The sequence below is a fragment of the Triticum aestivum genome, chromosome 7D (assembly GCF_018294505.1).
Source record: "Triticum aestivum cultivar Chinese Spring chromosome 7D, IWGSC CS RefSeq v2.1, whole genome shotgun sequence".
Taxonomy (NCBI): domain Eukaryota; kingdom Viridiplantae; phylum Streptophyta; class Magnoliopsida; order Poales; family Poaceae; genus Triticum; species Triticum aestivum.
The window spans coordinates 587,520,415-587,592,335 of NC_057814.1; the positions used below are offsets into that span (position 1 = coordinate 587,520,415).

General features: G+C 45.9%; 3 protein-coding genes across 7 annotated transcripts; 2 read left to right on the plus strand and 1 right to left on the minus strand.

Moving 5' to 3' along the window:
- The first annotated feature begins 12,269 nt into the window (after positions 1-12,269).
- LOC123168205 (F-box protein At5g49610) lies at positions 12,270-14,295 on the plus strand. Its single transcript, XM_044586080.1, has 3 exons — positions 12,270-12,488; positions 12,578-12,641; positions 12,759-14,295. The coding sequence occupies exon 3, from the start codon at positions 12,773-12,775 to the stop codon at positions 14,045-14,047; it is 1,275 nt and encodes a 424-aa protein (XP_044442015.1). The 5' UTR covers positions 12,270-12,488; positions 12,578-12,641; positions 12,759-12,772; the 3' UTR covers positions 14,048-14,295.
- Positions 14,296-24,769: 10,474 nt separating this feature from the next.
- On the plus strand, positions 24,770-29,370 carry LOC123171571 (fructose-1,6-bisphosphatase, chloroplastic). Of its 3 annotated transcripts, none has more exons than XM_044589024.1 (4): positions 24,770-25,308; positions 25,617-26,013; positions 26,503-26,917; positions 29,139-29,370. In XM_044589024.1, exons 1-3 carry the CDS (start codon positions 24,913-24,915, stop codon positions 26,901-26,903), a joined length of 1,194 nt encoding a protein of 397 aa, XP_044444959.1. In that variant the 5' UTR covers positions 24,770-24,912; the 3' UTR covers positions 26,904-26,917; positions 29,139-29,370. The 3 variants fall into 3 exon arrangements, with proteins under 3 accessions (XP_044444959.1, XP_044444958.1, XP_044444957.1); XM_044589023.1 differs by lacking the exon at positions 29,139-29,370 and adding an exon at positions 27,006-27,086; XM_044589022.1 differs by lacking the exon at positions 29,139-29,370 and having other exon boundaries at positions 26,503-27,086.
- On the minus strand, positions 27,357-32,566 carry LOC123171569 (receptor-like cytosolic serine/threonine-protein kinase RBK1). Of its 3 annotated transcripts, XM_044589020.1 has the most exons (9): positions 32,061-32,566; positions 31,840-31,911; positions 29,944-30,537; positions 29,255-29,509; positions 28,746-28,900; positions 28,567-28,646; positions 28,265-28,400; positions 27,917-28,066; positions 27,357-27,837 (listed from the first exon to the last, which is right to left on the minus strand). In XM_044589020.1, exons 1-9 carry the CDS (start codon positions 32,074-32,076, stop codon positions 27,676-27,678), a joined length of 1,620 nt encoding a protein of 539 aa, XP_044444955.1. In that variant the 5' UTR covers positions 32,077-32,566; the 3' UTR covers positions 27,357-27,675. The 3 variants fall into 3 exon arrangements, with proteins under 3 accessions (XP_044444955.1, XP_044444956.1, XP_044444954.1); XM_044589021.1 differs by lacking the exon at positions 31,840-31,911; XM_044589019.1 differs by lacking the exon at positions 32,061-32,566 and having other exon boundaries at positions 31,840-31,951.
- Between the last annotated feature and the right edge of the window lie 39,355 nt (positions 32,567-71,921).

Sequence of the window (71,921 nt, forward strand, 5' to 3'; positions counted from 1 at the left end):
TGCGGTAAATCCAAAGGACACACGATTCTCTTCGCCTCCTCGAAACAAGTCGGGCACTTGTTCCCCTTGGGAAGACGTTCGTGCCAGAATGACATGTTCTCGTCGAAGCATGCGTCGGTCATTTTGTGTTTTACCTTCATCTCCAGAGCCATGAGCGTTACTTTCAGGCGGGTATCCTTGGGCCTGCATCCTTCATACAATGGAGTAACCGCGTGTATCTCCAGTTGATCCAGCTTGGCTTTCTCTCGGGCGGCAACTCTTCCGTTATCCGTCTGCTTGAGAAGCAGCTCTTGAATATGAGGGTCCTGCACCCAGCCCATCGATGGTCCATCGTCATCTGCTCCGGCATCTTCATCTTCATGATCATGCCCTTCGTCTTGATCTTCCTCATCATCATGTCTGGCATCTTCTACATGATGACTGTGTACAGCATCACCGTCGTGATCATGTCCGGGAGATTCTTCGTCTTCTCGCCCGCCCTCGCCGCGGTGGTTGTCTTGCTGCCCTTCCTCATTTCTTGCCCGGCCCCCATGGACGACTTCATAGTCATCTTCATCACCTTGCCACCGATAGCCATCCATGAAACCACGCAGCAGGTGGTCCCGCACCTGCCCGGAATTCGGGTCCGCAATAAGGCTCTTCAGCTTGCATCTTCGACACGGACATCTTATCTCCGTCTTGTTCTTTTGAAGCATCTCGGCCTTCGCGGAGCTCAAAACCTATTCACAATGCCTTCGGTCATCGTGCGGACCATGGTAGCCTGCGGGGTAGAGCAAAACGATATTTCAGAACCAAGAAAAAATTTGGCATGACTTTGCCTAAAAATAGGACCAAAAAGAATGCATAGTGCCAAATTCTCGCCGAAATGGAAATGAATCAACATTCCGGCAAAATATTGGCAACTATCGCATTTCAAATACCGGTACCTGCAAACACAAACATATATGAAACACCACAAACATATGCAATACCACAAACATACGTAGATCTAGCTAGGCCATAAAAAGTGCATGTGCATGTTGTTGGAGGGAGAAAAAAGTAGATCTACAACATAAAGAAAGCTTTCCCCTTACCTACCTATCAAAAAAAGATAATTTAAACACTTAATTTGGGTGAATCTATGGTGCAAATGAGGTGAGGAGGAGGAGGCAGCCGAGACAAGCTTGGAGGAGGAGGTGGAGAGAATGAAGTGGGGAAAGTGAGTGTGGTAGGTGGCTGTCCAAAATATCTAGCTGGTCTCAGGTTACTAATGGCGCACCACCTAAAAATGTTAGGGGTGCGCCATAACTAGTTTTGCAAAAACAAATTTGTTAGTAGTGGTGCACCGTGGTTGTGGTGCGCCATTACTAGTTTGAACTAGTAATGGCGCACTTCACACAGGTGCGCCATTACTAGTTTTGAAAATAAAAGTAAAAAAAATTGTTAGTAGTGGCGCACAGAGCTTGTGGTGCGCCATTACTAGTTAAAACTAGTAATGGCGCACTGTGCCCTGGTGCGCCATTAATAGTTTTCGAAAAATAAAAAAATAAAATTTGCTACTAATGGCGCACCGTGTGTCTGGTGCGCCATTAGTAATGAGGACACTAATGGCGCACCTGTATCTGGTGCGCCACTGCTATATCAGTGGCGCACCAAATACATGGTGCGCCATTAATGTCCATATCAGCTATAGCCCTTTTCCTAGTAGTGGAATGGGCACCGCACGATTGAACCCAAAGCTAAGCACTTCTCCCATTGCAAGAAAGATCAATCTAGTAGGCCAAACCAAACTGATAATTCGAAGAGACTTGCAAAGATAACCAATCATACATAAAAGAATTCAGAGAAGATTCAAATATTGTTCATAGATAAACTTGATCATAAACCCACAATTCATCGGTCTCAACAAACACACAAATAAGATTACATCGAATAGATCTCCACAACAGAGGGGGAGAACATTGTATTGAGATCCAAAAAGAGAGAAGAAGCCATCTAGCTAATAACTATGGACCCGAAGATCTGAGGTAAACTACTCACACATCATCGGAGAGGCTATGGTGTTGATGTAGAAGCCCTCCGTGATCGATGCCCCCTCCGGCGGAGCTCCGAAAAAGGCCCCAAGATGGGATCTCACGGGTACAGAAGGTTGCGGCGGTGGAATTAGGTTTTTGGCTCCGTATCTGGTAGTTTGGGGTACGTAGGTATATATAGGAGGAAGAAGTACGTCGGTGGAGCAATGTGGGTCCCAAGAGGGTGGAGGGCGCGCCCGGGGGGTAGGCGCGCCCCCCTACCTCGTGCCCTCCTGGTTGATGTCTTGACGTAGGGTCCAAGTCCTCTAGATCACGTTCGTTCCGAAAATCACGTTCCCGAAGGTTTCATTCCGTTTGGACTCCGTTTGATATTCTTTTTCTGCGGAACTCTGAAATAGGCAAAAACAGCAATTCTGGGTTGGGCCTCCGGTTAATAGGTTAGTCCCAAAAATATTATAAAAGTGTATAATAAAGCCCATTAATGTCCAAAACAGAATATAATATAGCATGGAACAATAAAAAATTATAGATACGTTGGAGACGTATCAAGCATCCCCAAGCTTAATTCATGCTCGTCCTCGAGTAGGTAAATGATAAAAACAGAATTTTTGATGTGGAATGCTAATTGGCATAATTTCAATGTAATTCTCCTAATTGTGGTATGAATATTCAGATCCGAAAGATTCAAGATAAAGGTTTAATATTGACATAAAAATAGTAATACTTCAAGCATACTAACTAAGCAATTATGTCCTCTGAAAATAACATGGCCAAAGAAAGTTCATCCCTACAAAATCATATAGTTTAGTCATGCTCCATTTTCGTCACACAAGAATGCTCTCATCATGCACAACCCCGATGACAAGCCAAGCAATTGTTTCATACTTTAGTAATCTCAAACTTTTTCAACCTTCACGCAATACATGAGCGTGAGCCATGGATATAGCACTATGGGTGGAATAGAATATAATGATGGGGGTTATGTGGAGAAGATAAAAAAGGAGAAAGTCTCACATCAACGCGGCTAATCAATGAGCTATGGAGATGCCCATCGATTGATGTTAATGCAAGGAGTAGGGATTGCCATGCAACGGATGCACTAGAGCTATAAATGCATGAAATCTCAATAAAAGAAACTAAGTGGGTGTGCATCCAACTTGCTTGCTCACGAAGACCTAGGGCATTTGAGGAAGCCCATTGTTGGAATATACAAGCCAAGTTCTATAATGAAAAATTCCCACTAGTATATGAAATAGACAAAACAAAAGACTCTCTATCATGAAGATCATGGTGCTACTTTGAAGCACAAGTGTGGAAAAAAAGGATAGTAGCATTGTCCCTTTTTTCTGGGCCTTCTTTTTTTTATTTGGCATTTCTCTCTTTTTTGGGGACAATGCTCTATGAATGATGATCATCACACTTCTATTTATTTACAACTCAATGATTACAACTCGATACTAGAACAAAGTATGACTCTATATGAATGCCTCCGGCGGTATACCGGGATAGCAATGAATCAAGAGTGACATGTATGAAAAATTATGAACGGTGGCTTTGACACAAATACTATGTCAACTACATGATCATGCAAAGCAATATGACAATGATGAGCGTGTCATAATAAACGGAATGGTGGAAAGTTGCATGGCAATATATCTCGGAATGGCTATGGAAATGCCATAATAGGTAGGTATGGTGGCTGTTTTGAGGAAGATATAAGGAGGTTTATGTGTGAAAGAGTGTATCATATCACGGGGTTTGGATGCACCAGCGAAGTTCGCACCAACTCTCAATGTGAGAAAGGGCAATGCACGGTACCGAAGAGGCTAGCAATGATGGAAGGGTAAGAGTGCGTATAATCCATGGACTCAACATTAGTCATAAAGAACTCACATACTTATTGCAAAAATCTACAAGTCATCAAAAACCAAGCACTACGCGCATGCTCCTAGGGGGATAGATTGGTAGGAAAAGACCATCGCTCATCCCCGACCGCCACTCATAAGGAGGACAATCAAAGAACACCTCATGTTTCAAATTTGCTACATAACGTTTACCATACGTGCATGCTACGGGACTTGCAAACTTCAACACAAGTATTTCTCAAATTCACAACTACTCAACTAGCACAACTTTAATATCACTACCTCCATATCTCAAAACAATCATCAAGCATCAAACTTCTCTTAGCATTCAGCACACTCATAAGAAAGTTTTTTACTAGTCTTGAATACCTAACATATTAGGATTAATTTCCCAATTTAAGCAAATTACCATGCTGTTTAAGACTCTCAAAATAATATAAGTGAAGCATGAGAGAATAATAGTTTCTATAAAACAAAACCACCGCCGTGCTCTAAAAGATATAAGTGAAGCACTAGAGCAAAAACTATATAGCTCAAAAGATATAAGTGAAGCGCATAGAGTATTCTAATAAATTCCGAATTATGTGTGTCTCTCTCAAAAGGTGTGTACATCAAGGATGATTGTGGAAAACTAACAAACAAAGAATCAAATCATACAAGACGCTCCAAGCAAAACACATATCATGTGGTGAATAAAAATATAGCTCCAAGTAAAGTTACCGATGGAAGTAGACGAAAGAGGGGATGCCTTCCGGGGCATCCCCAAGCTTTGGATTTTTGGTGTCCTTAGATTATCTTGGGGTGCCATGGGCATCCCCAAGCTTAGGCTCTTACCACTCCTTCTTCCACAATCCATCAAATCTTTTACCCAAAACTTGAAAACTTCACAACACAAAACTTAACAGAAAATCTTGTGAGCTCCGTTAGCGAAAGAAAACAAAACACCACTTAAAGGTACTGTAATGAACTCATACTTTATTTATATTGGTGTTAAACCTACTGTATTCCAACTTCTCTATGGTTTATAAACTATTTTACTAGGCATAGATTTATCAAAATAAGCAAACAACACGAAAAACAGAATCTGTCAAAAACAGAACAGTCTGTAGTAATCTGTAACTAACGCAAACTTCTGGAACTCAAAAAATTCAGCCAAAATAGGACGACCTAGAAAATTTGTTTATTGATCAGCAGAAATTGGAATCAATATTTTATCATGTTCTGATGATTTTTAACAATTATTTTCGTGAACATAAAGTTTCTGGAATTTTCAGCAAGATCAAATAACTATCATCCAAGAAGATCCTATAGGTTTAACTTGGCACAAACACTAATTAAAACATAAAACAAATCTAACCAGAGGCTAGATAAAATATTTATTCCTAAACAGAAGCAAAAAAGCAAAAAACTAAAAATAAAATTGGGTTGCCTCCCAACAAGCGCTATCGTTTAACGCCCCTAGCTAGGCATAATAGCGAGGATAGATCTAGGTATTGCCATCTTTGGTAGGCAATCCATAAGTGGCTCTCATGATAGATTCATATGGTAATTTTATTTTTCTTTCTAGGAAAGTATTCCATGCCTTTCCTTAACGGAAATTGGAATCTAATATTTCCTTCCTTCATATCAATAATTGCACCAATCGTTCTAAGGAAAGGTCTACCAAGAATAATAGGACATGAAGGATTGCAATCTATATCAAGAAAAATAAAATCTACGGGCACATAATTCCTATTTGCAATAATAAGAACATCATTAATTCTTCCCATAGGTTTCTTAATGGTAGAATCCGCAAGGTGCAAGTTTAAAGAGCAATCGTCAAAATCACGGAAACCTAGCAAATCGCACAAAGTTTTTGGGAACATGGAAACACTAGCACCCAAATCACATAAAGCATAGCACTCATGATCTTTAATTTTAATTTTAATAGTAGGTTCCCACTCATCATAAAGTTTTCTAGGGATAGAAACTTCCAACTCAAGTTTTTCTTCATAAGATTGCATCAAAGCATCAACGATATGTTTAGTAGAAGCTTTATGTTGGCTATAAGCATGTGGAGAATTTAGCACGGATTGCAACAAGGAAATACAATCTATCAAAGAGCAATTATCATAATTAAATTCCTTGAAATCCAAAATAGTAGGTTCATTAATATCTAGAGTTTTGATCTCTTCAATCCCACTTTTACCAATTTTTGCATCAAGATCTAAAGACTCCGAATTTTTGGAACGCCTTCTAGGTAAAGGTGGATCATATTCAGTCCCATCATTATCAAGATTCATATTGCAAAACAAAGATTTAATAGGGGACACATCAATAACTTTTAGATCTTCATCTTTATTTTCATAGAAATTAGAAGAACACGCTTTCACAAAGCAATCTTTCTGAGCACGCATCCTAGTGGTTCTTTCTTTGCACTCATCAATGGAAATTCTCATGGCTTTGTGAGACACATTGATATCATGCTTAGGTGGAATAGCTCTAAGTTTCAAAGAATCAACATCAAGAGAAATTCTATCAACGTTCCTAGCCAATTCGTCAACTTTAAGCAATTTTTCTTCAAGCAAAGCATTGAAATTCTTTTGTGAATTCATAAATTCTTTAACACTAGTCTCAAATTCAGAAGGCATCTTATTAAAATTTCCATAAGTATTGTTGTAGGAATTACCATAATTATTGGAGGAGTTACTAGGGTATGGCCTAGGATTAAAGTTTCCTCTATACGCGTTGTTACTAAAACTATTCCTACCAACAAAATTCACATCCATAGATTCATTATTATTCTTAATCAAAGTAGACAAAGGCATGTCATTAGGATCAGAAGACACATTTTTACTAGCAAATAATTTCATAAGTTCATCCATCTTTCCACTCAAAACATTAATTTCTTCTATCGCCTGCACTTTTTTATTAGTAGATCTTTCAGTGTGCCATTGAGAATAATTAACCATAATATTATCTAGGAGTTTAGTAGTTTCTCCTAAAGTGATTTCCATAAAAGTGCCTCCCGCGGCCGAATCTAAAAGATTTCTAGAAGCAAAATTCAATCCGGCATAAAAAAATTTGTATGATCATCCACAAATTCAAACCATGTGTAGGACAATTACGTATCATTAATTTCATCCTCTCCCAAGCTTGTGCAACATGTTCATGATCAAGTTGCTTAAAATTCATAATATCGTTTCTAAGAGAGATGATCTTAGCGGGAGGAAAATACTTAGAGATAAAAGCATCTTTGCACTTATTCCAAGAATCAATACTATTTTTAGGCAAAGATGAAAACCAAGCTTTAGCACGATCTCTAAGCGAAAAAGAAAATAGCTTCAATTTAACAATATCATTATCCACATCTTTCTTCTTTTGCATATCACACAAATCAACGAAGCTATTTATATGGGTAGTGGCATCTTCACTAGGAAGGCCGGCGAATTGATCTTTCATGACAAGATTCAACAAAGCAGCATTGATTTCACAAGATTCGGCATCACTAAGAGGAGCAATCGGAGTGCTAAGAAAATCATTATTGTTGGTATTGGTAAAGTCACACAACTAAGTATTATCTTGAGCCATCGTGACAAGCAAGCAATCCAACACACGAGCAAACAAGAAGCAAGCGAGAAAAAAGCGAACGGAAAAGAGAGGGCGAATAAAAGGGTGAAGTGGGGGAGAGGAAAACGAGAGGCAAATGGCAAATAATGTAATGCGGGAGATAAGGGTTTGTGATGGGTACTTGGTATGTTGACTTTTGCGTAGACTCCCCGGCAACGGCGCCAGAAATCCTTCTTGCTACCTCTTGAGCACTGCGTTGGTTTTCCCTTGAAGAGGAAAGGGTGATGCAGTAAAGCAATGTACGTATTTCCCTCAGTTTTTGAGAACCAAGGTATCAATCCAGTAGGAGGCCAAGCACGAGTCCCTCGCACCTACACAAACAAATAAATCCTCGCAACCAACGCAATAAAGGGGTTGTCAATCCCTTCACGGTCACTTACGAGAGTGAGATCTGATAGATATGATAAGATAATATTTTTGGTATTTTTATGATAAAGATGCAAAGTAAAATAAAAGGCAATAAAAATAGCTAAGTGTTGGAAGATTAATATGATGGAAGATAGACCCGGGGGCCATAGGTTTCACTAGTGGCTTCTCTCAAGAGCATAAGTATTACGGTGGGTGAACAAATTACTGTTGAGCAATTGACAGAATTGAGCATAGTTATGAGAATATCTACGTATGATCATGTATATAGGCATCACGTCCGAGACAAGTAGACCGACTCCTGCCTGCATCTACTACTATTACTCCACACATCGACCGCTATCTAGCATGCATCTAGAGTATTAAGTTCATAAGAACAGAGTAACGCTTTAAGTAAGATGACATGATGTAGAGGGATAAACTCATGCAATATGATATAAACCCCATCTTGTTATCCTCGATGGCAACAATACAATACGTGCCTTGCTGCCCCTACTGTCACTGGGAAAGGACACCGCAAGATTGAACCCAAAGCTAAGCACTTCTCCCATTGCAGGAAAGATCAATCTAGTAGGCCAAACCAAACTGATAATTTGAAGAGACTTGCAAAGATAACCAATCATACATAAAAGAATTCAGAGAAGATTCAAATATTGTTCATAGATAAACTTGATCATAAACCCACAATTCATCGGTCTCAACAAACACACCGCAAAATAAGATTACATCGAATAGATCTCCACAAGAGAGGGGGAGAACATTGTATTGAGATCCAAAAAGAGAGAAGAAGCCGTCTAGCTAATAACTATGGACCCGAAGGTCTGAGGTAAACTACTCACACATCATCGAAGAGGCTATGGTATTGATGTAGAAGCCCTCCGTGATCGATGCCCCATCCGGCGGAGCTCTGGAAAAGGCCCCAAGATGGGATCTCACGGATACAGAAGGTTGCGGTGGTGGAATTAGGTTTTTGGCTCCGTATCTGGTAGTTTGGGGGTACGTAGGTATATATAGGAGGAAGAAGTACATCGGTGGAGCAACATGGGGCCCACGAGGGTGGAGGGGGCGCCCAAGGGGGGTAGGCGCGCCCCCTACCTCATGCCCTCCTGGTTGATGTCTTGACGTAGGGTCCAAGTCCTCTGGATCACGTTCGTTCCGAAAATCACGTTCCCGAAGGTTTCATTCCGTTTGGACTCCGTTTGATATTCTTTTTCTGCGAAACTCTGAAATAGGCAAAAAAAACAGCAATTCTGGGCTGGGCCTCCGGTTAATAGGTTAGTCCCAAAAATAATATAAAAGTGTATAATAAAGCCCATTAATGTCCAAAACAGAATATAATATAGCATGGAACAATCAAAAATTATAGATACGTTGGAGACGTATCAGATGGCGTGGTGACGGTGATGGTGAAGTGATCTCCGTAGGGCTTCGCCTAAGCACTATGAAATATGATCAGGGGTGTAAACGGTGGAGGGGGCGCCGCACACGGCTAGGCAATTGTCTGGTGTGTGCTAGGGGCGCCCCCCACATACATATAGGTGGGAGGGGGAGGGGAGGCTTCCAGGAGACGCCCAAGTAGGCCGAATCCTACTTGGGGTCTCCCCTTGGCCGGCGCCCCCCCTGCCATATTTGCCGGAGGGGGAAGGAAAGAGGAGGGGGACAAAGGGAATGGGGAGGCCGAATCCCCCCTTTCCTTTTCTCTTCCCTCTTTCCTTCTCCCCTTGGTTCGGCCCATATGGGGGGCGCACTAGCCCCTGGTGGCTGGTGTGTTTCCCCTCTTGCCCATAAGGCCCATATCTTTTGCCGGGGGTGCCCGGAACCCCTTCCGTTGACCCGATATGTACCCGGTACCCTCCGAAACACTTCCGGCGTCCGAATACTATCGTCCTATATATCAATCTTTACCTCTCGACCATTTCGAGACTCCTCATCATGTCCGTGATCTCATCCGGGACTCCGAACAACATTCGGTCACCAAAATCACATAACTCATATAATACTATATCGTCATCGAACGTTAAGCGTGCTGACCCTATGGGTTCGAGAACTATGTAGACATGACCGAGAAACCTGGCTCATGCATATCATCTACGCATAGACCCGGCTCATGGTGCCACTGTTGGGAATCGTTGCATGGAAAACAAAAAAAATTCTACGCACACGCAATGATCTATCCATGGAGATGCATAGCAACGTCGGGGAGAGTGTGTCTATGTACCCTCGTAGACCGTAAGCGGAAGCGTTTCACAATGCGGTTGATGTAGTCAAACTTCTTCGCGCTTCAACCGATCAAGTACCGAACGTACGGCACCTCCGCGTTCTGCACACGTTCAGCTCGGTGACGTCCCTCGCCTTCTTGATCCAGCAAGACGTCGAGGTTGTAGATGAGTTCCGCCAGCACGGCGGCGTGGTGACGGTGATTGTGAAGTGATCTCCGCAGGGCTTCGCCTAAGCACTACGAAAATATGACCGGGGCGTAAACGGTGGAGGGGGGCGCCGCACACGGCTAGGCATTTGTCTGGGATGTGCTAGGCACCCCCTCCTCATATATATAGGTGGGAGGGAGAGGGGAGAGGCCAAGGGGCGCCCCAAGTAGGTCCGAATCCTACTTGGGCTCCTGCCTTGGTCGCGCCCCCTGCCATATTTGTCGGAGCGGGAAGGAAAGAGGGGGGGAGAGGGAAGGAAGGGGGAATCTGATTCCACTCTTTCCTTCTCCTCCTAGGATGGCCCATATGGGGGGCACACTGGCCCCTTGTGGCTGATGTGTTTCCCCTCTTCGCCCATAAGGCTCGTATCTTTTGCCGGGGGTGCCCGGAACCCCTTCCGATGACCCGATAAGTACCTGGTTCCCCCCGAAACACTTCCGGTGTCCAAATACCCTTGTCCTATATATCAATCTTTACCTCTTGACCATTTCAAGACTCCTCGTCATGTCCGTGATCTTATCCGGGACTCCGAACAACATTCGGTCACCAAATCACATAACTCATATAATACTATATCGTCATCGAACGTTAAGCGTGCGGACCCTACGGGTTTGAGAACTATGTAGACATGACCGAGACACCTCTCCAGTCAATAACCAATAGAGGAACCTGAATGCCCATATTGGCTCCTACATATTCTACGAAGATCTTTATCGGTCGAATCGTTATCACAACATACGTAATTCCCTTTGTCCATCGGTATGTTACTTTCCCGAGATTCGATCGTCGGTATCTTCATATCTAGTTCAATCTCGTTACCGGCAAGTCTCTTTACTCGTTTTGTAATACATCACCTCGTGACTAACTCCTTAGTCATTTGCTTGCAAGCTTACGAGGTGTATTACCGAGAGGGCCCAGAGATACCTCTCCGATACTCGGAGTGACAAATCCTAATCTTAATCTATGCCAACTCAACAAACACCTTCGGAGATACCTGTAGATCATCTTTATAATCACCCAGTTATGTTGTGACATTTGATAGCACACCAGGCATTCCTCCGGTATCCGGGAGTTGCATCATCTCATAGTCGAAGGAATATGTATTTGACATGAAGAAAGCAATAGCAATAAAACTGAACGATCATTATGCTAAGCTAACGGATGGGTCTTGTCCATCACATCATTCTCCTAATGATGTGATCCCGTTATCAAATGACAACTCATGTCCATGGTTAGGAAACCTTAATCATCTTTGATCAACGAGCTAGTCTAGTAGAGGCTCACTAGGGACACGTTGTTTGTTTATGTATTCACGCATGTATTAAGTTTTCCGATCAATATAATTCTAGAATGAATAATAAACCTTTATCATGAATAAGAAAATATAAAATAACAACTTTATTATTGCCTTTAGGGTGTATTTCCTTCAGGAGGAGATGGTAAGTTTTACCTCCTCTTGCTCAACTTGTTGATTGATCATTCACTCAATGTTGGTCTACACATTATATGTAGCCGACATGTGCCGCCGTGATATACCACAGGTCAGAGGGGCGGCCATTTACGTGCATACACTGCTGGATGAAGCTGAAGAGGAAGTATGTGTGGGAGGATATGATCCGTTCATAAAAAACTTGTTGGACATCCACAATCTAGTCGAAGTTAAGACTTTGTTGTACTAGAATTAATTTGCATGCTATGTGTCATGATTTATGTTATTTTCTATCCGCACTTTGATTAATATCGACCTGTTTACATGTATTTCATCCGGTTAATTAAAATGCAGTTTGAAATGTATGCGATTAATGTTAGATGGTTGCCTCCCACACCCGTGTCCATGGACTGGTCCCTTGTTTACGAACGGAGGTGAAAGGTTCTTTTTAGTTGCCGTTGGATGCCCTTAGCTCATTTGTAAATAAAGAAAAGAAAAACGTTACCTCTATTTTTCTACACTCCTATACAAGGCTACGAACCGTGTCGTCCCATCATCTCTGTCACGGAGCCAATAAATGAAGCTGTACTAAATAGCCTGTCTAACTTCCATGTCCTGTCTCGTCTCACTGCCATCAAAGCAGCTGGCTCTCTGCCGTTTCCACTGGCCACTGCGCCTCAGCACTTGCAAGGAGAGGCAGCTAGTTTGACCACCGTTCCCCACACTATCTCACCGGGAGTTTCTCGCCGGATCGAGCACCGTCTTCCTGCCGCGCGCGGAGGTGAGCAGAATGGCCTTGCTCAGCGCGTTTTACCTGTTTGTACCATCTTTTTGTTGAGCAGAAAGACTGATTTGCTGCTTCTTTTTCAGTTCACCGGAACCGGACCCGGCGGAGGGAAGCACCGGCTGCCATTGCTCGCCGCCGTCTCGCAAGGTAAACCCGTCTCTGTTTCCTCGCCAACTTGTTCCCTTGATTGAATCCGGCCGCCGAAACCGCCGGCGCGGCGTTCCATCTTGGGGAGTTTCTTACGGGTGCCGCTTCTCCTTTTAGGCGACCCGAACCCGATGCGACGGAGCAGGATGCCTGATAAGAGAGGTGCGGCCGTGATCGACGACCTGCCCGACGACATCATCTTCGGCAAGATCCTCATCACGCTGCCGCCCAAGGACATCGGGCGCTGCCGCATGGTCCGCACGTCGTGGCGCAGCGCCACATTCACGCCGGAATTCATGGCCGAGCACCGCCGCCGGCAGCCGTCGCTCCCCATCATCGACGGGAACGGGCAGCTAGCCAGTTTCGTCACCCTCCGTGCCGATGCTTCCGCCGGAGCCACCAGCCAGCAGATCTGGCCCTTCCTCTGCAGTTGCCGTAAATCTTGCTGCGAGATTCGCCTCCATGCCTCGAGCGATGGCTTCCTCATCGTCTCGCGGGGAGACCGGTTCTACATCTGCAACCCGACCACCCGCAAGCACGCTCACCTGCCATTTCCTCGCCCTCCTCTGCCGCGCTCCTCCTGCATCAAAGACATCTCCATACACGGCCTCTACCAGCACAAATCAACCGGGAAATACAGGCTGCTCTTGTCCAATATTCACAAGAAAGAAGCCACATTGTACGTCCTCACCGTGGGAGCCAACGAGTCGAGGAGCATCCAAGTCGTCATGCCAACACTGCCTTCGCCTTCCCCGGAACAAACGCGCTCGTTACTCTGTAAGCTATGCTGGCCCTCACCAGTCCACTACCGTGGCAATCTCCACTGGTTGTTTAGGCCCGATCGCATTCCTGGCATCCGCAGCACCGGAGACATTATTGTGTTCGACACAGAAGCTGAGACATTCCGCTGGATGAGAAACCCTGCCAACGACTACACCATGAACAGGTTGTTTGACATGGAGGGCACGCCTGCTTTCCTCGGTACGTCGGCTCATGTCAACACCGCCACCACCGCCATGGACGTTTGGGTGATGCAGGACTACGAGGCTGAAACCTGGGCCTTCAAGTACCGGATCGACGTATCAATGATAGAGGCGTCACGGCTACTTGATTCAGCTTCTCCCAAAGAGACAAGTAAAAGGAATCTACCACTTGATTCAACAGTGAGATTTTTCAGTGGGATGACTCCGCTTAATGAGCGCGGGCTGCTCGTCAGCTTTAATGATAAACATGTCTTGCGTTGCGACACTGACGGCAAGTTCTTAGGACTGGTGACCATTGGTAAGAGACAGTATTGTATGGAGCTTACCGGTCATCGCCTCCAAGAGAGCATTATGCCGATTCCCTCGGGTGAGATGCAAGGAGAAGATGAGGACTTTCCGTTCTCCAGAGAGCATGCCTTCTGAAGATAGTTCAGGGTTTCTTTCTGGTTTGTTTTGCCCTTGGAGCATCTACCTATCCTGTATGAGTCATGCCTTATGTTCTTCACTCTTCTCAACTACTCTCTCCGTTCCCAATTACTCGTTATTAGTAACTACTACTAGAACATGTTATTTGGGATGGTCCCAGTAGCACCTATGCTTATTATGATGCCTTGAACACTTTTATAATGTGCTGAACAAGAGTATCTATCTATGCTATTATATATTTCTACTGTTTGCGCCCAACATTTAATTTCGGTTTGCATTGCTGAGAAGCATGAATTGCATTGTTAAAATGAGGGATTCGGCCTTGGAATCTTGGACTTGCTGTTTGAGTAAATGCTCTTGCCAGAAATGGCATTTTTAGTTTTTGAAGTGGTTAGTCTGGATCTTTCCTTCCATAGCTGATAGGCTATGTTTGCTGATCAATATATCATACCACCTAGTGGTTCTGCTTTTTTTGTTGAGACCATTCTTGCCAGGCATACTTGCATTACATAGCTGTATGTATTTGTGTCTGGTTGTTAATTCAGTTTGGCCACCAATTTGTGTCTGCTCCTGCTTATTTTGTTGTGTCAGGCATGCGTGCATTGTGTAGCTGTTGCTTAATTAGCACCCATTTGTTTTGCCTGGTTATTTACTTCAGTGTGGTCATTGTTGAAATTTTGGGCAACCAATTTGGTCCCTCGACTTCGATCATCTCTCCTGTCTTTGTTACGTGCTGCTTTCATGTTCAGGATCTGGGGCTTTTTGGGTAGAAACACGTTAGTAATGTGCTCTCTTGGATGAAGTTCAATGTGCTGGTTCTCCGGTTCATCTGTGTCTAGATAAAGATTTGTAGCTTACATGCTGACAATGTTAGCCGGTTTAAATATACTTTCATGTGGTTCATGTCTAAGATTGCATGGAAAATCCAGCCACTTCAGTGCTGTTTGTGTAATCTTTCCCGTGTGGACCAATCAACTATAGCAGTGAAATTCAGTATCGCGGAAGATCCACATGCAACGAAACATCCCTCACGAGTTCCAAACCTAACCTTCTTTAAGCTGCTTTCCCTCAAAAAGCACTTCATCATGGCTAGCTTTGAGAAAAAAATTGTGGTTCAAAATCAGACATTTCTTGGGGAATATATCAGTGCAAGCTTGTGCATTCCCCGTTGCTTATATCCTAACAATGTTGGAAGCCTGTGGTATCTTCTACCCAAGCACACTCCCGGATCACTGAAATTTGTTGTGCATGTCTGCATCTTATAAAAAATAAAAGATATGACATCTTTCCAACGTGAAAAATGCTGGTAGAAACTGATTACGCGCTTTTGTATTTGCAATTTAGTTCTTGATAAAAATGATCGACTTCTGAAGGCACGAATCATTTCTCTGTTGCCCTTCCACATGTTTCTGGCGGCATTACCAATTTGGGATACAAATCAATTGGTATGCAGGATTTTCATGCTTACCTGAATTTTAGCTTGTCGAGAGTTGGTTTTGAAACAAATCATACTCTGTGATAGTATATGTTTTGTCTTATTTTTCTTAGCTCTTCGTTTTTGTTAGTACTACTACCAGAGCATTGTCTCTGATATTAGCTCTTCTTTTTTATTAGTACTCCGTACTATACTAGCAGATCAATAGATCATGTCGTTTTGGATGGTGGTGGGAGCAGAGCATAGCACTTGCGCTTTGAAAGTGGCATATAGCATTTTTGGGTGGCACATATGATATGATCAAACGATGATTTATTTATTGATATGATCAAATGATGTATATAAGAAATTTTGTGATGATATAAATTGAATGCAACTAGGTAGGTAGGTTCAGTTGCAAGAAAGGGAATCAAATCTGCTCATAACCAAATCTGCATTGCACTAGTGGCACGACAGTGCTAATTTCAGTTGACTACAGACACAAAGCACACGTGGTTTCACATTAGTTTCGGAAACACAAACACAACATTCTAAATAAGCAAAATGTTAGAATTAAACACACATGTTTAATTGGAAGGGAATCTCCCCTTGTTAACTGCCATGCCGTTGCCATCAGGCAACCGACACGCCTCTCCCTTCGCGTCCCTCTGTATCGTCGCGTCCCTACGGGATGTATATATTGTAACAAACCCAATCAATTAGAACAACGATTCCACTACTTAGTCAATTATCTATCGCTTACTTTGCAATACGTTATCAGCACGCTCCCGGCAGAGCGATTCTATCGGCGCCTGGCTACGACCTCGCTCGCTCGCGAGTTCAACGACCGCGGCCCTCGGTTCGGCGTGGTGGCGCCTGCTACCGCGGCGGCCATCAGCCCGGCAAAAACGCTTCCAAGCGGCAGCCTCAAAACTTCGCGCCTCGCACCCTCGTCGCCAGCCGTGGCCACGCCCGCCCACGCCGTGGCCGTTCCTGGCCGCGTCGGCGCTGCTCCCCGGCCTCCCCAGCCGCGCCCCGCGCCAGGTCGTGGCCATGCTTGCATGCTTGCTGTGCTGCCATGGAATAGCCAATCTAGCACTTTCTGTGTGGATTGCTGACCGGCGACGGATAGAGCGAGATGCATCAGATCTTGGTCTGACGGGGGGCCTGCGGTGCTGAGATGTGGACCTGCATGCCTCGCGCCATCGCCATCTGGCCGCGCGGGCCGCCCCGCGCCTCGGCCGCCACACTGCCGCGCCGCCGGACTCGCGCCCTCCACGCCGCGCCCCAGACCACGGCCTCCGCGCTGCGACGCGCCCCCGTGCCCGGCCGCCCGTCTGCGCGCCCTCCTGCCCGTGGCCGCGCCGCGCTCCCGCGCTCAGCCGCGCCCTTGCGCGCGCCTGTCCTGCACCCGTGCCGCGGCCCCCCTGGCTTCGTGCCCGTGGCGCTCGCAGAACACGCCGACGCCAACGCGGGCCGGAGCAGCCTCGCGGAGAGGTTTTACGGCCGCACCATGGCCGCCATCGACCACCGCGCCAGGACTTGAGCACGGCCAGCCGATCGAGGTCGTCATAATCGACGACGACGACGAGGCCGCGGCGCTGCCGTCTCCAACCCCTGCGGTTGTTGAAGCCGAAGCCAGCGATGTGGTTGTCGATGCGGACACTGTCGGGCCGTCGCGCCTGCCGTCCCCACCGTCCCGCTGGAGAGTCCGCAGTCGAGCAGCCGCTCCAGCCGCGCAGCAGCGGTGCTCACGCTCGCGGATGGCGCCTACAACGGCGTCGCACCCGGCACCCACCTCCGCGGTGGCTCCTCCTCCAGGACGAGCGCGGCAGGAGATCTTCTCATCGGTGATACGGCCGGTCAGCCGGCGCTGGGGGGTCTCCGCCGGTCTCCGCTCTGGATTTGGGATTGAAGTGACTCGGGAATTCGTAGACCTGTTTATTTCATCTAGTCGCTCTCCCTTATCTACTCGGTTTGACCAGGCCGAGGCTGCCTTACGTGATACGTGGCCATATGCATGCGCTGGGAATTTAGGCATCCAGCATAGCATGCCACGTTTTGCTTATTTGCACATTTGTTTCAGCAGATTAGCATCTACCCCTCCGTTCCTAAATATCTGTCTTTCTAGAGATTTCAAATGGTCACCACATTCGGATGTATATAGACATATTTTAGAGTGTAGATTCACTCATTTTGTTCCGTATATAGTCACTATTTGAAACCTCTAGAAAGACAAATATTTAGGAACGGAAGGAGTAGACCCGTGTGACTAACATCATTTCTAGTCACTGTTTTAGACCTGTTTATTTCAGTTTCAGTATTGTTTTTTGTCTAGTAACTTATATTCCAGAACATATGTGTGATGTGATATATTTCCATGTCCTACATGTTGAAATTATACATCCACAATTTGCAATTGAGATTTTTTTAATCTCTTGCAATGATAAATTCAGTACCTCTGAAGTACGGTTTCTCCGTTGAGTGCGAGGTATTCCGGAATATTTCTATGATGTATTTATTTCCATGATAACCACATGTCGAGATTAATACGTCTATTTGCAATTGAGATTTTCAATTTCTTGCAAATACGGATGCAAAATTCAAGGTGATTTCTTCAAATTGATGCTTGAGATCACAAGATAGTCATATAGATCTACTGCCTACGCAGATTATCAATGACTACTGTTAAAGCCTACATTTTGTCATTTCGACATTATGATTGCTTTACAAAGTGCTCTCCCACATATGTTACTATGTTGTGACATAAGGCATTACGAGTGAGTATCTATTGATTTCATCAGATTATACTCCCTAGTGCTGCGAGATTACTCTATTTTGGAGATTATCTTTAAAGTGACATACTTAGCAATTTGAGATTCACACTAATGGTTTCAAGCTAAGTTCTTGAAATATCCATTAATTTTGCAATATTCATTACAACGGTAACCATGATGGTCTTTAATTTACTGATAGTAAATTAATTATCTTTGGTAACCGATGGCTAGAGAATTTAAGGCATTCGCCTTCACTGGCCACCACTGCACTACCTGGGCCATGAACATCATGATTGCTCTTGTGTCTCGTGGGATAATGTGTGGAATTCAAGACCTGTCAGATTCACCTACGGTTGGAGTCACACCACTAACAGAATAAAAATGTTGCCTTATGCATCATAAGGCATTATATCGATCCAGATATCAACATCTGCTTATTCTGTATTAGCAATCCCTGTGATACAAAGGACCTCAAGAGTAAAGGTTTGAAGCTCACTTCAACCTTCAACCCCGACATCATTGAAGGTGACGGGACCCTTTGGGCATGGAGAACGTGATGGTTGAATATGTCTCAACCGACATGTTTGGAGACTATGAACAGTCTCTCAATCTCCTCAGTGGTCAATATAATTTATGTCCATTTACGATGTTGTAACAACAACATAAGTATTGTTGTCATCATATATTGTATATCACAATATATTGTATCAGCACTTTGATACAAATTCATTTGTATGTATTCTATATATCCGACAGTGATTTTCTTGAGAATCTTCATGTCTATATATAGATTTCTACGGGAGTCAATCCGATGAAAAATGATATGTGCCTTGTGGGCATATGCACCACAAACTCTATACTCAAGGAAGTCCAATGTTTCCACTCTCATTGAGAGAAAGGAGATATTTTAAAATCCCTAGACGCGATGAGGTATTTGTTGGCACAACTCGAGTCACATTTACTATCCCTGTGGGTACTCGAGTAACGTCGGGATGCTTTATTGCTTCCCAGGTTTAACTCGTACCCTACTAAACTATGGAGGTATCCGTTAAAATAGTTTTCATAGAGAAACTTATGTTGACAAGAAAGAGAAATACATTCTCTTTACCATATGCAACGGATATGGCAAGCACATTCTCCATGTATCATCTGGATTGTACTACACATACTACAAAACCCGTAGCACATGTTGCGCCCAAGATAGTTTTCCAAAATGTCTTGTACATGAAAAACTTGGCATACTCGCCTTGGTCATCGAGACATTGGGTTGAAACCGAAACTATTAGCAATTCCAATAGTTTATGATTATTATGATGCTAAATTCTAACACCATTTGGATTTTATGTGCACTACAAGTGACACAGGGAAGCTAATTTTAAGGCTTGCACACCTTAAAGTCTACGCTGAACCACTCAGACTCCTTGAATGCATCAAGTTGAGGTAAGTGGCTCTTCCCATCCATTGACTAGACTATTCAGGTATTCCATGGTTCTAAAAGACATATCAATATGATGGTCTTAAGTGTGTGCTTTATTCACACGAAACCATTGGCTCATTATCCTGACATCGATTTCAAGCAAATCGAATGGATAACATTGCATAATTCTCCTTGAGTGCCTTCTCTATGGCCCTTGGATTGAAGTTTAGCAATTTGTCCTAATGTCTAGACTCAAAATGGTTTGGTAGAATAATACCCAAAGAGTTAAGCTCATTGCATTATCTTTATTTTGGAATTGCAACTTACCAACTTTACGTTGGAGTCATACAGTTTTACACGCTCATGACAGAACTGCATAATATTATTCCCCTCTATCTTTGATATGTGGATATCTATCAAGTATTTCCCATCTGCGGTAATTCGGTTGCATACCGATATCACCACCCGGCATACATCATTGGCCCATCAACATATAGCTGGGATCTATGTGAGGAATAACTATATTTCCGTCATACCTCAAGCTCCTCGCATGGGGAGTTATTCAAGGCCAGTATGCTGATTCAATGAGGAACATTTCCAGGCATTAGGGGGAGATTTCAAGTACCATAAAGAATGCCAGGAAATTAGTGGAATGTTCAACACATTTCTGCCACAAATCCACGTACTCAAAGATCTGAACCATGCGTTCAGAAGATTTGCAACACATTGCAAATAACCTGCCAGATTCATTTACTGACTATAAAGGTGTCATACAATCCTACAATCTTGAAAAATATGTCGGAAAGAGTGGAGGTACCAACTAAAACCACTCAACTCCCCATTCAAAGCAACAGGGGGAGAAGTACAGCAATAGTAATCAGGATTCAGCTTCTCGCAAGCAAGGATATCAAGGCCCGTGAATCAGTAAATGCAAGTCAACTTCACGTTGACAGACACCTGATGGGTAGTATACACCCAGTGGACGGGAAACCTCCACCAACCCAGGTCATAGTGCACAAAATGACCGGGACATCGGAATACCTGACTCAATCGCATTGGGAAATCGCGAGCAGTCACTATGGGTAACGATATTTCCATCAATTATATATTGATATATAGATTCTGGAGAAACATATAACCAGAAGTCTACAATTGTCGACATACATTTCTCAACTAGATTGAAAAAACCTTTCAAGTGATTCAGATCCAAAGACCATGGCCATAGCAAAGTGTGAACAACACTCGGACTGAACTCAAGCAAAGGGTATAATCTATCTAGGTAGAAATAATCTTGCTCAATAATGAGAAGGTACTCATAAGCAATACCTACACCAGTTTTCTTCTGGAAATAGAATTGAGAACAACGAGGTGGTGAAACAAAGAGCAAATATTGTAGCACAAGGGTTCACACAGATACCCAACTATTCTCCAGAGGTGGAATCTCATTCCGATAACTTATATAATTGGCAGTTCAAAATCATCTATCTCTGCAGTTGATAGATGTAGTGATTACATATCCATGTAGATCACTAGATTCAGATATAGATAGTTCCCAATGGAACCTCAATTCTGAATTGAAGTACAAAATGCAACATACATTGTGTAAACTCAATAAGTCACCATATGACTTATTATTATCGTCGGTACATTTGGTGCAACCGACGTAGTGAGTTCCTTATTCACAAGGATTACTCCTACAATGATGATTATCCATGTTTGTGTGTCTGCAATGACGACACATGTAATCATCTAAATGACGGAGTTTAAAATGAAGGATTTGGGTAAACCAAAATACCGCTCGTTACTATAACTTGAGCACCTTCATTCATACATTACGGTATACTATGTTGTCTATATCCATAATATATTGGAGAAATTCATTGTGGACAAATCTTATCCATCCATAACTCTCATGGTAGTTTATTCTCTAGACATAAAGAAAGATCTATTTAGACCAAGAGATGATGGAAAAAAGGATATTGGGACTCAACGTTCCATAATGCCATTGGATCCACCAAACACAATTGGTTGGAACTCAAGAATATCTATCGAAATCTCCAAAGGCATCAAACATCTTGTCCTGGTTTTTTAGTTTCACAGAAATGTGAACACCGATATCATTGGATACATCGATTAGATCCCCACTATGTCAGATCGTAGAAAAGCTTAGTGTTCATACTAGGTGTGGTAGCCCTCTCATGAAGAGTCTTCCAAACAGACCTCTTGGCTACATCCATCAACCATTATCGCAAAGATAATGTTGCTTGTGTTGCCCGGATGCAAACAGGTTACGTAATAAGCAATATCGCTATATTGCATATCTTGCAAGTCAAATCATGTGAATGATTTGTTCACCAAGTCTCTACCAGCTTCTACATTCCAGAAATACATTCATGGAATTGGTATGTGATGGCTTCAGAATTTGCAAGAATCAGGGGGCGTACCTTCCTGAATTGTTCCTGTTCAAAGCATCATATTATACTCTTTTTTCCTTCATGAGTTTCCTTTAAAGGTTCTTATAAAGGTTTTTGATGAGGTAATATCAACATGAGATCATATGCCATACTTTCTGTTTTCCCCATCAGGGTTTTTAAGATAGTATATATGACATATTTATTGTCCTCTAAACTCTGTGAGTTTTCTCGTATTAAGTTAAAAGAGACAATAACCATTATATGTTGCATCATTTTCTCCTTATTTTTCCCACTCGGTTTGAAGGAGTTTTAGCAACATATTCTACACTACTCATATTTTTCCCACATGGTTTTTGGAGGAGACTCTTTCGAGTTGATGATACTACATGGACAAGCGGAGATTAGGGGGAGTGTTAGAATTAAACACACATGTTTAATTGGAAGGGAATCTCCCCTTGTTAACTGCCATGCCGTTGCCATCAGGCAACCGGCACGCCTCTCCCTTCGCGTCCCTCTGTATCGTCGCGTCCCTACGGGATGTATATATTGTAACAAACCCAATCAATGAGAACAACGATTCCACTACTTGTCAATTATCTCTCGCTTACTTTGCAATACAAAAGATGTGAAGCAGTTTACTGCGGGCGCATCAACATATGCATTTAGCTTATGGCCAGCCCTCGACGAAGCGCCTTACCAATTAGCCTGAAATAGAGCTGAGTTCAGTTAGTATGTCCGTCAGTCTCGTGAGGATATTCAGTAGGCACAGAAGTTCCCAAAAGGCATAGACAGAATTTTTGCTGCCTTCTGTGAGGATATTCACATTCTGTGAAACCAACATTTATTACAAGAGCGATTATGCAGAGAAAAAACTGTTTCTCTATGGACCACAACAGAGGCGGGTGGCGGAGTACTCGACCAGTCATGCAACCGACCATGCCTCTTGGCCAGCTTTTATCAAACGATAAAAGCACCGGTAAGATCTCAGCTTTTTATCCCTGGTAAGTATCTCAGGATGATCAACTTTCATACTTCCACTTAAAACAAAACTAATGGCAATTAAATGATTGTTTAGCATCAACACTGAATTCAAGTCTGAACTACTTATGCTAGTTCACCACAGAAGTGTCCTTCTCGTGATTGCAGAATCCCTGGCTAGAATACCAGAAAAACTGAAGTCCAAGATCAATTAGCTCACCTCTGTTGGGGAGCGACAGCGCTATACATCCAGAGGTGTGAAGCCTTCTCATGAAATCAATAAAATCATATACATAGAAGATAAATCTGCAGCGAGCATACATTAATTAATATGCATAGGCATATAAAACTCTATTAGATTGTCAATCAAGAAGATTTAAGTAGCCGTTATTCTCCACATCGGAAGACCTCTTTGCTATTCAAGAACAGAACACGCAACAAATATTCAATCAGGACATGGCCTAACAACTCCAGAACTCATATGGAAACAAATAAAATATAGCACTTCAACGCTTCACTATTGGGAGGAATGAAAGAAAATACTCCCTCGGTCCCACAATGCAAGATGTTTTTGAGTGTAGTATAAAAAAACGTCTTACTTTGTCGGACGGAGGGAGTATTACTTAACCTTTGTAAGGACAGCGAAGAAGCAACAAAAGTTTAAAAAGTACTATCTAGTTGCACAATAAAATCAGAAGTTCCTGATGATCCACACTTAAAGATGGGTTCACAGACATTTTGAAGGAAACATGTACTCCAGAGCTAATTTTAGCCCAAGGATGACAGTTCTGAGCATGGAAATTTATTTCTCTACCTTTTTAATGTGTGTAAAAATCCAATATGTTAATGAAGTGAAACGAAAGCTATGATGGCAAGGCAAGGCAACCACATGCAACGCCCGAGGAAGGACCACCTGCCGGCGAGGTAATCCTGTGACACTGTCTGCCAGATCGAGAGAAAGGCCCACATGGCAGTGAGAACAGATTAGCAGGACAACAGTCAACGACAGCTCGGACTGCAAATGGACTGAGAACTCCCGGTATCCACCAACTTTGAGGCTTTATCTTGACTTTGAAAGTCAGTCCAGAACAATTGTCTATGTGTAGTTGTTTGGAAACATTGGTGCCTTTGCTGGTCTATGAGTTCATATCTAATGGAACACTCTATGTCCTTCACACACTTAAGCGAGTGTTAATCAAGTGCTTGCTTTCATGGGATGATCACATTAGAATTGCAGTACAAACTGCGACTGCTCTTGCTTATCTCCACTTGGCTGCTACAATGCCGATTTTCCATAGGGATGTCAAATCAGCCAATATATTGTTACATGACAATTTTCTACAAAGGTATCTGATTTGGTGCTTTAAGATCTATATCACTCAAACATACTCCTGTGGCGACAATTGTACATGCATGGTAGAATTGGTTACTTAGACAGGGAGTATGAACTGACTGGGAGGAGTGATGTTTATAGTTTTGGAGTTATGCTTGCGGAGCTTCTCATTAGAAACAGGCCAATTTTAAACTCATCTCATTATTTCGTGGAAGCATTTCATCAGGGAACTCTCATGGGACTTAGGGATTCTCATGGATCGGAGCTCGATCGGTGGCGCACGCTCCCACTCCACCACGAGGAGGCCCCGGGAAGGAAGTGGAGGAGCTCCGGGGGAAGAGGAATGGGGCGGTGGGGCGAGAAGAAATAGCGCCATGGGAGGAGAAAAGAGGGGAGCTCGTGGGGCGCAAAAAAGTGTGGACCCTGGAGAACGTGCGGGGGAGAGTGAAGGAGCGTTTCTCCCACGGGTCGTCGCCATCGCCAGTCATCGAGCACCACCCACCGGTGGTGGCCACTGGCCAGCGAAGCCATGACGTTATCCCCTCACACACTCCGCCCGCCCCTCCCCCTCTCGCTCCCGCTCCCGCCAACTTCAAACCGCCGCCCGCCGCCCCGGCCCCTCCACCCGTCGCTCGCGCGCCGCCGCAGAAGCGTCCTCCTCCCCAAGCCGCCGCGCGCGGGCGCGGGCGCCGGGGACGGCATGGCGACGCACGGGGCGCACCCCACGCTGCTCGAGCACATGGGCCGGGCCGGCGCGCCCGCCGACCTCGCCGTCCTCGTCGCCCACATCCAGGCCGCCTGCAAGCGCATCGCCGCGCTCGTCGCGTCCCCCGGCAACGCCGACCTGTCGCGGGCCAAGCCGGCCGCTGCCGGTGCTGCATCCGCGGCCGGCCGCGACGCGCCCAAGCCGCTCGACGAATTGTCGGTGCGTGCTGCTTCCACGAGTTGTTTGATTTGGTGTCATTACGAGACCTGAAGCATCGGCACACTGAATTATGTAGAGTTTGGATTGGGGATACATGCATTGTTGAATGCTGGAGTAGATTTCGCTTCTGCCAGACTGCCACAAATTTTTGCTGCTAGATTAGTTTGCTTCAGTTCAAAAGCTGCACATATGCGAGCAGAATTTTTACTGTTTTTGCTCTTACTGCATCTCTGATGGAAATATATGCATCTTCGCATGAATGATGGTGAATCCAAAAAACCTGAATACTAACTTCATCTTTCATTCAGAACGAGATCATCCTGTCGTCACTCCAAAGCTCTGGAAAAGTTGCGGTGGTGGCTTCCGAAGAAAATGATCTCCCCGTGTGGATGTGCGACGACGGTCCCTACGTTGTTGTCACAGACCCGCTTGATGGTTCTCGCAACATCGAGGTGTCGATCCCCACTGGAACGATATTCGGGATCTACGATAGGCTGGTGGAACTCGACCAGCTCCCTGTGGAGGAGAAAGCTCAGCTTAATTCACTGCAGAGCGGTTCTCGCTTGGTCGCTGCTGGATATGTCCTGTATTCATCTGCTACCATCTTCTGCATCAGTTTTGGTGCGGGAACCCATGGCTTCACTTTGGATAGATCAACAGGAGAATTTGTTCTGACACATCCATCCATGCAAATACCCCCTAGAGGTAACTAAGATGTTCATCAGTATTTGTCACAATAGGAAAAATATGTATATCTGCATTTGTTAGTTTTCTGACCACGTTAGTTTTAATTAAATCTTGGTTGTTGTTTTAACATAGTTCCAGTTGTACTAGCAGTAACAAGCTTTCTCAAATCTGAATTCTCAGTTTATAGGGATCAATGGACAATCAACACGAGTAACTTTAGAAGATAGAATTATAGAATAATTTTCTTATCCTAAAACTGAAAGACGAACCCCAAGCTCTGATACACTGCTACTGTGGTCCATTCTCTGTCTTTAGGCATCCAGTATCCCTGTAAGCTAAGAATCCATGCTTTAACAGACACCTTTATCTTCCTTAATATATTGCCACGCCTTTTCCCGTAACCATATTTTTTTCCCACTTAATATATTGAAGCAGCATTGCTGTATTCGTCCAAGAAACAGACACTTCTATATTCATCTCAAAATTTGTAATTGGATACTATGTCAGGACAGATATATTCAGTGAATGATGCGCGGTACTTCGACTGGCCAGAGGGCCTGAAGAAGTACATTGACACGATCAGACAAGGCAAGGGGCAGCATCCCAAGAAGTACTCGGCTCGGTATGTGTGCTCACTGGTTGCTGATTTTCATCGGACGATCATATACGGTGGAGTTGCAATGAACCCGAGGGATCACCTTCGGTTGGTTTACGAGGCAAATCCTCTCAGTTTCCTTGCCGAGCAGGCAGGGGGGCGAGGCTCGGATGGCAAAACCAGAATCCTCTCCATTCAGCCTGTGAAGCTGCACCAGAGGCTGCCATTGTTCCTGGGGAGCATGGAGGACATGCTTGAGCTAGAAAGCTATGGGGATGTCCAGCAGAAGGTCAATCCTGGATACGATGTTTAAGGTGAAATATTCAGGTAACCAATGTATATGGTAAAGTCTGTATTTGCAAGAACAATGTCTCTGTGTCTTACTTCCTTTGCCTTCTTGCCTATGCAATTGCAGAGTACTGCATAGCGGAAGTCCGCAGAATTTGCCGTAGCTCACTGTGAAAATGAAAGATGCAATATGTCTCATCTTTTTGTAGTTCCATACATTTTACTTTGAAGAATATATATATATATATATATATATATATATATATATATATATATATATATATATATATATATATATATATATATTACGAGCAACCAATGTCAAATATTTAAGGCATTTTTTCTGGCAACCCTTGCATTAGCAGATCTATGTAAGCTGTAGTAGTAACCAATTTTGATGCAGTAACTGAACTTATTCATCAAACACTAGTGCTGAAAGCCTAAAACTGTGAAAATGGAAGGTCATAACAAGGACACATGAATAAACCCTGCAGATGACCAAAATTCATTCCACTCTTCTATCTCTAAGCATGTCCCCATATGAGGAATTGTGACATACAGGCATACAGCCAACATCATTGGCCCTGGCCACACAGATCACAGTATCACAACATACAGTGACCATTGGAAGCCAAGAAATGACACCTTAGATCAGCAAACAGGGAGGCAAACGACAGACTGATCCCTCACATCTATCCATACAATCTATAAACATCTCTGGAAAGTGGGAGGATCACAATGAAGATAGTGACGATGTACAAAAAGATGCCGAATCTGTCCAAAGTCGGCTAAAAATTTCACTGCTCCAGCGCAAGCTGCTTGTGCTTGTCCAGATCATTGAGGTAACTCGTGCGAGTGTAGTCCTCTGAATCGCAGGAGTCGAACATTGGGGGCTTTGTGGGTTTAGGCTTTCCCATCAGTTCGAGTGATTCCCTATCCCCCTTCATGAAACGGACCACCTGCAACCAAACGCGTCACTTCATCAGTTTACAGTGTTCATTCTGCGATTGAGGCGAGAGGTGCACCCAAATCACTTACCGATTTCATGCTAGGCCGCAAGTTTGCGCTGTGGTGGATGCACATGGATGCCACTGCCAGGGTGAGTGCCATCTCTTCTGGGTCATATCCAACATCAAGAGAAGGATCCACTAGCCCCTTCATGTTGTTCGACTCGAGCAGCGGTTTCGCCTTTGAAATGATCAAGAAAATTTTATTAACTCAAAGGATTCCAGAAGCTCGTAACTATCCTTCTTTATGTTTTCGATACATATTCTTAACTTACAATTGAGTCAGTTTGCTATATTTACATGATCAAATGATAATATTCAGTGAGCTAATTGGAATCTACTTGTGATAAAGTATATCAGAGCAATCTGGTATACTAACCCATATCACCAGGCTTTGTCTGGAAGAGTCCACGGCTTTCCGCCCTGTCACTAGTTCAAGAAGCAATACCCCGTATGCAAACACATCCGTCTTCTCATTTATGATCCCATGCATGAAGTACTCTGGGGCCATATAACTGTAGAAGGGGGTAAAATCAAAGTTGAAATAACAATGAAACATTGTTTTGGTCCACTAGGAAGATTTCTCTTGGCTCTGCATCGACTGATGCAAGCAGCCAGTCTGATGGAAAGTATGAAGTCATCATGAACATGGAGCAGTATTCAGAAACATATCAAACTCACCCGAATGTGCCTTCAATGGGGAATACAACCTGATGGGTGCATTTGTCAGGAAGCCACTTCGCAAGGCCAAAATCTGAGATCTGTGCAATGAGAGAGCAAAAAAATGCATCAGTTTACATCATCAGGAATATTAGAATGGGGGTGGGGCTAGTGTAACAGGCTAGCAGTAGGATTAGTACCTGCGGTTGATAATCTTCAGTTAAAAGGATATTTGAAGCCTTGATGTCTCTGTGAATTATGTGCCGATGGCAGCCTTCATGTAGATAAAATAGCCCTTCAGCGATTCCAAGTGCGATATTGAACCGGGCCTTCCACTTGAGGCCTTCCTTTGCACCTGATCAGATAAACTCCATTTGTCATTACATTGACAGCACCTCAAGTACACTCTTATTTAAGTGGTCCTTTTCATTAGAAAAGGGTGATTCTTATGACCATGCATATGTTTTCAACTGAACAAGTACTACATGAAGTGATGATGCAATAAGTATACATAAATGCAAATTATGAGTGCATTATGAGCTTAATATGCACTCAACGGACATCGGCATTTAATATACTTTTTAAATGTTTAGGTTGTGTTGGCGTACATGTCAAGATATTTGCTCTATTTCTGCCTTTTTGGAAGCCACCGCGACAAGTCAACTGTATCATTCATTGCCTAACTAACAAATTGTTAAGAGGACTGTACCATGGAGAAGAGAAGCCAAGCTTCCATGTGGTGAGAACTGAAGAACCAGGTGCAAGCCCCCTTCCACACTGAACCCCAAGAGCTGTGCCGCATTTGGGTGGTTGACGTGCGCTATTATTCCAAGCTCGGATAGGAAATCGCTGATCCTGTCCTCCTTGTTGCCGCCTTTTGTTAACCTCTTCACCGCCACAAACTGCCCGTCAGCAAGCCGTCCTTTGTACACCTCAGCGTGCCCTCCCTTTCCGATCAAATTATCTAGAAATATCGTACATTCAGATGTCAGGCAAAAATGTTTAGAGATAATTAAGACACAGAAAAGTAGTTAATTCTGGTCAATAATAGAACTATTAGGTTTCCACATCATATGGTCACAATTGTTGGAGGTACCACAATCTTGAAAACTGGACAAGCTAAAGAAACTAGTAGTACATGGTGATAACTGACAACAATAATGTGGTCAGGTACTTGAATCTTCCAACTAGCAACCAGTAACAACCATCATTAACCTAAGGAACAGTTCATGATTAGGACCTCAAACCCCCTTTACTCAGTGAAATCATGGCAGTACAACTACAAACCCATTTCTTTACGGCAAAGCCACATCCCACAAGCTTTGCAATGATAGTAACAGAGCCCAATTATCAAGGGCACCGAATTACAGCAACGTAGGAGTTAGTGTTGCATGTTACCTGAACTGAATCTGTCAGTCGCAGCGCAGAGCTCGTCGTAGTCGAAGCTCCTCCATGATGGCCTCCACTTCTCGATCTCGGGGAAGATCTCCGGGGCGATGGCGCTGCAGTCCATCTGGTTCTTGCCGCTCCGCATCCTCCCCAGGTACCTTTTAAGCCCCGTGCTCTTGGATCGCTGAGGGAACGTCACCGCTCTGGCCATCAGCTTCTTCCTGCTGAGTATTATCCCGCTGATCAGGTTCCTCCACTGCAGCGGCTGCACGCTCCGGCTGGGCACCGCCGGCTGCTCGACGGAGGAGCTCTCGTCGGAGTCCACGCTGCCAGACACCGATATGTCCAGCACGGCACGGGGAGAGCTCTGGTCGGTGCACTCGCTGTTCTCGTCGTTGCCGCCGCTCTTGGAGCACATTTCAGGCACCTCTTTGTCATCTCCATCAGAACCAGCGCACTGGCTACTGCTGCTCTCACTGCTGTGCCCCTCACTTGGATCTTCGCTCAGCACAGCGGCATCAGCTGCCAACCCGCTATTGCCGCAGCCCACATCGGCAGTTTCGCCGGAGCTTCTCCTGCTCTCTTCCTGGGCCACTCCTTGCACTAACCAGACAGACAAAAAAGCAAGATTTACACAATCAGCATGAGCAGCCACAATAAGTCTGCATGGCAACAAAACTGGAAGTCTTATTCATGGACAAAACCAACCACCAGCTATGACAAACAAGACAAAACCCGCTGCCCGTCGCCGCAAGGTACAAATCATTGTCGCACACAAGGCCCTATTCTATTTTTCCATTCGATTCCATCATGATTCATGATAGGGGGACGTTTGTGCTCCTCTGGTTCGGCGATGAAAAGCACATGCTGTCATGTTGATTTGCCAACCCCATGCAGGGATCCCCGCCCCCTAACAAATTGACATCTGCACCACCACCCCCTCCAAAACTGATGCTTTCCTTGCGCCTACCCCGTCCAAGGCTGGAACGGAACGGAATGGAATGGAATTCACCCATGCAGGGGCATCTAGGATTGGCCTAGTTGCAAAAGGATCAGGTGGGTGCTGATAAACAAATATACAAATATAGATGTCAACTTCAGGGATTTTGGTAGGGGATGGGAAATTTGGGGGAATTTGACGTGCTAGCAGTCTTTTATTTGCAGAGATACAGGAGACAGCTCAACCTAAAATTTAAAACAGTCAGAAACAGGGCCAGGATCCGAAAATTGACATTAATAATCTCTTCTCAAAAAGACTAGGCTCTTGGTCAGTCCTTGGAACACGTGCTGTGGCACAAATTCAATTCTTGGGTTTGAAATGAGGCAAATTAAATTTGGGAGAATTTGACATGCCATCAGTCTTTTATTTGGAGATATACAACAGATAGCTCAGCCTAATATATAAAACTGTTAGAAACAGGGCCAGGATCCTAAAACTGACATCAATAATCTCTCCATAAAAGACTAAACTCTCCGTCAGTCTTGGGAACACGTGTGTTGACACAAATTGAACTCTTGAGGATTGGAATGAGACCAAAAATATATAGCTTAAATTTGATTACTAAAAAAGAGATTCTGCATCTGCTTACTGAAGCACGAGAATCATCGACTGCCTCTGTTCAAATCAAAAAGACTAAACTCTTTGTCAGTTCTTGGACTGGAAGTCTGGAACACGTGTGGTACTAACACGAATTAAGTCCTTGAGGATTGGTTGAAATGAGACAAGACAAAGAAATACTACAAGCTCGAATTTAGTGGTTACTAAAAAAAGGAGGGATCCTGCAATCTGCTTGACGAGGCAGGAGAATCAGAGGAGGAAACAGAGAATCCATCCAATTACTCACACCGGGGCAGCAGGAGCAGTACAAATGAGGAAAGCAATCAATCAGTAGCCACGGCGCTCACCTTCCTCGGCGGAGCCAGGGAGAGGATCCTCCGCCCTCTCTGCTCCTCCTCCTCCGCCGCCGCCGCAGCCGCCTGCAGGTTCAAGCAGGAAAAACTCCCAGAGTTTCGTCATGGCCCCGCCGGCATCGCCGGACGGACGGAAGCAGGAAAGCAGAGGGGGGAAAAGAGAAGCAGAAAAATATTGCGCCCTCAGCGCCAAGGTTGAAGAAGAAGAAGGATACCTTCCGTGGAGGCCATTATATCCCTCCTCTGCTTCGTTGCCGCTGCCAAGAAGTTCGCTTGCCCGGACAGGGACAGGGACCGAGCTTGACGAAACTTCAGCAAGGACGACTACTCCTCCTCCCACCGCCGATGCCTTCTCCTCGCATTGAAGAGAAGAGAAGAGGCTACAGACTACTCCAACTGGAATCACCGGACAGCAAACGCTCCTACTAGCAGCAGCGGCTGGTAGGCAGGAGTACTGGGGTGGATTGAGCTCTGTACGGCGACCAAGAAAATGGAGGACGGGTGGACGGATGGATGGATGGATGGGGGCAACCGAAATTAATACGAGAGGAGAGAGGATCGTAGGCCGGTGCAGGGGAGGTGGCGGTTCTTTTTGAAACTGGGGCGGCGCTTCTTCCCCCTCCGCCGCAGATATTCCTCGCTTCTCTGAAAAGCAGCGAACAATACGGAGAGAGAGAGGGAAAGAGTGAGTGGGGGAGAGAGAAGGCGATGAGCAATGAGGACTCTCTCCGGTGCACTGCAACTTTATGTAGTGACCTGCTGGGTGCCCACACAGCTCAGGCCAAGACAAGGCTGGGGAATACTTTTTTTTTGCGATCTAGTACTACATTTTATAATACTTTTTGTGTAAAAGAAAAAAAAGAATTGTGGTGGTAATGGAATGGTTCTCATGGTCTCATGGAGAGTGATGCAGGGGGAGAGGGGCATACCAGAGTTGGTGATGGGGAAGACAATATAATTAGTGGGTCTTGATGGTATGCTTGTCTTCTTCCTTTCTGGCCCTGTGCCCAGCTCCAGTAAGTAAATCTTTGGTGCGTGGATTAGATGTTGCTGTTAGTGTTGGGGGCGGGGCGATTAAGCTTGATGGTGCGGTTTGATCCTTTGCGCAATTAGGGATTAGAGAAGACTACTTTGTGCGTGTTGGATGCGGTGGTAGGGTTTGGGTGTTGGGAAGTGAGCCGTGCCTTTCCTGCGGATGGAGTCCTACAACCATCGCCCCTTTTTCTTGGTCCGTTCTGCTGCTCCTAGCGGCTCTTTTCTCAAAAGATTATTTACCAACTCATGGGAGATCAGGTGCTGGCCCTGAGCTAGTAATAGAACACTCCATTTTGCATGGACTTGTCTTCGCTTGGGCTATGGCGCTTAGCATTGGGTGGGGGGTACATGCGTTGGAATGAACAATGTGAAGATGCATGCCCTGATTTGGTGTGAAAGCGGCACGGCCGGTTGGCAAAATTTATGGATCGTGCCTTGCTGCCTGTTTGCTCCACGTTGTGGTGGCAATCAAGTCCCGGCGCAAAAGGTCGCACAAAGCATCCTTTGGCCCAAAGGGACGCTTGTGTTTAAGGGATCAAGGACCAGCGTTTTCCGTTCTCAATGTAACAGGTTATTATTGTTACACTTATAAATCCGTTTTCACACCAGCCCGCCAAAAAAAAATTGTTTTCACAACGAAATGCTGCCGTTTTCAGACATGGCATTGGGGAGTACTGCATCATTTCAGTTTTAACAGGTTTTCTACAGTAAAGTTCATTTTCACACCGAAAATACTCCCATATTCCGGAACAAACATTACCTTATTTTGGTTTAAACATTTTATTTTGAATTTTTTTAACATTTGGGTACGATAATTACTAGCCATTGGAGATGAGAAAAATGGTTCAGCGGATGGTCATATCGCCGTAATGGGCTGGATTTTTATGTATATTTATATCTATCTCATATATCTATATATACCAATATGAAAAACAAAGGGGTGATCCAATTAATCTTGGCAATTGAACCATGTCAATCCAACGATCTAGATTGATCCAATGGTGAGCGCATCAACATGTTTAGCTTGTAAGTAATATCGTATCAAACATTAACATTTGTGCTAATTACATACCAGTATAAACAAAACAAGTGGCGCATATCCAATTAATCTTGGCCATCAAGCCATGTCAATCCAACTACCTATAGTGCTCCAATGGTGAGTGCATCAACATGTTTAATGTGTGTCGTACCAAATATTAACATTTATGCTAATTGTATACCAATATAAAAAGACCCAGAGGGGCATACCCAATTAATATTGGCTATTGAACCATGTCAATCCAACGATAGATTGCTTCGATGGAAAGAGCATCAACATGTTTAGTGTGCAATTAATATCATACTCCCTTCATTCCCTTATATAAAACCACTAACTCAGATTATAGGTACCAAACTAAAAATTAATGACTGCTTTGCAAGCCAACTTTTTTTTTGTTAACCGGGACCATTAATACGCCAGCATGCATGCAAGGAAGGAATGAGAAGGAAGTAGTACACTGTCATTATGACTACATGCATGCAAGTACTACATCTGTGCCAAATTTTGACCATAAATTTAACAAACAAAATGTTAATGCATGTCACCAAAAATTATATCACTGAAAACTATGTTCAAATATGAAACCAACGATACATTTTTTGTTGACATGCACTAACATTTTGCCAGTTAAACAAGTTGCTAGTACGAGAAAACATCATTAATTTTTGCCTCGATTACTGTTAGTGGCTTGTATAGATGCAAAATGTATTTTTCATACTGGCCTTGTATAAGGAAATGTATGGAGTATCAAATATAAATATTTATGCTAATTACATAATTAACACGTAATTGTTATTATACCTAATAACAACATGTATTTAATTTTCTCTTTAGTATCAACATGCGTATTTACCGGTATAACATAGTAGTACACCGCTACTCCTTATCGAGGGATGACTAGTTCCCTAGAATGCAAAGAGCGGGGGAGGTGGGTTGGGTCTCTCCTCAAACTGATGTGGATTAACAGTGTTATAATTAGGGCATCCCCAAGGCGGACCCGCAAATCGCTCGCATCCGTCTAGGCTGCGTTGTATGGACCGCGAAAACCATCCAACGCGGGCCTATATCGGTCTGCGGGGCAGTCCGGACGCAATTTCTTCCGCAACCCAGAGACAAAAGTGGGGGAGCTTTGGGGGAGTCCGGGCACGCGGAACGTAGGAATCGGAGACTCCCAGCTCACCCAAAACCCTCCCCGGACCCCGTGACTCCATCCTCTACATTTTCTCTACTTTCTTCTTTCTCTTTTGCCTTCGCCGCCGCTCCACCACCCCGGCCACCACCCCTCACCCCTGCCAGAACTCTACGTTTCCGTCACCTCTAGCGCTCCCGCAAGGCTCCACCCCGATTCTCCTTCGTCTCCGTTCAACCTCTGTCCTTTGACCGCCCCGCCAAGTACCATCTGCTACTGCTATTCTCACCTGCCCGACAACTATTCGATGAATCGCCGAAGCTAAAAACTGTTTTCCCTTCTTCTTTCTAGCAATGGATTCTGATTTGGAGTACATATACGAGTAGTTTGTTGAGTCATCCGATGACTCATCGAACGAGAATGACTAATTCGATGAGATGGCGATGATGCAGGTGGTCCTTGAAGACGCAGAGCGCGCAGAGGAGAACGTTCTCAATTTCAAGGGTCGATCAAGGGTCCTCGAGTGCTCAACCGCAACAGGGCGCGCGGTCATATGACACTGATGGCCGACTAATTTGCCTAGATGCACTGTTCGCTAACCATTTTCGCCCGCGTTTTCGGATGCGCAAGACTGTCTTCGATCATTTGTACCATGGCATCCCGTCCTATGATGACTACTTCATCCTGAAGAAGGAAGTCATCGGAACGATTGGCTTCTTTGGTTACACGGCCGCACTCCGTATGCTTGCATATGGCACGGTCGCTGATTCGTGGGACGAGTACCTACGGATGTCTGAGAGCACATGCGAAGATGCCAAGTTCAGGTTTGCAACTATCGTGGTCGAGGTGTTCAGACCTTAGTGCCTTAGAGAACCAACTTGGCACACATCGAGAGGCTCTTGGCAATCTCTGGAGCAAGAGGGTGGCCAGGTTTGTTTGGATCTCTTGACTGCATGCATTGCAAATGGAAGAACTACCCGAAGGCTTTACAAGCGCAATATCAGGGTCATATTAAGAAGCCCATCATCATTCTTGAAGCAGTTGCATCATAGGATATTTGGATTTTGCACGCTCTTTTTGGGCATGCCCGTGTCTCACAATGACACCAATGTGCTGCAACGATCACCGTTGTTTACGAGGCTGACTGAAGGAAAGCTCCTCCTTGCCACTATACTATCAATGGACATGAGTATAATATGCGCTACTATTTGGTTGACGGTATCTATCCTCCATGGGCTATCTTTGTCAACACCATCTCAAACCCAGTTGGCTAGAAAAAAGGCTCACTTTGCCCAAAGACAAGAAGCAGCTAGTAAGGACGTGGATGTCTTAAATTGCATGTATCCATCTGAACCAAGTTGTTTAGATGTGTTTGCCATTCAACACGGTACCTCATTCGTCCGCACGCGGGTTCGGACATCCATTTTTTCGAAAACCATAAACAATTCTGGGGGCTTTGCGGGAGTCTTGACCATTGCCACGCACATGTCCGACACCCTGAACCCACCCAAAACCCTTTCTCGCTTTCTCTCCAATAGATGCACTGCTTCCCGTGTCATATTCATGTAGCAAGGCTGTCGCAGCCCCGCACCCTTTCCGATGTTGGAAGGACTAGGACGACGACAACAGCACGGACGGCAGCGATGGTGTGGCCATGCATACCAGGTCACCATGCGCTACAAATTAGCTTCCTAGTTTTTTCTTACTTTTTAGTTAGACGGTCGAATTATCATCCATTTTATGTAAATTATGTCTGAACTATGCTGAATTCTGCCGTGTTTGATAAAGTTTGTCCAGTTTACTCATTGTGTTTCGAAATGTACACGGGCACGGTTGGATGATCGGCTTCTGCATCACTGTTCGCGGACTGGTCCGGACTAGTCTGTGAAAGGATGTGGTGTCCAATTTGTTGTTAGCATTGGAGATGACTTGACAAAAGGTTTATCAACAGAAGAAATATATATAAAAAAAAGCAAATTGAAATTTGTACTGTGGAAATCCATTCTTGTTTCGCCTTGGTCGACATCGGTGGTTGAGCTACTCCTACATTGACTGCTCTCCGGGAAGTTCAAATTGCAAACACCGAAGCTGCTACTCCATGGATCAGAGCACTCGGTTGCCCCACACGGCCACACGACATTAACTGCTCCGGGCCGCGTGTTCGCGAGGTGCAACCAGCTCAGAGAGAGACACATTAACACCGCGATTAAAATCGTTTTGCAGTGGTAATAGTATCCACCTTTGGACAGGGGAAGATCGCCTTGTCCTTGCACCGTACGCAGTTTGTACCAGTACAAACAGGGCGCCGTGGAAAGGTTCGCATCCGGATCCATGCAAGGCCCATTCATTACAACCAGGAGGGTACCGGTAGCTCCCTATCCATCTCGGTTTTCAAACGTTGCCATCACCGATGATCGTTTCAGGGGCAAATTTAACAATTTTAACCTATAATCGAAATCAAATCACAGAATGAACTGGTTGCGAAACTATTTCACTCCCCCTGACCCTTTTGTGTAGCGCCCGCCACGCCGGCGCCACACCCTACTGTGCAACGCCTCCCAGATAGGCGCTACACGGCCAGCGTCGCACCCATATGTGCCCAAGTCAGCGTGCAGCGCCTGAGAGCTAGGCGCCACACTACACAGTGCAGCGCCTAGCTCCTGGGCGTTGCACTAGTGCAGCGCCTAGCTCCCGGGCGTTGCACCTGAGAGTTAGGCACCAAGGGTCAACCGCGTGAAATAGTTTCACGGATAGTTCATTCTATGATTTGATTTCGATTATAGGTCAAATTTGTCAAATTTGCCCGTTTCAGGTGGCACTCGTTAATCCTAAATAACTAAAGAGTTTATTCTTCTTACTTACATATTTATCTCATCATATGTAGATGTCTGGGCAAATCGGCACCCTCCATGCCCAGCTCATATGCGGGATGGATATCGGGCGGTCGGGACATCGTAAGGCGTTGTGATGAGCCCGTGCAGGAGATGCCCTAGCACGGAGTGGGTGAGGCTGCTCCTGCGAACGATGCGTGAACCGAACATGATACCTCACTTCATGGGACCATGACACACCCTTTGGAAGCTAGCTACCACGTGGAAGGTCGATGTACATATGCAGATGTCTCTACTATAGATTACGTATGGCGCGTCCGTATTTTTATTTTATTTGACACGGCCTGATGAACACCTACTTTATCTGCTCGTCGATAGCGTGAGCAGGAGTGTGAGCGTGCATGGGCTCGGGCAAAGAATATAATACACCTGGAGAGTGGGTGAACCGAATCCTCGTCGCCCGTTAACTCGGTTTCGTGCGTGCGAACCACTCGCCATGAGCCTGGACTCATCAATATCAGTATCACTTCCACAATTCCACTCGGAGAAAAATGTCCACTCCACTCCACCAGCACGTATTTTCTTGCGCCGGAAATTCGCAGCTTACGTAAGTACGTTTGTTGTTGAGCTTCTCCAACAAGACTGTTTGGGTACCATTGTGAGCAGAATGTCCTCTTCAAAAACCGAGCCAACATACTACGTACCACTCACATTTGTACTGGTGTGGCTACTGTCGGCGAGTCACAGATAGCAACCCTAACTCCCCAAGCTGCTTCTGCACGGCAGGCAAAACGGCGAGTAAATCGCATTTATAACTTCAACGCTACAACAAATCCTTCCCCGTTCCGAAGAATTGCTCCGTACAGAGCCTTGGTTTTCTTTGTGTGTCAACCATACGGTCCAGAGGAGAAAATCGGGTCACGGCTCGTCGAACAACAGAAAGGACCATCACCCCACGGCAAAACGTAAAGCAACGATCCACGTACCCTGACCCACGATTGGATTTGATTTGAAGTGGCTGTTAGCGTCGCATGGCCCGCCGGATGGCCGTATCCAGGGCCGTCAGCTTAAGAGCCTGTCCGGATGCACTCCACTCTGCAACTCCCCTCCCGGAGTGGGTGGAGTGGTGACTAACGCTACCGCTCCTCGGAGTAGAAAGAGTGCTGGAATTTTGTCTATTTTGGGCCTAACGAATAGCAGTTTCAGAAATTCCTAATAAATCCTACAGGCCCACGCAGCCCATTCGTGCAAGGCAAGAGGTGGAACTAAAGTTTAGTCCCACATTGCTAGTTTAGAGGAAGTTGGACCTCTTTATAAGGGAGGCTCTTTCTCCACATGTATGAGAATGAGAACAAGAGGGACATCCACGCGCGCTCCTCCTCCCCCCGCCCGCCTCGCCACGACGGGGGTTGTGAGAATGAGCCGGTGTCTAAATTTTTGCCACGCACGACGGGTATACGAAAGGTCGCGCGGAAGCTGAAACGTTTTTGCTGTAGTGGAGATTGAATACGAACGGCGCACCTCTTCGCCTGCTGCCTGTTCGTTTCGTCTCCCTCGTTCTCTTCAGCTCAAGTTCCTGAGCACTGCGCTGCTGCTACGTTCTTCCTATCCCGGCTTGCGGCGTGCACCGCAGGTCGGGATAGTAGGCCTCCGAAACCGCACCTCTTTGAGTCCTGTATGGGAGAAGGGTGATAAGATTTTTGGGGAGCGCTTCGCGCGACTACTGACTTCTTCGTCACGGACGCCCCGGACTCCGACGACTACTTCCTCGACGACGACTTCTTCCCCGACGTCGACAACCTCCTCGACGACATGGCTGGCGAGAACACTGACCCCAAGTCCAGCGCTTCAGCTGCTGCTGTCCCGTACGTGTTCTTCCTCTTTCTATTAGAGGCCCTGCTACAGTTCCTTATTCTAGTGTTTGCCCTAGATATGTTACAGTCTGTTTCATATATGCAACTTGCTATACTGTCTGCTCTAGATGTGTTTAGTTACAGTTCATATATGAAGATGTTGTTTACCTTCTCTGTCAAATCGCATGACTTGTTTTATCACTGCTATACTAGTCGTGCTTTATCTAGTATTTCTGTTAATAAAATCATTCGGTAAATTGCTCATATTTCCAACAATCCAAAAACCTTATTATAGGCAATTTACACCAAGTGGTTTTGCTACTTCCATGAGACCTCCTATGTTTGAGGGTATCCATTATTAGAGGTAGCGTGTGAGAGCAGTCTTATGGTTTCAAACCATGAGTTACTATGATGCTACTCGCAAACCTGAAGGGGAGCATGATGCCCAACAGGAACAAGCTTTTCAGAAAATGGATACTCTGTTTAAGGCTGCTCTCTTGAGTGTTCTTGGTGAGAACATAGTTGATGCGTATGCGTCAATTGACAATGGAAAAGATATGTGGGACGCACTCGAGGCCAAGTTTGGGGTCTCGGATGCTGGCACTGAGCTGTACATCATGGAGCAATTCTATGATTACAGAGCTCATGAGATACACTCATTTGCTAGAGAACTTGAGCACTTCAATTGTATGCTACCGGACAAGTTTGTTGCCGGGGGTATCATCACTAAGCTTCCTCCTTCATGGAGGAACTTTGCTACCTTACTGAAGCATAAGAGACAGGAGTTTTCCGTTCCGGATCTCATTGGTACTCTTGATGTGGAAGAAAAGGCGAGAGCAAAGGACACACATGCTCGAGGTATTGAGGGAGGATCTAGTGCCAATCTGGTACAGAAGCAGAACTTCCAGCCCCACAAGTTCAAGAACAAGGGCAAATTTGATGGTAAAGCAAAGTTTGATGGGAAGAACAAGGCTGTGCAGCACAAGAACTTCAAGAAGAAGAACGACAAGAAGAAAGGTGTTTGTCATGTGTGTGGGGATCCTGATCATTGGGCTCCTAGTTGCCCTAATCGCTATGTCAAGCGTCATCCTGGGAAAGGCGGCAAGACCGCTAATGTTGTCATTGGAGATACTGACATGAAGGATGCTAGGTATGGTATATTTTCCACTATTCTTTCAGTATGTCATTCACCTGATTGGTTGATTAACACGGGTGCTAATGTGCATGTATGCGGTGATATTTCCATGTTTTCGTCTTATCAGACCGCAGGGACTTCCACCGTGCTGATGGGCAATGGTTCAAGTGCTTCTGTTCGTGGTGTTGGCACGGTCAATCTGAAGTTTACTTCGGGGAAGATCGTGCGGCTGAAGAACATGCATTATGTCCCCTCCGTCAATAAAAATATTGTTAGCGGATCTCTTCTGTGTAGAGATGGCTATAAGCTTGTCTTTGAGTTGAATAAATTTGTAATATCCAAGTATGGAACCTTTGTTGGTAAAGGCTATGAGTCAGGAGGCCTGTTTCGTTTATCCTTGTCAGACGTTTGCAATAAAGTTGTTGATCATGTTTGCAACAATAGTGAATCAAATATGTGGCATTCACGTCTTTGTCATGTTAACTTTGGTTGCATGTCGCGACTAGCGAAGTTGAACTTAATCCCTAGTTTCACCACTATCAAGGGATCTAAGTGTCAAGTTTGTGTGCAAGCGAAGCAACCTCGTAAGTCTCACACGACTACGGAAACGAGAAATCTTGCACCACTAGAGCTCATACATTCAGATCTATGTGAAATGAATGGTGTTTTGACAAAAGGTGGAAAGAAATATTTCATGACGTTAATTGACGACTCCACTAGATATTGCCGTGTGTATCTTCTGAAATCAAAGGATGAGGCTTTGAACTTTTTCAAGATCTATAAAGCTGAAGTGGAAAACCAACTTGATCGGAAAATCAAGAGGCTTAGGTCCGACCGTGGTGGAGAGTATTTTTCCAATGAATTTGATGCTTTTTGTGCAGAACATGGTATAATCCATGAGAGGATGCCTCCCTATTCACCTCAGTCAAATGGGGTAGCCGAAAGAAAGAACCGTACTCTAACTGATTTGGTTAGCGCCATGTTAGACACATCGGGTCTCTTCAAGGCATGGTGGGGGGAGGCGATATTGACTGCATGTCATGTCCTAAACTGAGTTCCCACAAAGAATAAAGAGATAACTCCATTCGAGGAATGCGAGAAGAAAAGATTAAAGCTCTCTTGTCTACGAACCCGGGGTTGTTTGGCGAAAGTCAATGTGCCAGTTCCAAAGAAGCGCAAGCTTGGACCAAAGACTGTGGATTGTGTTTTCCTGGGATATGCTTTTCATAGCATTGGTCATAGATTCTTGGTTGTGAAATCTGAGGTACCTGACATGCATGTCAGTACGATCATGGAGTCGAATGATGCGACTTTCTTTGAAGATATCTTTCCCATGAAGGATATGACTACCTCATCTAATCAGGAGATGCCTAGTTCATCGAATCAGGAACCAGTTACAATTACCGAACCTGCCATTTTGATGGAACACTTTGAAAGTCCTGTGGAGGAGAACAATGAAGTTCCTACTAGGAGCAAGAGACAGAGGACTGCAAAGCCCTTTGGTGATGATTTTCTTGTGTATCTCATAGATGACACTCCCAGTTCTATTTCAGAGGCCTATGCATCTGAAGATGCTGACTACTGGAAGGAAGCGGTCCGTAGTGAGATGGATTTCATCTTGGCAAATGAAGCTTGGGAGATAACTGAGCTTTCTTGTGGGTGCAAAACTATAGGGTGCAAATGGGTATTCAAGAAGAAGCTTAGGCCTGATGGTACTATCGAAAAGTACAAGGCGCGGCTCGTGGCCAAGGGTTATACCCAAAAGGAAGGTGAAGACTTCTTTGATACCTACTCACCTGTGGCTCGACTGACCACTATTCAAGTTCTACTTTCACTAGCTGCCTCACATGGTCTTCTCGTTCATCAAATGAATGTTAAGACTGCTCTCCTAAATGGAGAGTTGGAAGAGAAAATTTATATGGAACAACCAGATGGATTTGTAGTAGATGGTCAGGAAGGAAAAGTGTGCAAGTTGCTGAAGTCTTTGTATGGACTCAAGTAAGCACCCAAACAGTGGCATGAGAAGTTTGAAAGGACTTTAACAGCTGCATATTTTGTTATAAACGAAGCTGATAAATGTGTGTACTATCGCCATGGTGGGGGCGAGGGAGTTTTCCTTTGCTTGTATGTTGATGACATACTGATTTTTGGAACAAATCTGAAGGTTATTAAGGAGGTCAAGGATTTCCTATCTTGTTGCTTTAAGATGAAGGATTTAGGAGTGGCTGATGTCATTCTGAACATCAAGTTGTTGAGAGACGATGATGGTGGGATTACATTGCTTCAATCCCACTATGTGGAAAAGGTCTTGAGTCGCTTTGGCTACAGTGACTGCAAGCCCTCTCCAACACCATATGATGCGAGTGTGTTACTTCGAAAGAATCGAAGAATTGCTAGAGATCAATTGAAATATTCTCAGATTATTGCCTCGCTTATGTACTTAGCCGGTGCTACAAGACCTGACATCTCTTTTGCTGTTAGCAAACTGAGTCGGTTTGTCTCAAAACCAGGAGATGTGCATTGGAAAGCTCTAGAGAGAGTTTTGCATTATTTGAAAGGCACAATCCGTTGAAGAGAATAACACAAGCTTGAGCATTGTATTGTAGCATCTTCAACTCTTCCGCGGTAGCTTCACGGTTAGGTTCTCTCCCATCAAAGAATTCACCTTGCAAGGCAATACACACAATAGCCCAAACGGCGGGGTTATGTCCAAGAATATGCATTTTCATCTTATGCTTCCAACTAGCAAAATTTGTACCATCAAAGTAAGGACCTCTACGGTGGTAATTTCCCTCGCTAGACGCCATACTCTCCTAGGTTGTGAAACCAAGGCTATGACCACCAAAAGCTATGGAAATCAAAGCAAATGGAGACCAAAACTCTGATACCACTTGTAGGATCGAAAGTATGTCTAGAGGGGGGGGGGGGTGATTAGACTACTTGACCAAATAAAAATCTAGCCTTTTCCCAATTTTAGTTCTTGGCAGATTTTAGCAACTTAGCACAAATCAAGCAATCAACCTACACATGCAATTCTAAGAGTATAGCAGCGGAATGTAAAACAATTGCATATGAAGGTAAAGGGAGGAGTTTGAGGGAGCAAACACAATGTTGACACGGGGATTTTTTTTATCCGTGGTTCCGATAGGTGGTGCTATCGTACATCCACGTTGATGGAGACTTCAACCCACGAAGGGTAATGGTTGCGCGAGTCCACGGAGGGCTCCACCCACGAAGGGTCCACAAAGAAGCAACCTTGTCTATCCCACCATGGCCGTCGCCCACAAAGGACTTGCCTCACTAGGGTAGATCTTCATGAAGTAGGCGATCTCCTTGCCCTTACAAACTCCTTGGTTCAACTCCACAATCTTGACGGAGGCTCCCAAGTGACACCTAGCCAATCTAGGAGACACCAGTCTCCAAGAAGTAACAAATGGTGTGTTGATGATGAACTCCTTGCTCTTGTGCTTCAAATGGTAGTCTCCCCAACACTCAACTCTCTCTCACAGGATTTGCATTTGGTGGAAAGAAGATTTGATTGGAAAGCAACTTGGGGAAGGCTAGAGATCAAGATTTATGTGGTTGAAATGGAATATCTTGACCTCAACACAAGTGTAGGTGGTTCTCTCTCAGAAAATATGTGTTGGAAGTGTAGGCATGTTCTGATGGCTCTCTCCACGAATGAAGAGTGGGTAGAGGGTATATATAGCCTCCACACAAAATCTAACCGTTACACACAAATCACCAAACTCGGTGGGACCGATTCAAAGAACTCGATCATACCGATTTGGTTCATAATGTGACCGTTAGGTGTTTCAGTGGGACTGACACGTCAACTCGGTGGGATCGATTTTGTTTGGGTTAGGGCATAATGTAATCTCGGTGAGACCGATTACACAAACTCGGTGAGACCGATTTTGGTAATAGACTAACAGAGAGTTGGTCAGGCAAACTCAGTGGGACCGATTCGCTCATCTCGGTTGGACCGAAACGTTACGAAAAGGAAACAGAGTGTTTGCATTGCAATCTCGGTGGGACCGATCGCTCATCTCGGTTTGACCGAAACGTTATGAACGGAAACAGAGAGATTACAATCCCATCTCGGTGAGACCGAAAAGACTAGGGTTTCTGGCAGTGGCTATGTCAACTGAACTCGGTGGCGCCGGATAGAAAGAATCGGTGGGGCCGAGTTGGACTTTTTGGTTTGGGACATATGTGGATGTGAGAAAGTAGTGGAGGGTTTTGGAGCATATCACTAAGAATTTTGAGCAAGAACCTCATTAAGCAACACCTCATCCCTTCTTAATAGTATTGGCTTTTCCTATAGACTCAATGTGATCTTGGATCACTAAAATAGAAAATGTAGAGTCTTGTGCTTTGAGCTTGAGCCAATCTTTTGTCCTTAGCATTTTGAAGGGTCCACTTTCTAATCCATGCCATGCCAATCATTGAGCTTTCCTGAAATATTCATCTTGGAATAGCATTAGCTCAATGAGCTATATGTTGTTAGGAATTACCAAAACCACCCAGGGATAGTTGCACTTTCAATCTCCCCCTTTTTGGTAATTGATGACAACATATAGATCAAAGCTTCGACAAATGATAAATAAGATTGAAAAACATCGTCGCTTTGATAAGTATGTGATAAGCAAGAGCTCCCACTAAATTTGTGCATTATTTAAATTTTCTTTTGAATGCAAATGCACAATCGATTAGGATCATGGGTTACTCTTCCATGTCACATACATCTTGGTGGAGCGCTCAAAATGATAGAGATTAAAACACATGCACTCATCACCAAGCAAAGTGAATGATCATAAGAGGATATAAAGATAATATCATCCAACAAGCATTAAGGGTAGCATATGATCAAACACATGATCAAACAAGTATCTCACAAGGACATAAAGTAGCATCTCACACAAGCACACAATAAAGTTTCAACCAAAATAGCAAGAGAGATAAAAAAGGCAACACACTCTCTCTCAGCCTATGATCTTTACATTTTTCTCCCCCTTTGGCAACAAGTTACCAAAAAGTTCAAAAATGCATAGTGCTAACGACTCTCAGGCTTGATCTTCGGTAGGAGGTGTTGAGAGAACTCCAAGAACGAAGGCTTCAGACGAAGTAGCTGGAGCTGGTGGAGTAGCTGCTGGAGGTGGAACTGGAGCTGTTGCTGCTGGTGCTGATGCTGTAGCTCTAGTGTCTGTCACTGGCACTGCAGCAGATCTCTGTCCTCTAGGCACTCTGGCAAAAGCATCTGTGGTAGACTTGCCCTTCTTCTCCTCAGCTTCCTCCTGGAGTTGCTCAACTGCCGTTTGGATCTCTGTCACCTTCACATCAAGGTAATAGAATTTTGTCTCAATAATCCTTTCCAAGCTCTCCTGGTTCTTGGTCAGGGTGGCCAAGCCCTTCTCAATCCTCAGGGTGGATTGGATCAGATATCCAAGCTGGTCTTGCTTGCTCTTCAAGAATACCTGAGATGCCTCCTCTGCTGTTGGCATCTTTGCAGTCTTCTCTGCCTTAGCCTTCTCTCTCTTTTCCTGTGCTTGAGCTGAAGATGGTTCATTCTCATTCATCACCACTATGTTATCTTCAAATTCAGGGTAGATGGGCAGGTGCTCCTTATCCAAAATGTATTTTCCTTTGCCCATCTTTGAGTTGATGAGCTCCTGAATTTGTGGGGCATACCCACAGCTTCTCTTCTGGTCAGCAGCAGTTCTCTTGATTGTCTCAACGATCAAACTCATGACCTTGAACTTCTGTGGGACATCAAATATATGCAGCAGGTTTATTGCATGTCCTCTGATCATCTTGTGATCACCTGACTTGGGTAGCAGTGTGTGCCTTAAGATCCAGTTGATAGTTGGCAGATCCAGTTGATAGTTGGCTGCGTGGTGCCTTAAGAACGCACGTATATGAGTCTGATTGTTAAATGTCGCAATCTATGAGAGTAGGATTCTCTCTAGTAAACTCATGAAAGGTCTCGGAGTATGACGCATAAGCTCCACCCACGGGGACGACCCACGGTAGCCACGTATCGGTCAAGGCTTTATGTGAAGCTAGATTCGCAGAAAACTTGCAGTTCAAGGCCCAGTCCACTGTCCAAGTTGCTTACTAGTGTAGCATAGAGTCCTAGGTGGAAGTTCAACTTAACAGTCTCCACTGTAGTACCGGTATATAAAATAGTGTTTTGGAACCAAAGGCAAATTTTGTGTGCCTCTGGGATCTGGTGGGGGATTGCTGGAATTTTGTCTATTTTGGGTCTAGCCCAATAGCAGTTTCAGAAATTCCTAATAAATCCTAGAGGCCCACGCAGCACATTCGTGCAAGGCAAGAGGTGGAACTAAAGTTTAGTGTCACATTGCTAGTTTAGAGGGAGTTGGACCTCTTTATAAGGGAGGCTCTTTCTCCACATGTATGAGGATGAGAACAAGAGGGACATCCATGCGCGCTCCTCCTCCGCCGCCCGCCTCGCCACGCGTCACGACGCGCGCGGGAATGAGCCGAGCCGATGTCTAAATTTTTGCCACGCACGACGGGTATACGAAAGGTCACGTGGAATCTGAAACGTTTTTGTTGTAGTGGAGGTTGAATACGAACGGCGCACCTCTTCGCCTGCTGCCTGTTTGTTTCGTCTCCCTCGTTCTCTTCAGCTCCCGGCGCAGCCTCCTTATCTTGCGCCTATAAAAGGGAGGTCGCTCCTCTCAGAGAGACGTTCCAGAACCTCTTCTTCCTCTCGCCACAAGTTCCTGAGCACTGCGCCGCTGCTACGTTCTTCCCCATCCCGGCTTGCGGCGTGCACCGCAGGTCGGGACAGTAGGCCTCCGAAATCGCACCTCTTTGAGTCCTGTACGGCAGAAGGGTGATAAGGTTTTTGGGGAGCGCTTCGCGCGACTACTGACTTCTTCGTCACGGACGCCCCGGACTCCGACGACTACTCCCCCGATGATGACTTCTTCCCCGACGTCGACAACCTCCTCGACGACATGGCTAGCGAGGACACCGACCCCAAGTCCAGCGCTTCAGCTGCTGCTGTCCCGTACGCGTTCTTCCTCTTCCTATTAGAGGTCCTGCTACAGTTCCTTGTTCTAGTGTTTGCCCTAGATATGTTAGACTCTGTTTCATATATGCAACTTGCTATACTGTCTGCTCTAGATGTGCTTAGTTACAGTTCATATATGAAGATGTTGTTTACCTTCTCTTTGTCAAATCGCATGACTTGTTTTATCACTGCTATACTAGTCGTGCTTTATCTAGTATTTCTGTTAATAAAATCATTCGGTAAATTGCTCATGTTTCCAACAAAGAGCGGAGCAACGAGGCTAACACCGAGCTCCGCGGACGACTCCCCCACTATTAAACTCAAACGCCACGCAGCCGCCACCCACTAGCACTGTTCCCTGCACCTTTCTGATCGATCGTGTATGGACCGTAGAGTGAAGTCAGTTGCCGAACGTATTGTCAACTCTTGATTTGGCGGGAGGCGCCATCAATCCAAGAGCTGGGAGTGGAGTCAAAGATTTGAAGGAGCGGAGGGGATCCGAAGGCGCTTTAAGAGTGCTACTAGCAAAAGCAAGCTTAGACTTTTTGGGCGACGTAAGGCAGGCTTGGACCGGTTTAATGGCAACTCTAACCGATCCCCTATATATAACAGAGGATCCAGTGAAGTAAACCCTTAGTGGAGTACTTTTACTCCCTTAACTTTTGGCTGAACCTAGTCGATCCCCTATATTTAACGGAGTATTTTTTATTTGCATTTCATTTTCGACAATTGAAACAAATTTCATTGCTTCTTTATTTCATACAACGATATTTTAATACATTGGAGTACACAATTCACTATTCTCTAAAAGACATCCAACTTTCATAATTGCTCCCAATAATTGGATTAATAATTTCTCTATGTCTTCATTGTTGATTCTTTCTATTGGCTTCTCGCGGTTGCACACTTCTTTTTTCTTCGATTCCGACAAATTCGATGTTGCTTCACATCTAGTCTCATGTGCTATCAATAGATTGATGTAATCTTATTCTCAATACCAAAACTTGCATCCATCCTACACACAAATTTGAGAAAACAATGAGCTACCTAAATTGCATTGAATCCGGTGAACAGCCGAATAAAAAAATCACATACCCATCTTTTTTGCACTTGAAGAACACTCATTCGGGGTGTTCTGCCATGGTGGAAACTCGGCGCACTACCTGCCGCGAGCAGTCGTCGCACTTTATGACCGACAATGGGGAACCGACGAGCCACTGGGCCAGTGCCTAGTCCGGGCGATGGACGGTCGTGTCTTTGCCGGCGAAGCACCAACGAGACAAACCTGAGCGGGCAGAGGGAAAGTCAATACCTACATGTGGTGCAGAGGCATTGTCGGGGCTGTGCGGTCCGGTACCCGGCCAATCTATGCCAAAGGCGTAGTCGCCAGTGGCCGGATGCGTCAAATCCGGCGTTGGCTGTAGATCTACCGGTTGTGCGCTGGCGACAGGGCGAGAGAGGCACAAATTCGGGTGGTCAAGGACCGCGGTAGAGCCTACAGAGTGTCTACGGTGGCGTAGATGAGGCGTGAGAGTGGGCTGGGTGAGGCAGTGGAGGGGAGAGGATTTTTTTCCTCCGAGCGATAGGTGTGGAGTAAAAATAGAGAGGTGAGGTGCGGCTGAGGATAGTTTTTACTCCACTAACATCGATTGGGGGTCGACTAGGTGTTGGTTAGAGGAGTAAAACCGAATTTTTACTTCTCTAACCGGTTATAGCGGATCGGGAGTTGCCCTAAGTCACTCCCTACTACTAAAAAAGTTCGGATTTCACCTGACATACGTGGCAAAGTTACTTGGATCGATCCACTCTGGATAGTGTTGTCATGGAGTTGCATGGTGGCGGGCAAAAGCAGTAGTAGAGGGGTAGAGAGGTCGAGTAGTTGAGTGACTCCTCGGGGCCAAATTTAGTGTTTTGATCATGTTGGCAAAGTTTAGCCGGATCTGACCCTTTTTCGACCGTGGGGGTCGGCGGCGGTAGGGTATAACTGCCTATCGTCAGCCCCCCTGGCGGTAGGGTTAACGCTAGTGGCCATCATCTGCTGGGTGGGGCTGACGTGGACTAACATCCTACCGCCAGAATTGCGAGACGGTAGGTAGGTAGGTAAACCCTACCACCGTAATCGCTGGCGATAGGGTGGAGACCATAAACCCCTCAAAACCCCGAAACCGTATTGTATCAAGGGAGCGGAAAAACTATGCGGTAGGCTATGCAACCCTATCGCCAACCGTGCTAGCGGTACTGTACCTGAAACATAATAATCTTTTACGGTAGGGTGCGCAACCCTATCGCTAGGGGCGATGGTGGTAGGGTGATGTCCCATTTAAATTTTGATTTTCTTTGTGCGAAACTTGATCATTTCAATTTAAAAAAATTCACCACACAGTAATATAGTTTGCAAATCAAAATATTAGGATCTCGGATACATCCATTTTGCATCATGCTTTTAAATCGATATTTATTGCATTATGGGTTGTTACTACCGCTAATAGAAAAAGGGTCAAATGTCAAGCACATTAGTGCCGGTTTGCTTTTGAGCCGGCACTAATGTGTGCATTAGTGCCGGTTCCAACGGCTAGCCGGCCGCTTTCATTAGTACCGGTTCGTGGCCGACCTTTAGCACCGGTTCGTGCCATGGACCGGTACTAAAGTGAGTGGTGGCAGGATGTTGTCAGTCTGGGGCCCCTCCAGCACCTTTAGTACCGGTTCGTGGCACGAACCGGTGCTAAAGGTCGTCCTACATAAACCCTTCGTCCACCCGAGCTCGCTCTGTTCTTCCCCTTTCCCCTCTCCTCTCTGTTCTTCCCCTCTTCCTCTCGAGCTCATCACACATTTTGCCCAAAATTTGTCAAGATTTGAAGGCCCCCATCCATTCAAATGATCACAAAGGTTAGCAACTTTGTCCTTTCATCTCTCATTGCTAGATTAGCTCTTGCAATGCTTTGTATAGTGATTAATTTATGAGTTTAGTAATTTGGGAGGAAATATATGTGCTAGTATTTGATTTATATGCAATTTGAGGTCAAAAATAACACTTAGTTTGCATATGTAGGTGTGGTTTACTTAGTGCCTTCTAAATCTCCATCGTAACCACAGTCGATCGCCCGCACCGTTCCGTCGCCGGCACCACCTTGTGGTGAGCCTCTTGTTCATGAATGTTTTACATTACCAAATTGATGTTTGTGTGATTTGGATATATAGTTACTCGTATAATTATCTTACCCGTACGTTGTTTGTTATACATAGTGCCATGGTTTTGATATCCGTCCCCGTCGGCCCTCGTCCTTGTTATGATTCAGATGTGGTATATTCTCTTTTAAAACTAGTTGTTGCATTTCGTGTTTATGACAAATTATGCCCATCAAGTTGACATAGATATTTTTGTCTAGGAGGTTTGTGAACCAGAAATTCCAACTGACCCTATTGTCGAGAGGTTAAATTTAGTTGAAAGAGAAAACGAGAATTTGAAAGAAAAATTGAAAAGAATTGAGGGGAGAAGATGGAATTGGAGTTGCATGTTGCCGATGTCGTCGATGATCACAAGATCAAGATGGAGAAAATGCGCTTGAAGATTAGAAAGATTAGAAAATATGCCATTGATAGTGAGGCTTGGTATCATTATGCTGTTGGATCAATTGTTACCTTAGTTGCGATCTTGATCGCATTTGTTGTTGCATTTAAATGCTTTAGTTAGAGAGTTATTGTATTGTTGCATTTAAGTCTTGTATTAACTTTATGTATGAACTTGTATTAATTTGGTCTTTTCGGTGTTGTGTAATGAAGATGAGCCGACAATGGATGTACGATGACCGATGCTCTCCCGAGTTCATTAATGGCGTGCAAACTTTTCTGCTTGCGGCTGAGGCAAACAAGCGGGCGGATGGTTTTATGCCTTGTCCATGTTTAGTCTGTAAGAATGATCACAATTACTCTACGTCAAGAACCATTCACGTCCACCTGTTTAAGTCCGGTTTCATGCCCCACTATAATGTTTGGACCAAGCACGGAGAAAGAGGTGTTATGATGGAAGACAATGAAGAAGAAGAGGACGACGACAGCTATCCTGGCCATGGGTTCCCTGAATACGATGACACAACAATGGGGGAAGAAGCTGAGCCGGCAATGCGGGAAGAAGCCGAAGAAGAGGCATCAGATGAGCCCGCTGATGATCTAGGTCGGGCCATTGCCGATGCAAAGAGAAACTGCGCAAGTGATTTGGAGAAGAAGAAGTTGCAGGGCATGTTAGAGGATCACAAGAAATTGTTGTACCCGAATTGCGAAGCTGACAAGAAAAAGTTGGGCACCACACTGGAATTGCTGCAATGGAAGGCAGAGAATGGTGTGTCTGACAAGCCATTTGGAAAGTTGCTGGTAATGATAAAGAATATGCTTCCAAAGGATAACGAACTGCCCGATAGTATGTACAAAGCAAAGAAGGTTGTCTGCCCTCTAGGGTTAGAGGTGCAGAAGATACATGCATGCCCTAATGACTGCATCCTCTACCGCGGTGAGTACGAGGATTTGAACGCTTGCCCGGTATGCGGTGCATTGCGCTATAAGATCAGGCGCGATGACCCTGGTGATGTCGAGGGCGAGCTCCCCAGGAAGAAGGTTCCTGCCAAGGTGATGTGGTATGCTCCTATAATACCAAGGTTGAAACGTTTGTTCCAAAACAAAGAGCATGCCAAGGCGATGCGATGGCACAGAGAAGACCGTAAGAAAGACGGAAAGTTGAGAGTACCCGCTGACGGGTCGCAGTGGAGAAAAATCGAGAGAAAGTACGGGAAGGAGTTTGCAGATGACGCAAGGAACGTATGGTTTGGTCTAAGCGCAGATGGCATTAATCCTTTTGGGGAGCAGAGCAGCAACCATAGCACCTGGCGTGTGACTCTATGTTTGTATAACCTTCCTCCTTGGTTGTGCATGAAGCGGAAGTTCATTAGATGCTAGTGCTCATCCAAGGCCCTAAGCAACCCGGCAACGACATTGATGTGTACCTAAGGCCATTAGTTGAAGAACTCTTACAGCAGTGGAATGGAACAGGTGTACGTGCGTGGGATGAGCACATGGGGGAAGAATTTGACCTAAAGGCCTTGCTGTTCGTGACCATCAATGATTGGCCTGCTCTCAGTAACCGTTCGGGACAGAAAAACAATGGATACCGCGCATGCACGCACTGTTTGGATGATACCGACAGTATATATTTGGACAATTGTAAGAAGAATGTGTACCTGGGACATCGTCGATTTCTTCCGAGCAGGCATCCCGTAGGAAAGAAAGGCAAGCATTTCAAAGGTGAGGCGGATCACCGGACGAAGCCTCGCCACCGTACTGGAAAGGGTCCTGGCGGACAACCTGTTCCGAATGACGCTGACGGACGCGCACCCATGTGGAAGAAGAAATCTATATTTTGGGACCTGCCCTATTGGAAAGACCTAGAGGTCCACTCTGCAATCGACGTGATGCATGTGACGAAGAATCTTTGCGTGACCCTGCTTGGCTTCTTGGGCGTGTATGGGAAGACAAAAGATACACCTGAGGCACGGGAGGACCAGCAACATATGCATGGAAAAGACGGCATACATCAGGGTCATGCCAGCTATGCTCTTACCAAAGAAGAGAAGGAAATCTTCTTTGAATGCCCGCTCAGTATTAAGGTACCGTCTTGTTGGAAATATGCCCTAGAGGCAATAATAAAATGGTTATTATTGTATTTCCTTGTTCATGATAATTGTCTATTGTTCATGCTATAATTGTATTAACTGGAAACCGTAATACATGTGTGAATACATAGACCACAACATGTCCCTAGTAAGCCTCTAGTTGACTAGCTCGTTGATCAATAGATGGTTATGGTTTCCTGACCATGGACATTGGATGTCATTGATAACGGGATCACATCATTAGGAGAATGATGTGATGGACAAGACCCAATCCTAAGCATAGCACAAGATCGTGTAGTTCGTTTGCTAAGAGCTTTTCTAATGTCAAGTATCGTTTCCTTAGACCATGAGATTGTGCAACTCCCGGATACCGTAGGAATGCTTTGGGTGTACCAAACGTCACAACGTAACTGGATGGCTATAAAGGTGCACTACAGGTATCTCCGAAAGTGTCTGTTGGGTTGGCACGAATCGAGATTGGGATTTGTCACTCCGTATGACGAAGTGGTATCTCTGGGCCCACTCGGTAATGCATCATCATAATGAGCTCAATGTGACTAATGAGTTAGCCACGGGATCATGCGTTACGGAATGAGTAAAGAGACTTGCCGGTAACGAGATTGAACAAGGTATAGGGATACTGACGATCGAATCTCGGGCAAGTAACATACCGATAGACAAAGGGAATTGTATACGGGATTGATTGAATCCCCGACATCGTGGTTCATCCGATGAGATCATCGTGGAACATGTGGGAGCCAACATGGGTATCCAGATCCCGCTGTTGGTTATTGGCCGGAGAACGTCTCGGTCATGTCTGCATGGTTCCCGAACCCGTAGGGTCTACACACTTAAGGTTCAGTGACGCTAGAGTTGTTATGGGAAATAGTATGTGGTTACTGAAGGTTGTTCGGAGTCCCGGATGAGATCCCGGACATGACGAGGAGCTCCGGAATGGTTCGGAGGTGAAGATCAGTATATTGGACGAAGGGTATTGGAGTCCGGAATTGTTCCGGGGGTACCAGGCTATGGCCAGCATGTCCGAAAGGGGTTTCAGAGGCCCCGGCAAGCGTTGGGGGGCCTTATGGGCCAAGGGGAAGGGGCAAACCAGCCCACTAAAGGGCTGTGCGCCCCTCCCAACCCATCTCACGTAACCAGGAGAGGTGGGGGCGCCACCCCTAGGGCAGCCGCCCCTCCCGGCTTGGGGGGCAAGTTTCCTAGGGGGTGGGGGCGCCCAAACCCATCTAGGGTTTCCCCTGGCCGCCGCCTCCTCCCCTAGATCCATCTAGAGGGGCCGGCCCCCTCTCCCCTTCCCCCTTTATATAGTGAGGGGGTGGGAGGGCAGCCATACCCTTCCCTTGGCGCAGCCCCCTTCCTCCTCATACATCTCCTCCTCCTCCGTAGTGCTTGGCGAAGCCCTGCCGGAGAACCACGAGCTCCATTGCCACCATGCCGCCGTGCTGCTGGAGTTCTCCCTCAACTTCTCCTCTCCCCTTGCTGGATCAAGAAGGAGGAGACGCCCCTGTGCTGTACGTGTGTTGAACGCAGCGGCGCCGTCCGTTCGGCGCTAGATCGGATCTTCCGCGATTTGAATCACCGCGAGTACGACTCCATCAACCGCGTTCTTGTAACGCTTCCGCTTAGCGATCTTCAAGGGTATGAAGATGCACTCCCTCTCTCTCGTTGCTAGCATCTCCTAGATTGATCTTGGTGACACGTAGGAAAATTTTGAATTATTGCTACGTTCCCCAACACGTCTGGCTTCTCGTCGAATATAAAGGGAATAATAAACATGGCAGAGAAAAAGTTCCAGAACCTAAAGTCTCATGGCTGCCACGTGATTATGACACAACTGCTTCTGGTTGCATTGAGGGGGCTTCTACCGGATAACGTTCGATTAGCCATTGTGAAGCTATGTGCATTCCTCAATGCAATCTCTCAGAAGGTAATCGATCCAGAAATCATACCAAGGTTAGAGAATGATTTGGTGCAATGTCTTGTGAGTTTCGAGTTCGTGTTCCCACCATCCTTCTTCAACGTCATGACACACTTCCTTGTTCACCTATGCGAAGAGATTAACGTTTTGGGTCCTGTATTTCTACACAATATGTTCCCCTTTGAGAGGTTCATGGGAGTCTTAAAGAAATATGTTCATAACCGTGCTAGGCCAGAAGGAAGCATCTCCAAGGGCCATGAAAATGAGGAGGTCATTGAGTTTTGTATTGACTTTATTCCTGACCTTAAGCCGATTGGTATTCCTGAATCGCGGCATAAGGGCAGACTGGATGGAAAAGGCACGCTAGGAGGGAATCAAAAAATATGTATGGACGGACATTCTCTCAATGAAGCACACTACACAGTTCTACAGAATTCCGCCTTGGTGGCTCCGTATATGGACGAACACAAGAATTTTCTACGCTCCAAACACCCGGAGCGGTCTGATGACTGGATTACACGTGAACAAACCAGGAGTTTTGCCGGCTGGTTGCAGACACGTACCATGCATGACGCCTCTATTGAAGATGACATGTACTCGCTGTCCCAGTTACCATCTTCGAATATAATGACTTTCAAAGGGTACGAGGTAAATGGTAATACATTTTACACGATCGCCCAAGATAAGAAGAGCACCAACCAAAACAATGGTGTCCGCTTTGATGCAACAACCAAGACGGGAAAGGAAACATATTATGGTTACATAGAGGAGATATGGGAACTTGACTATGGACGTGGTTTGAAGGTCCCTTTGTTTCGGTGCAAATGGGTGAATATGACACAAGGCGGGGTAACGGAAGACCCGCAGTATGGAATGACAACAGTGGATCTCAACAATCTTGCGTATGCATACGAACATTCGTCCTAGCTAATGATGTGGCACAGGTTTTCTATGTGAAGGATATGTCTACCAAGCCGAGAAAAAGAAAAGATAAGGAAGCGAATGCATCATACGATGAGCCAAAGCGCCACATAGTTCTTTCTGGGAAGAGAAACATCGTGGGAGTGGATGACAAGACAGACATGTCAGAAGATTATGAAAAGTTTGATGAAATTGCTCCATTCACAGTGAATATTGACTCGAGCATCCAGTTAAATGATGAAGATTTTCCATGGCTACGGCGCAAAGGGACACACGCGAAGAAAAAGTTTCACACCCAAAGATCTGGGATGTGACCGGCTTCACTATCATCACTTTCTTCTGTGTTTCACACCCAGGAGGGAATCTCTGTAATAGTTAGGGTAGTTATGTGTTTTGGCATTTGAAACGCGAAGAAATTTTATGTGCAAACAAATTCTTTCATGCATTTACTGATTTTTTTCAGCTAAATGACCCTGAAATTGAAAAGCATTTCAAATGAACTCAGAAAAGGTTGAAAGTTGGCATGGTATCATAATTTCACCCACATAGCATGTGCAAAAAAGTAGAGAGGGTTACCGCAAAAACTGGATGCACTTCGTGTACAAAATGGACAATTTCTTTCAAAGTATCAGGGTTTCGGACGAAAACTCATCCGCTACAAAGGCATTTCATTTTTTAAATAACCTAAGCATTTCCAAATTGAATATAATGATAAAACACACTAATATTAAACATAAGAAAAAAGAATCACTGAAAAATCTATTTTCAAAGTTAAGTTATTCACAAACTAGTGATTCACACAAATTTCAAATAATTCAAAATGTAAACTATTCAAATTTGTAAACTACCGGCACTAATAGAAAGTTTGTAATTTTTTGTACCTAAAGCAAAAATATTCACAAAGAAACTCTAAATACAGCAAAAAAACAACTCAAAAATAAATAAAACAAAAATAAATAAAGCCAAAAAATAAGAAAATAAAAAAGCCCGCCTACTGCGCCACAGCGGCCTGCATACGACTAGAAACCCAACCTGTTGTTGGGCCAGGATGCAGGCCCGCAAAGGCCCAGTAGGCCCACAGGACAGCACATAACGTTTAGGCCCAGTAGGCCTGCTTTGGAGAGGAGCTCGAGAGAGCTACCACACTGGGGCTTATAAACCAGTGCGGACGCCCCTCGGCTAGCGAGGTGGGACTAAACATGACGCACCGCACCTGCGCCAGCGCACCCCCTTTAGTACCGGGTGGTGGCTCAAACCGGTACTAATGGGGGGGGGGGGTCTTTAGTACCGGTTGGAGCCACCACCCGGTACTAAAGGGTGTGCGCTTCCCGCCACTTGGCCTGGCCAAAACAGACCTTTAGTACCGGTTGGTGGCTCCAACCGGTAATAAAGGGGTGTTCTATATAAGAAAGCACTTCAAAAAAATTCAGTTTCTCATCTCTCCCTCTGCTTCTTTCTCATCTGCCCCGTCGCCGCCGCCCCTCGTCGCCGCCCCCGTCGCCGTCCCTGTCGGCGCCCGTCGCCCCGGCCGTCCCCGTCCCCGTCACCGCGCCCCGCCCCGTCGTCCCCGCCCGGCCCGTCCCCGTCCCCGTCGTCGCCGCCCCGTCCCCATCCCCGTCGTCACCGCCCGTCTCTGTCCCCGTCGCGGCCCCCCGTCGCCGCGCCTCGCCGGTGAGCTCCTGCCCCGGCCGCCATGTCCACACACACACACACACATATTAGTTTTTTAGTTATAGAAATTTTTTCTGTTTTTTAGTTATAGAAATATCTATAGAAATGTTAGAAATTTTCTGTTTTTTAGTTATAGAAATATTAGAAATGTTAGTTATATAGAAATGTTATAAATATTTTCTATTTTTTAGTTGTAGAAATGTTAGCATTTCTGTTTTTTAGTTATAGAAATATTAGAAATGTTATAAAAATGTTAGTTATATATATAGAAATGTTAGAAATTTTAGAATTAGTTTTAGTTAGATGAATTAGATTGATGTCAAATTGTTAGAATTTGCATATAGAATTTTAGTTATCACAATCCAATCATTTAAAAAATGTTACTTTTGCGGGCATATAGTATTTGTTCTCGACGATGCCCGGCCCGCATACTCGCCGTCGACCCGTTCGCGACGACGTCCGGCTGACCGATGTCCGGGATTGGGCTCCGCCGGGCTGGCACTGGGAGGTGCTACCTGGAGGGGCGCGCCGCTTCGTGAGGAACCCGGCCTCGGGTCCCGTCGTCGACCCTGATCTCCTTTGGTGGCGTTCGCGTGGGCCACATTCGGTGCAGAGGGAGCCGGCCCCGCCGGAGGTGGTGCGTCGTCGTGTCAGGGAGGAGGACGAGCACGTCCATCGCTACATGGCTGCTATGGACGTCAGGTTCTCCAATACCTGGCAGGTTCTTTGGGCAGATGACCGGAGATATGATCCTGTGATGGTTCCTTGTCTTTGGGTGTCCACCGCCCGCGCCCCAGGAACCGCGAGTGGCCTAGATTCTTCTATAGTATTCGATCTTTATTAGCTACCTAGCCAGTGATGTATTCGAGATTATATATTATTCGAGACGATGTATTCGAGATTATATATTATTCGAGACGATGCATATTATGTACTATATGATTCAGTTTTTCCTTATTGATTGCATCCATGCATTGTAATTTGAATACTAAATTGTTTTATATTTCTTCTATATTAGTTAAATAAAAGCTATGGCGGACAATACCGGCAGAGAGGGAGAAGAGGCCCTGTTCGAGATCATACACAACCCTAATAGGCCAGATGATCTGAATGAAGCAAATGACGGCTCCCAATATCTGAACAATACCGGGGAGGGTGATGATAAGATATTCGATCTCGACGACCGAGCTGATGAAGTCATGAACTATGATTATGATTATGATGACGCAGACAATGATTATGATGACGAATACAATGTTGATCTTGAAATAACAAAGACTACCAGCGAGGTGTATTTATATAAGCAGGCATCTAGTGATCATCACATGTTTTTTTTATTTGAAGATATATTAACGAATCGATCTTTCTTCTTTCAGCCCTCCGGATCAAGCAAATCTGCTTCTACAGACAGCAGGACAAAGCGCGGCCCGGGCAAAAAGTTGAAGGAGGGTGTAAAGTACAACATCGATTCCATCAAAGCTAGTGGCGAAGCCCTCACGCCTAAGAACATTGCGAACAAGTTCGTTTGTCAGTGCGGAGTTCTTGTGAAGGACCAACTCCCGATCTCCATTCAAGAATGGAAAGAGCCAAAAACTAAACGCCCAGATGTTACTTGGGTCGACGAGAGAGCAAAACAAAAGCTTTGGGAATCTCTGATGGAACATTTCACCGTACCAGATTATTTTCACTGATGCAGATGTGCAGAAAGTCAAGGACGTTGCTCTTAAGAAGATGGCAATTGCATTCAACACCCACAAGAAAACTGTATGGGCCAACTACCTCGTTGCAGAAAGGAAGACTCCAGAATTCAAGGGAACACTGGAGAAGCAAAGAGAACACTGGCCCGCTTTCATGAAATTCAAGGAATCAGAATTATCTAAGGAATGGTCGAGAAAAAACAAGGCCAATGCCGCAAAAAAGACGCAGTTCCATAGGCTGGGTCCAGGTGGCTACGCGGTGGCAATGCCTAAGAGGGATAAGTCTGAGCAAGAGATGGAGGATGCATGGGTCACTCCGGTTACTAGGAGCTGGCCCCCCAGGTGCAGAACTTGGTTCTATGCGCATGGGGGGCGTTTGACCCGAAGACAGGCCTGGTTTCGAAGAAGGCAAGTCTAAAAGGAGCAGAACAAAAGTTACTTGACGCAATAGAAGATGCTCGAAAGGGGGTGTTCACGCCCAACAGAGAGAACGACGAGCTTACGCACGCCTTGGGAAATCCGGAACACCCGGGAAGAACACGAGGCAAGGGCGTTATTCCCTGGTATGAGGGCTTTTCGGAATGGAACGACGACTACAGGACCCGTGCAAGAAAGAAGATGGAGGAGGAGAAGAAGAGGAAGCTGGAGAAGGAGCAGAGGAAGTAGGACGCGGAACGCCTTCAAGGCCTAGAAGCAAGGCACGCGGACTTGGCACTCAAATTCCAGCAGCAGCAGCAGCAGATCAACTCACTGAGCCAGGAAAGGGGGTCTCAGCAGCGGCAGCAGCAAGCGGATGATCATCCAGCATTGGATAGCACCGTCCCATCCATGCCGAGAAGCAGCGTTGGTTCCGCCCCGGGCTACGCACTCCCGGATACATACCCTGTGGATGACATCATAGAGAACACTAACTGTGAGCTACACTACAAAATGAAGAACATATCCATGAAGGTGGCGGACGCCGTTGCTTTTACAATTACCCCCGAAGCAACCTTCCATTGCACCCCGATTCTAGCGGGCTATGCTCGTGTCTTGGTTGATGAGGTGGTGGACCCATATTCGGGGCTACAGCTTGACATTCCTAGAGGTGACGACGAGCACACACTGGGAGAGGCCATACATCGTATCATCCTATGGAGAAAGGATTGCATCATCTTTCGAAGTCCACCGACACCGCGTCTGCCGACTCCTCCTCGAAGTCCACGAACGCGTGAGCAGACTCCTGCTTCAAGTCCGGCACAGCGTCAGGCCACTCCTCCTGTTTCAAGTCCGACACCGTGTCAGGCCACACCTCCTGCTTCAAGTCCGGCACAGCGTCAGGCCACACCTCCTGCTTCAAGTCCGACACCGTGTCAGGCCACACCTCCTGCTTTAAGTCTGGCACAGCGTCAAGTCACTCCTCCTGCTCCAACTAAGCCACGTCAGCCATCTCCGCCGCCTAAGCAATCGCAGAAGAGACACGCCGCAACTATGGTGCGTAGCGGTACGAGTCGAGGTAGTACAGGAAGTACAGGCGGAGACAAGCGATATAAATATGTTCCAAGCAACCTCGCTCCTCTTCCTCAGAGGCCTTATGACATGACCGAGGAGCAAAACGATGCAATAGTGTGGGCCGAAGTGGACGCCCATTTTGGACCGAAACCGGCACCGCCGCCAAGGGAGAAAGTGCCTGAGGAAAAGATTGACCACTTCATTCGTATGGCTAGACCACCAGCTCCCAAGCCTGTTGACTCAGACTATGAGCGCCAAATCAGGAAGGCACATCGAGCACGACTACAGAAAGAAGCGAGCTCGAGCCAACAAGCAGCTGTCAAAAAATGCGGGAAAACCGTTCCCCAGCTGGGAGAACAGGCGGCGCAATCGATCCCCCCGCTTGTTGTGCCAACAACACATGAGAGTACGTGCGCCCAATATTATTGTGGGCAAACCGTTTACGTTCCCGAGCTGGGCGATGTGGTAATAACCGAGGAGCATATAATGCAGGCTGAAATGCTCAAGATCACTGTTGGAGAACTCCTCGATATCGAGCCCATGTCTCCGCTTAGAGAGGAGGAAATAAAACAGAAATATGTCCGGGGCCAACCTTTGGTCGAGCCCGAGGAGGTCAAGAACCTCCCAACAAGAATGTATGAATTGCATGATTGGTACATGAAAATTACCAAGATTTCCAATCGAGAGTCCCTCATGGTGCAAGTCGAAGAAGATCATTACTTCAATAAGAAAGCTCTGTCCGTTGAGTATTCAGAACTATTTCAGTTATTCAATCAAGATGCACTCGACAAATCTATCGTCAGTTGCTATTGTCTGTAAGTGATTTCTTTCTGTAATTTAAGTCTCAAGCTAGCTCTAGTGCTCATTGATTGATCATTAATTACCTGTAATTATATATCCTCACTATATATTCTTTTCTGTGGCATTATGCAGGATGAAGATGTATGAAATGAAAAAAGCTGGACGCTGTGGCATTGGGTTCATTGAGCCAAATACCGTTAATGAATACACATGGAAATTGGAATGGTGTAGACAAGATGTAGAGAAAAAACATGGTAGAGTTCTTGAAGCGCCTCAATAGCAATGAAGATATACTACTTCCTTACAACTTCGAGTGAGTCACACTGTCTTGTACAACAAATTCTGTTTTTGCTTACCAGCTAGATGTTAATAAGTGTATAGGGTTTAGGGTTATAGTTGATTAGTGTTATGCACATGCCCGCTTAATTTATACATGCAAACGTATGCGCATGCAGGTTCCACTGGATCTTGTTAGACATTAAAGTTGACGAAGGAAAAGTTGAAGTACTGGACTCACTACTTAAAAAAGATAGTGACTACATCATCATGAAGGGGATAGTCGACAGGTTATTTCAATCATTATTAACTATATCTCAGCCTATTTAGTTCGTCATTTCCTGATATGAACTATTTTTAATAACCCCTTTATTAATTTTCTTTGCCGGCGGGCAGGGCTTGGGCAAAGTACATCAAGGTGACTCTAGGAAAATGGCGACAAAAGCTATGTTGATATCGACCCAAGGTAAGTAATTAAGTAGTACTAGCTAGCTAGCTACCATCTCTTTAATTCTTGTTTCAATACCATTAATTAATTAACATGCTTGATTAATTATTATCTGATTAAATTCTATTCTCGTAAAGGCCCTGAAGCAGGCGCCGGGGACTGAAGTGTGTGCATACTACGTTTGCGGGAACATTCGCATGATGGCGTCCGAAAGGAGCAGATCTGATAGACAGGACTGGGTACTTTTGCCAAAACACTATTCACAAATCTTACATGATTGTCGATATCTAGTCACACAACTAATACACATGCATATTGATCTCCTTCTTAACAGTTCAAAGAGGTGCGGGACCAGCTCCTACCAACAGAGCGCATACGAGCACTTCAAGAGGAAATAGCGGGATTTTTTCTCGACCAGGTCATAGATTCCAAAGGAGAATACTATTACCCGCTACCGCCCCCATGAACCACTTGTCATCGTGATCCGAAGGCACCAAGGCAACATGTAGGAGAAATTGTATATATACACATGTGTATGTGTGAATAATTAATGGTGGTTGTGAGACATTCGATTATATATATATATATGATCGGTTCTACGAGAAAATCTATTTATATATATGCATACCGTGTACAATATGTAGTATCGTAAAATACCAGCAAACAAAAAAGAATTAAATGGAAAACACAAAATTAATGGAAAAATAAAAATTAAAACAACCCCCCCCCCCAAACATTTAGTACCGGTTGGTGCTACCAACCGGTACTAATGGTCTACCAGCACCCGGGCCTGGCTCGTGCCACGTGGTGGCACTTTAGCACAGGTTCGTGCCGAACCGGTAGTAAAGGGGGGGCCTTTAGTCTCCACTCTTTAGTGCCGGTTGCAGAACCGGCACTAAAGGCCCTTACGAACCGGCGCTAAAGCCCGGTTCTGCACTAGTGTACACATTATGTCACAATACTTATGCCTTTTGTCTCTTATTTTACAAGGTTTACATGAAGAGGGAGAATGCCGTCAGCTGGAATTTTGGGCTGGAAAAAGGAGCAAATATTAGAGACCTATTCTGCACAACTCCAAAAGTCCTGAAACTTCACGGAGGCACTTTTTGGAATTAATAAAAAATACTGGCGAAAGAATCAACCGAAGGGGGCCCACACCCTGGCCACGAGGGTGGGGGGCGCGCCCTACCCCCCTGGGCGCGCCCCCTGTCTCGTGGGCCCCCTGGCAGGCCTCCGGTGCCCATCTTTTGCTATATGAAGTCTTTCGTCCTGAAAAAAATAAGAAGGAAGCTTTCGGGACGAAGCGCCGCCGTCTCGAGGCGGAACCTTGGCAGAACCAATCTAGGGCTCCGGCGGAGCTGTTCTGCCGGGGAAATATCCCTCCGGGAGGGGGAAATCGTCACCATCGTCATCACCATCGATCCTCTCATCGAGAGGGGGTCAATCCCCATCGACATCTTCACCAGCACCATCTCCTCTCAAACCCTAGTTCATCTCTTGTATCCGATCTTTGTCTCAGAACCTCTGATTGGTACCTGTGGGTTGCTAGTAGTGTTGATTACTCCTTGTAGTTGATGCTAGTTGGTTTATTCGGTGGAAGATTATATGTTCAGATCCTTTATGCACATTAATACCCCTCTGATTATGAACATGAATATGATTTGTGAGTAGTTACGTTTGTTCCTGGGGACATGGGAGAAGTCTTGTTATAAGTAGTCATGTGAATTTGGTATTCGTTCGATATTTTGATGAGATGTATGTTGTCTTTCCTCTAGTGGTGTTATGTGAACGTCGACTACATGACACTTCACCATTGTTTGGGCCTAGGGGAAGGCATTGGGAAGTAGTAAGTAGATGATGGGTTGCTAGAGTGACAGAAGCTTAAACCCTAGTTTATGCGTTGCTTTGTAAGGGGCTGATTTGGATCCATATGTTTCATGCTATGGTTAGGTTTACCTTAATTTTTCGTTCGTAGTTGTGGATGCTTGCGAGAGTGGTTAATCATAAGTGGGATGCTTGTCCAAGGAAGGGCAGTACCCAAGCACCGGTCCACCCACATATCAAATTATCAAAGTAACGAACGCGAATCATATGAGCATGATGAAAACTAGCTTGATGATAATTCCCATGTGTCCTTGGGAGCGTTTTCCTTTATATAAGAGTTTGTCTAGGCTTGTCCTTTGACAAAAAGGATTGGGCCACCTTGCTGCACCTTGTTTACTTTTATTGCTTGTTACCCGTTACAAATTACACTACTTGGGAAAAGCTTATAGACAGGCGCTTACTAGTAGCGCGGGTTTATACCCCTCGCTGCTGCTACTTACTAGTATCGCGGTTTTTTACCCCTCACTGCTACTAAGTTGATAGTAGTAGCGTGGGTTTTTAACTCTCGCTACTACTAAGCAGTCTCTACCGTGCCCCCCGGGACATGCCATAGTAGTAGCGAGGGGTATGAACCCGCGCTACTACTAAGTTGATAGTAGTAGCGCGGGTTTATACCCCTCGCTACTACTAAGTACAAGGTAGGTGAAGTCTCCATATCCTCGGTCGAATCCCTCCTCTCTCCCTCACTCTCCCCCTCTCTCCATAGGCTCTCCCATTCCGCTTCTCCCTCCCACCCGCGATTCCCTTCCTCATCCACCACTACCGCCGGCCTTGCACCTCATGCCTCCCCCAAATCCGGCGACCTCCACACCCACCGCATCCCCCTCCCCCTCCTTCCTCCTCCTTCTCTGATGTTGGAAGGAGAGGGAGATCCGGCAGAGTGCCATCCATGGCGGCGGCCAGATCCGCCATGGACACAACCACAGGTGAGTTGTTCTTCCTACTCCTCTCAATCTCTCTCTCTCTCTCTCTCTCTCTTCGTCTTCCAGATCGAGCAGAGCGCCATCCATGGCGTCATCTAGGGTTTCGGCTCCAACTCCGGTGGCCACCGGTGAGTTGCTGCACCTACTCCTCTCTATCTCTCTCTTCCTCTTCTAATCTTTGTCTCTTTTTTTGTAGCAGCAGCAAAGGAGAGGTGTATCACCATGGACGACTTCATCCCCTCTAGGTTCAGTATCAACCATGGATGAAGAGGACGATGACGCCTAGCTAGCAGCAGCAGCCATGGATGGAATTTTTTTAATTCCTAATTAGTTAGCAGTAGCGAGGGTCCAGACCCACGCTACTACTAGTTAGTAGTAGCGCGGGTGGTATCCACGCTACTACTAACGGACGTAGTAGTAGCGCAGGTGGCACCTGAGGGAGTCCTGGACTAAGGGGTCCTCGGGCGTCCGGCCTGTTAGCCATGGGCCGGACTGATGGGCTGTGGAGACACGAAGACCGAAGACTCCACCCGTATCCGGATGGGGCTCTCCTTGGCGTGGAAGGCAAGCTAGGCGACCGAATATGCAGATTCCTTTCTTTTTAACCGACCTTGTGTAACCCTAGATCCTCCGCTATCTATATAAACCGGAGGACTTAGTCCGGAAAGGGGGAATACTCATTACCATAGTCATACAGGCTAGACTTCTAGGGTTTAGCCATTACGATCTCGTGGTAGATTAACTCTTGTAATACTCATATTCATCAAGATCAATCAAGCAGGAAGTAGGGTATTACCTCCATAGGGAGGGCCCGAACCTAGGTAAACATTGTGTCCCCTGTCTCCTGTTACCATCGACCTTAGACGCACAGTTCGGGACCCCCTACCCGAGATCCGCCGGTTTTGACACCGACATTGGTGCTTTCATTGAGAGTTCCACTGTGCCGTTGACGAAAGGCTCGATGGCTCCTTCGATCGTCAGTCATGACGTGGTCTAGGGAGAAACCTTCCTCCCCGGACAGATCTTCGTATTCGGCGGCTTCGTACTGCGGGCCAAGTCGCTCGGCCACCTGGAGCAGATCGACAGCTACGCCCCTGGCCATCAGGTCAGATTCAGAAGTTTGAACTATGTCGCGGACATCCGCCGGTTTTGACACCGACATTGGTGCTCTCATTGAGAGTTCCACTGTGCCGTTGCCGAAAGGATCAATGGCTCGCCTTGTCGTCAAGGAAAATATCACCTCCGGAGGAGCTCTGGCCCCAGGCCAAACCCTCCGACTGGGCGACTTCGTCATGACTGCCTGTTCGGCCTTTAAGCCGACGAGGACCTCTCGGGTCATCGAAAATCGCCTCCGCGTTGATCCCGAATACTCCGAAAGGATGGACCCGACGGAGCTATCGTCTCTAAACGAACTCCTAGATCGCATTGCTGCCTTGGGAGTCGCCACAGACTACGATCGGATTGGTCTTAAACCCGACAAGAGAGAGATTAAAACTCCACCGATCACCCACCAGATAGCGGTAGTGGAGGAGCAACACAACTCTTCCTCTATGTTGAGGACGAACTATGTTCGGATCTCTGATCTCGAAGAACCGAATTCCTACCGGCAGAAAGACGCGCCTTGTTCTCCGGACATAGAATCGGATGGCAGGCCCAAAAAATCAGTTGATATCTTGGAGCCCGAACCATTAAGTCCGGAAGATCTTCTGACTCCGGATCCAAAGTTAGGCCAGGGTTCGGATTTAAAGCCACCCACCCACCCAAACATAAGTGCTCTCATGAGCATACAACAGCAGTCTCAGGAAACGGTCCATCACTTCTGGGCCAGATTCCTCCTTGTCAAAAACAAGATTAAAGATTGCCGCGACGAAGATGTGATCTCAGCGTTCCGCAACAACTGCACGGACGAAGGAGTCCTCAACACCATCAATCGACGTCGCATATCACACTTCGCTGACTTAGAAACTATCGTACAAAAGTACAGCGCAATGGAAAGCGCCTGGAAAACTTAGGCGGCTAGCTGGAACTCATCGGTCCCCACTCGACCTCCCGTTCAGGCGAAAAGGGCACACCCTCGTGGCACGCCCAGTCCAATAGTAAAGAAATATAAGCCCATTATGGGGGGCGGAACCGTTCTGGAAGGATGGCTCGATGGGCCATGCAAAATACACACAACACCGGATAACACACCAACCCACAGCCTTAGAGCATGTTGGGTACTCCGGCAAGTGGCCAAGAGCGGCGAGGATATCCTCACCCAGAATACCCCAGAACAACACCCCCCCAGAAGACAACAACCTTAAAGTATTGACGGTCTTCGAGACATTTGCGTCAAACAATAGGCGCAAAAGGGCAATCCGCGAACTCCCCGAAGTCTGCCAAATCGCAGCAATAAACCCTTGGAACGACACGGCTATAACTTGTAATGCCGGTGACGAACCAAAATACAGGACGGTCCGAGCGCCAGCTGCCTTGGTCCTCAGTCCAATTGTGGACGACTTTCGGCTCACCAAGGTCCTCATGGACGGCGGCAGCGGACTAAACCTCATTTACGAGGACACACTCCGCAAAATGGAAATAGACAGGAGCCAGATCGAGCAAAGCAGCACGACCTTCCGAGGAATCATTCCTAGTCGGGAGGCGCGGTGTGCGGGGAAAATCACACTTGACGTGGTGTTCGGCACGCCGGAGAATTATCGGTCCGAAGAGATAACCTTCCAAGTGGCCCCTTTCAACAGCGGATATCACGCTCTCTTGGGGCGAGACGCATTTACACGCTTCCAAGCCATACCTCACTACGGGTATATGAAGCTCAAGATGCCCGGGCCCAACGGCATAATTACTCTCGCCAGTGATCCGGACATAGCACTCTGCGCCGAAAACAAAACCGCATCCCTAGCCCTTGAGGCACTATCGGAGGCCCTTGCGGCTGAAGAATTAACTGCACTACACTCCACGATGGACAGGGACGACGTGATCCTAGACAAACGGCCCAAATCCACCTCCTTCAAACCGGCAAAAGAAATAGTCAAATTCCAAGTCCACCCAACGGACCCCAAGAAGACAGCATCCATCGGCGCACAACTAGACCCAACGGTCGACGCCGCACCCCGAGAGTTCCTGTGTGAGAACTGGGATATATTCGCCTGGCACCCCTCTGATATGCCAGGAATCCCGCGAGAGTTGGCCAAACACAGCCTCAATATATTGAAGGGATACAAGCCGGTCAAGCAGACACTGTGGCGTTTTTCTGAACCCAAGCGTCAAGCCATGGGGGAAGAGTTAGCCAAGCTAATTGAAGCCGGATTCATCAGAGAAATAAAACACCCGGACTGGCTGGCAAACCTGGTGATGGTGCCAAGGAAGGACAATTCCTGGCGCCTGTGAGTCGATTTCAAAGACCTCAACAAGGCCTGCCCTAAGGATCCCTTCCCCCTCCCCCTCATTGACCAGATCATTGACGCTACCGCAGGGCACGACTCACTGTGCTTCCTCGACGCGTATTCCGGATACCATCAAATCAAAATGAAGGAGTCCGACCAAGCCACAGCGGCATTCATTACCCCATATGGGCCATTCCGCTTCAACACCATGCCCCTCGGGCTCTAAAACGCTGGCGCCACTTACCAACGCATGATTCAAACATGCCTGAAGAAACAGATCGGCAAGACAGTTCAAGCATACGTGGATGACGTCGTCATCAAAACCAAACACGTCGAGTCGTTGATTGACGATTTATGTCTTACATTCTACAACCTCCGTACATACGACATTAAGCTAAATCCGGAAAAATGCGTTTTCAGCGTTCTAGCCGAAAAACTGTTGGGCTTCATTCTTTCCAATAGAGGAATTGAGGCAAATCCAGCCAAAATCCAAGCTTTGTCACAACTGGCTACTCCAACAGACCTTAAACAGGTCCAAAAGCTTGTGGGATATGTGGCAGCTTTAAGCCGCTTTATCTCCAGATTGGGAGAAAAAGCCTGGCCACTATACTGCCTTCTCCGACGCACCGACCACTTCGAGTGGACGGACGCGGCAACGGCCGGACTGGAGGAAGTAAAGGCCCTTTTGGCAAGTAACCCAATCCTGGCCGCGCCGAATACCGGCGAACCCATGTTATTATATATATCGGCAACACACCAGGTGGTGAGCGCCGTGCTCGTCCTCGAGCGAGAACAGGACGGACACAAATACCCGCTTCAGAAGCCCGTATACTATGTGTCCACTATCCTCACACCATGCAAATCCCGGTACCCTCATTACCAAAAGATAGCATACACGGTCTTTATGGCGTCCCGGAAGCTACGACACTACTTTCAGGAGTGTTCGGTCACGGTGGCTTCCGAAGTACCACTCAACGACATAATAAACAACCGCGATGCTACGGGCCGGATTGCCAAATGGGCCATTGAGCTCCTTCCATTTGACATAACATACAAACCACGTCGAGCCATTAAATCCCAAGTACTGGCTGACTTCGTCGCCAAATGGACAGAGGTCGAACTCCCTAAAGAGTACGGCATGTATTCCAACTGGGTCATGTATTTGCTGGCGAGGTTAGGAGCGGGGGTCGTGTCAACTGATGGGTAACGTAGCAGAAATTCAAAATTTTCTACGCATCACCAAGATCAATCTATGGAGTAATCTAGCAACGAAGGGAGGGGAGTGCATCTACATACCCTTGTAGATCGCGATGCGGAAGCGTTGCAATAACGCGGATGAAGGAGTCGTACTCGTAGCGATTCAGATCGCGGTTGATTCCGATCTAAGCGCCGAACCACGGCGCCTCCGCGTTCAACACACGTGCCGTCCGGTGACATCTCCCACGCCTTGATCCAGCAAGGAGAGAGGGAGAGCTTGGGGAAGACTCCGTCCAGCAGCAGCACGACGGCGTGGTGGTGATGGAGGAGCGTGGTAATCCTGCAGGGCTTCGCCAAGCACCGCGGGAGAGGAGGAGGAAGAGGGGTAGGGCTGCGCTATGAGGGAGATGTGTTCTCATGTGTATGGCAGCCCCAAAACCTCAAGTATATATAGGGGAGGGGGAGGGGCTGCGCCCCCATCTAGGGTTCCCCCCCAAGGGGTGCGGCCAGCCCTAGATGGGACTTGGGGGGCGGCCAAGGGGGGGAGAGAGGGGGGCGCCCCACTAGATGGGCCTTAGGCCCATCTGAGCCTAGGGTTCCCCCCCTTCCCCCCTTCCTGCGCCCTGGGCCTCTTGTGGGAGGTGCACCAGCCCACCTAGGGGTTGGTCCCTTCCCACACTTGGCCCACGCAGCCCTCTGGGGCCGGTGGCCCCACTTGGTGGACCCCCGGGACTCTCCCGGTGGTCCCGGTACGTTACCGATAGCACCCGAAACTTTTCCGGTGACCAAAACAGGACTTCCCATATATAAATCTTTACCTCCGGAACTCCTCGTGACGTCCGGGATCTCATCCGGGACTCCGAACAACATTCGGTAACCATGTATATCTATTCCCTATAACCCTAGCGTCATCGAACCTTAAGTGTGTAGACCCTACGGGTTCGGGAACCATGCAGACATGACCGAGACGTTCTCTGGCCAATAACCAACAGCGGGATATGGATTACCCATGTTGGCTCCCACATGTTCCACGATGATCTCATCGGATGAACCACGATGTCGGAGATTCAATCAATCCCGTATACAATTCCCTTTGTCTATCGGTATGTTACTTGCCCGAGATTCGATCGTCGGTATCCCGATACCTTGTTCAATCTCGTTACCGGGAAGTCTCTTTACTCGTTCCGTAACTCACATCATCCCGTGATCAACTCCTTGGTCACATTGTGCACATTATGATGATGTCCTACCGAGTGGGCCCATAGATACCTCTCCGTTTACACGGAGTGACAAATCCCAGTCTCGATTCGTGCCAACCCAACAGACACTTTCGGAGATACCTGTAGTGCACCTTTATAGCCACCCAGTTACGTTGTGACGTTTGGTACACCCAAAGCATTCCTACGGTATCCGGGAGTTGAACAATCTCATGGTCTATGGAAATGATACTTGACATTAGAAAAGCTCTCAGCAAACGAACTACACGATCTTATGCTAGGCTTAGGATTGGGTCCTGTCCATCACATCATTCTCCTAATGATGTGATCCCGTTATCAACGACATCCAATGTCCATGGTCAGGAAACCGTAACCATCTATTGATCAACGAGCTAGTCAACTAGAGGCTTACTAGGGACATGGTGTTGTCTATGTATCCACACATGTATCTGAGTTTCCTATCAATACAATTTTAGCATGGATAATAAACGATTATCATGAACT

What these genes read in the sequence shown, in the direction of transcription:
- LOC123171569 (XM_044589019.1), bottom strand. Translation starts at nt 31,951, where the DNA reads ATGACGAAACTCTGGGAGTTTTTCCTGCTTGAACCTGCAGGCGGCTGC. An exon ending in GACTGACAGATTCAGTTCAG is followed by an intron (nt 29,510 to 29,943) that starts GTAACATGCAAC and finishes CGATATTTCTAG; the next exon opens with ATAATTTGATCGGAAAGGGA. An exon ending in GACAAAGCCTGGTGATATGG is followed by an intron (nt 28,067 to 28,264) that starts GTTAGTATACCA and finishes ATCATTTCAAAG; the next exon opens with GCGAAACCGCTGCTCGAGTC.
- LOC123168205 (XM_044586080.1), top strand. Translation starts at nt 12,773, where the DNA reads ATGCGACGGAGCAGGATGCCTGATAAGAGAGGTGCGGCCGTGATCGAC.
- LOC123171571 (XM_044589024.1), top strand. Translation starts at nt 24,913, where the DNA reads ATGACGTTATCCCCTCACACACTCCGCCCGCCCCTCCCCCTCTCGCTC. An exon ending in AGCCGCTCGACGAATTGTCG is followed by an intron (nt 25,309 to 25,616) that starts GTGCGTGCTGCT and finishes TCTTTCATTCAG; the next exon opens with AACGAGATCATCCTGTCGTC. An exon ending in CATGCAAATACCCCCTAGAG is followed by an intron (nt 26,014 to 26,502) that starts GTAACTAAGATG and finishes ATACTATGTCAG; the next exon opens with GACAGATATATTCAGTGAAT.